Source organism: Python bivittatus, unplaced genomic scaffold (genome assembly GCF_059951505.1).
Source record: "Python bivittatus isolate LINGU-HERP-01145 unplaced genomic scaffold, Pbiv_v1 ctg000480_np1212, whole genome shotgun sequence".
Lineage (NCBI taxonomy): Eukaryota > Metazoa > Chordata > Lepidosauria > Squamata > Pythonidae > Python > Python bivittatus.
In genome coordinates this window covers 14,339,009-14,411,097 of record NW_028277075.1, presented here as the reverse complement: position 1 = coordinate 14,411,097, position 72,089 = coordinate 14,339,009, and the positions used below count along the sequence as shown (strand labels likewise).

Below are 72,089 nucleotides of genomic sequence, written 5' to 3'. Positions count from 1 at the left end.
TGCTACCCATCACAAAAAGTTTCACTATCATCATGAGATTTGCTTCCCTTGTTGATTTTTCCACTGACATAGTTCCTTAAGGGTTTTACGTAGCTTTTGTATTCTGCTGAATTCATTTGCTGTACAATCTATCATGATTCATTTGCTGTACAATCTATCTTGGTTCAGGGTTTGTTCTGATTTATTTTCTTTTTGTTTTTGACTAACCTGCTTTGCATAAATTTGGAATTCTCTTCATGGATCTTTTAAAATACTACAGCTACATAGTAGAGTATGAAGTAATGTATCAACCTCTAAGTACTAGGCCAGCAAACTTTTTTTTAATAACCATGATGGAATAATACAGACAGTCCTCTACTTACAAACAGGTTACATTCCAAGAGGCTGTTTGTAAGTGCTTTTTTTTCATAAGTCCAACCAACCAAATAAAAAAAAAAAAACATGCACAGTACAGTTCTTACCTTACAGCAGTGGCATAGACTCATCCTCCGGAACTGATATGGCATGTTTCTCTGCCTTCCTGAAGAAGCGGTCCAGTGAAATTTGGTGGCCTTCCTCTTTTCCCTATAGATGATGCTGTAGCAGTGGATTGCATCATGAACAGCTGCAGACACCTTAGTGAAGCACTCGGCGTTAGGGTCGTACGTTTTGGGCAATGACAGCACTTTCTCAATCAAGCTTCTCCTCCAGGTTGAGCTGAAGCTCCTTGCTGAGGGCAACCAAGTTGCTGACAATACCCTGTGACTCCTTTTCTACTGCCTCAAACCCTCAAAAGTCATGAACAAACTGAGGGCTAAAGAACTACCTGCCTAAATGTGCAGCAAAGAGAGTACAGTGGTACCTCGATTCACAAACTTAAATCGTTCCACGATTCTGGTCGCAAGCCGAATTGGTCGCGAGCCGAATCAAATTTCCCCATAAGGTTCAATGTAAATAAGGTTAATCCATTCTGAACCATATGTATTTTTTTTAACCATCTTTATTCTTCAAAATAGTCGAGATTGTCGACTTCGCCATCTTGTACTCCGAGGCCAGATCAGTCACACGAATACCATGCTCATGCTTTTCTACAATTTCCTTCTTCAATTCAATGGTTATTTTCTTCAAAATCTTCTTCTTACCATTCTTGCTCTGCACTTTGTTACCTTCATTATTGCTCTGCACGTTCTTGTCACCTTCATTACCACTCTGCACTTTCTTTTTACCACCATGCTTGCTCTGCACTTTCTTTGGAGCCATGCTGGATGTACTGTATGTGCTAAAAAGCACACCAAAAAGCTTCACAGCAAGTGTCTGTCTGCAACCGTGATCTCGCCTAGAGGAAGCCACGACCACATGTCAGAGCAGGGAAGATGGCCACGGGTCGTGTTCGTCACCCAATGCGGAGTTCGCGAACGGAAGCAAAATTTTGCAAACGCTGCTGTTCGCAAACTGAATTGTTCGTGAACAGAAGCGTTTGTGAACCGAGGTATTACTGTATTTCTTGAAGTTTGCTATCACCCCCTGGTCCATTGGCTGAAGGAGGGAGGTGCTGTTCAGAGGCAGATACCCAACCTTCACATCTGGATGGAAATCTTCCAAGTAAGGTGGATGACCCGGGGCATTATCCAAAATTAGCAGACTCTTGGAGGGGGTGTTTTTCTCATGGCAATACCTCTCCACTTCCAGGATGAAATGGTGGAAGAACCAGTCTTCAAAGATGAGAAGGATGACCCAAGCTTTCTGGTTAGCCTTCTACGCAACAGGAAGTGAGCCCTTTGCGATGTTCTTGAGAGCTTGTGCATTCTCAGAATGGTAGACTAGCAGTAGTTTTAGGGTCAGGTCACCAGAAATATTGCCACCAAGTAGGACAGTTAGTATCCTTCACAGCTTTGAAGCCTGGTATAGTCTTCTCCTCCTTGCTGATGTATGTTCTGTCCAGCATTTTCTTCCAATAAAGCCCTGTTTCAGCCACATTGAAATTTGCTGGGGCAAATAGCCACCTTCCTCGATGATGTCCTTGAGGATTTCCAGGAACTCCTTGGCTGCATCTTTGTCCCACACTTGCTGCCTCATCACTCACTTTCACATTATGAAGGTTCACATGAGCCCTAAAGTGCACAAACCACCCATGACTTGCAACGAATGTCTCCTCAGCAGCATCTTCACTAGTCTTCCATTGCAAGTCATGGAATAAGCTCTTAGCCTTCTCCTGGATCAGCATTAGGCTAAGCAGCACATGCCGCTGATGCTGATCTTCGATCCACATGCCAAGCAGTCTCTCCAGCTCTTCCATCACTTTTCCTCTCCTCTTGCTTATTATCATCGATTGTATAGGCACTGAACTTTTCACATGTTCCATGATCTTCTCTTTGTTCTTAATGATCATTCCAATCATGAAACGATTCATGCCATAAGCATGTACCACGTTGGCCACCTTCTTCCCCCAGTCTATTTTCTTTAATATCTCCACCTTCATTTCCATTGTGATGGACTAATGCTTCTTAGCACTACCCTCTTCCCCATTATCACTCTTCCGCTTAATTGCAAACGTACTGTAATTCACAGTCACTACACAGCAGCAAACAGTAGCGTCCAAAATGGTGCACACTCAGCCTTCCAAGCATACGTATGCAGCACTCTGTAAACCAACCCTTTCCTGCCTTCTCCCACCTTCCTGGAGGTTAGAGGTTTGAGTTGGAGTTCTGAACAGGTTTGTTCGTATCGGCAAAAGTTTGTAACTCGAAAGTTCATAAGTAAAGAATTGTCTGTAACTGTAATTTGCCCAATAAGAAGGCTAGAAGCATCTGCATTTAACTGGAATTCTCAGGCTTTACATATTGCAGGATAATAAATCTTCTTCATTCCTTTAATACAGAGGACAGACAGATCATGATTTTTAAACACAATAAACATTTTATTCTTTTGCTCCAAGTCATCTTAGGACAGATATATATACAGCTTTTCAAGGAGACAAGTTATATTAGATTTAAGATGAGGCCAACACAGATGTAAAATCAACTACATGTGAATAAAAGTCATAATAGATGAGCTTCTTAGTTACTCAGCTACTATGACCTGTATTGGGGGTATTGGAGAAGAAATATACAGTATATGACTTAGGCAACGTGTTCCCAAGCATCAAGGGCCATTATGGGTATAAATTGCCAATGTGGTGCTCCACTCGTTTATCCCTGCTCATGTTCTCCCAGGGCACAATGGAAGGGCAATTGTCTCAACTTATCTAGCTTTCCCTTGAGATAAATACTTGTGGTGATGATTATTTATATTAAACCTGTTCCACAACAAGTTTAAATAGATAGAGAAGGGGATTAGTATATTGTGGAAAAACCAAAAATGGCTCAACTGACCCAGGAAACTAACCCCCAGGGAGTTAAATTTAACCCAGAATAAACCCATGCATACCCATTGTCTCCATTTAATCTGTTGCGGTAACACCTATGTTAACTGAACTATCTAGTTTGTATCCTCCAAGCCTTCCAAGAAGAATAGCTGGAGAGAAAGAATGACTGAAGAAGCAAACTTACAAAAGTCACTTCAAAGTCTGGCAATAGGGAGCACGTTTCATAAACACTGATAGCCTACCGTGGCTGAGACACTTCTACTGTTGTCTCCCTGGCCAATTAGAACGGGATTAATAATGGAATTAAGCCCTGTTTGTATCTTCCAGCAATAAGACTTCACAGAATACTAGACACCTACTGAAGAAACTCTATGTTCCCCCAAAGCACCACACCTTTTTAAACTACCTCTGTGCACTTGAATAAACATGCAAATAAATGATTCTGCAAAGCTCCCTATTTGAGAGTGTTAGGCCGTTTATAAGCAACTACGTTTAGTAAGTACCTTGCTAAATGATGTCACCTTGATTAAGATGTAATTCAGAAGCAGAAATCATAACCAGAAACATGTCTTGGCTAATATTTCTGAACATGTGGGTACTTTATCACTTAGCATTTCTCCTTAGATTTCTTCCTACCCCCCTCCCAGGTACTTTGATTCATTCAGGCTCTGTCTTAGACCAACCTCCCCCTGAAATGGAAATATTTTGAGTAGTAGTACCTTTGTTGTATTGGGATACTATTGGAAATATGGATTACAGTATTGTGTGAGAACATTTATTACTCTGAACTGTGACTCAGACATTGTTGCATTTCTAAGGTTATAGATTTTCTTTCAGCTAAACTAAGGCTGTAAGTCACGGTGACAGCTGTAATGTGTGCAGAACCATAGAACCAGATTCTATTACATACATATTTTTCCTAGAGGTTTATGATGTTAAAATGTTTCTTCTGCCCCTCTCCTCCTTCTTTCTATGCCTGTTGTATAAATATATATAGGAGAGTATAACACTGAAGTCAATTTCCAGATCATATCTTCCCAGGGATACTAGTTTGTCTATTTTTTTTTTTCAAAAAGTGGGGGGAGAAGAGTAGGGGAAAGTGGAACACAGCATACAAACTAATTATATTCAAGCACAATATTGAATTGTAATAAAAGATGAATGACAGAAAGCCTGTGTCATTGTGAGGAATGGGAAAGGTTACAGAAAGCTGAAGCTAGGAAAGGATTTATCATGCACAGTTGCTTCAGGCATTGTGTTGAAAGATCTCCAAGCTTATTTGCAAGGGTGTTTGACAGGAAAATAGAGCAGGCTCCACTAGAAAGAATGGTGATAGATTTTTATCCTTTATACATAGCAAAGATAGAAAGATGAATCGGGTTTTTCATTTTCAAAGAAAATCTATGGGAAATTGCAAGGCAGGGGAAACAGAGAGGGGAGGGAATCTTCAAACTCATCTCAGAACCCCAGCAATTCCCTAAATTCAGAGAGTAGAGGGTTGCTAAAAAGCAGCTGATCCATAATTTCTCCCATTGTAAGCATAATCAGTTCCAGTGGGTTTGGACAGAGAAGAACAAAAAACCTCAACAACTTGGGACTGCCAGAATGATCTTCACTGTTGCTTGCAAAACTCCTCTGATGCAGTCCTATGCAAACAAACTCTCTTAGCTAATCCTTAGAATTCAGACCTAGTAGTCAGAACACCGCAATGGAAGCTGGAGAAAACAACGGTTTTCAGCAGGTGTTAGAATACAAAGCAGTATGTCAACAAGCAGGGTCATCCATGGAGGGGGTCAACAACATCAAAATGGCAGGCATAATCAGGTGATCAAAGCCCTGCCCTTTTAAGGTACATCACACACAGTGCACACAAGTAAAGAAAGCAGGGCTTCCATTGCACAGCCAGGTGTGCTATTTTGATGTCATTGATACAGACACCCCTGTCAATTTATTATTATAGTTAATACCAATAGTGATCAATATGAGAAAACAATACAATTTGGCTTTCCCCAAGATGACCCTCTCAAATGTGTTTGGACTTCTCCTCCCAGAAGTCCCAGCCATGTGGCTGGAGGGAATTTGTGGTTCCGGGTCCAAACCTGAGGGAGGATGATCTGTTGAGCCAAGATACTCCACTACCGTTCTTTAGCATAATGCCAAAGGTTGCTTATGAATAGCTTTGTGACTCTTTCCATGTAACAAACAGCTCCTCAGGTATGAACATGGCCAGAGGGTTGCAGTGAAGATGAATCAGGACAATTCTTATTTTGGTGAGCTCAGTAACAAAGGGAGAAAATAGAATGATGGTCATTGGATGAACAGATGGATTTTTTAAACAATTATGTCCATTTTAAAAAATGATGACCTGGTTGTATCATAGACAAGGTCAGTTCCCAGTACTTAATAATCATTTATACTTCTGCTACAATAATATTTCCAGTTAATTCAAATACTGGAGTTTCTCTTGTGCTACAGAACATTTACCATGTTCAAATGGGAATTATTATTAATGATTATATCTAGCTTTTTGTTATACCTCCATGCTGCTACATTCCTGCATGTGTAATACAAAATTGTACTGCATTGGAAACTGCTATTATGCGCTCAGTATATACTGTATGCTAAAAACACAAAGCAAAGAAGGATGTACAAATATCAGAAGTAGATAACCCTCCTCAAATTTCTCATAACTCCCAATGTTTGAAAATCCCTGTAATAAGGGATAGCATCATTGTTGGAAGTGAGTTAGTGGGTGGTCAGATCAATCAGAAAATGAAACTGAGACAATGAGAAAGACTCATGGCAAGAACATTTGAAAAATAACATGATATACAGATGTTTCTATACCAATGCTATAAGTCTTCCAGCCAGGATGTTGGAATTAGAATACTTGGTTGCAAATAAAAACATAAATATAGTAGATGTAACAGAAAGTTGCATAGAATGAAAAGAATCAGTGGTATATAATCATTCCTGAATACAAACTTTATAGAAAGAATGGGAAGAGCCCACAGGGGGAATCATTATATCAAAGAAGTTATAACATCTAATACCCTGGAAAACATTAGAAGTCTACATCCTTCCACAGAATCATTATGGGTGGCATATAAGTTAAATCTAGGGATTTATTATCTGATCAAAATATTAAGGGCAATCTTGGTGTGTAAAAAAACCCCAGGAAGACATGCAAAAGAGAATTTATGTAATAATAAGTGATTTCAACTACTCTCACATAGATGGGTGCAATCATGCTCACGCCAAGACAAACTAAATTTCTAGGTATCTTAAATTATTGTATCTTAGAACAGTTGGTCTTGGAACCAATCAGAGGGGAGGCAACCCCAAACTTAATCCAAAGTGGTCCAGTTTGAGATGTACTTATTGTGGAATCAATAAAAAACAGGGATCATAATGTAATTTAATATACATGCCAATGGGAAACCACCAACAGGTTCTAACAATCACATTTTACTACTAAGGGAAAAACTGGCAAATAAGGAGACTGAAATGAAAGGTCCAGAGAGCAAACTCCCTTCTTAGGAAGTTATTAAACACCATGAAAAATGTGCCCCACTAGAATGTGCTCCACAAGGTAAGAAAGGCCAACCAAATCCAGGAAGAGACCAGTGTGGCTTTCTAGCTGTGTCCAGGAGGCTGTAAAACTTAAGAATGCTTAATTCAAGGAATGAAAAATGTGTCTTAATGAGGAAAACAAAAAGGAGCACAAACTCTGGCAGAAACATTGTAAGGTGATTGTTTATTTATTTATTTGATTTATATATCTGCCCATCTCAACAATAACTCTGGCAGCAAAGAATAATAAAAATAAAACAAATAAGGTAAAAAATTAAAATACACAGCAGCTGAGAAAACTAACCATAATCCACATAATAAGAAATGCAAAAAGAAAAGGAAAAGTTGAGAAGTATATGGTATGCATAAATAAATAAATAAATCCAGAGCAATTATGGTGGAAAGGGATGGAAAGGACTAAAGAAGAAGCATCCAGCAGAGTTAATAGTATTAAAAATAAAAGTTATTTAGAAAGAAACTAAAGTGTGGGGATGATGAAAGAAATATTTTAGAGATTTGTATGGAAATGATAGTGATAAGGAATGAAATGGAAATGACTACTATAAATGTTAATATGCAAAATGAAAATGATGAAAAGAAAGACCAATGGTGTGTGAATGTTAAGCAACCAAAAGGCTGCAGGTGTAGATGATGTAATCAGAGAAATGTAAAAATATGGGTGTGGCTTGTAAAAGTTGCATCTGTACTTGACAGTTGGAAGAATGCCAATAATGTTCCCCACACAGAAAGTAAGGTAATAAGAGTGAATACAAAGCTACAGGAGAATTAGTTTTCTAACTGTTCCTGGCAAAAAAAAGTTGGGCAGAATTCTGACTGAAATGATGCAAGGGTCACAATGAGCAAACTTTGGGAAGTGCAGTGTGGTTTATGATAAGACCAGATTTTTGATCTTCAGCAGTTCATTGAGAAAGTTATGAATGTCAAAAAAAATTATACACATGGAAGTCCACAGGGATGATGATGTAATCATGTAAATACTTGATACTTGCATCAGGATGTAACATCATTTGTCATTGTCTGAGGTTGCATTGACTTTGGACAACTGATTGTACATTTGCTGATTTAGGAAAAGCATATAATAAAGTGAATAGACCTGGATTATGGAATATTTTGTGCAAATGTGAAAGTTGGTTGCTAAATATAGTAAGAATGCTAGGTATTGGAAGTAATACATGCCTGAGAATAAATGGAATGTGTACTGAATGGTTTAATACAGCCAGGAGTAATACAAGGACGCCTGATGTTCCCTAAGTCATTTAATGTATTTAGAAATAAACGTATAAGGAATGCTTATGGCGATGTTAGGAGTGTGTCAGTTGAGAGCATGAATACGTGTGTACTTTTAAATGCAGGTGACATTGCATTGTTAGCTGAAAACCCAAATGATTTGCAGTGAGTGTTAGATGGTAAGGGATCTGAGGGGAGGTGATAGAGGAAGCCTTTGTAATTGATCTGAAATGATATGAACCTAAGAATAGTTCATTACTTTTTAGGTCAATGTGAAAATGTTTAAATGTTTGTAGATTTGTCACCTAACGTACTCATAGTTAGCTTTTATACAATTCATCATCGCATATTCTGGTGTATTCAGTATATGTGGTCCTAGTTTATTTATGTCTCACTTCTCTACCTTTTCTCTCAGACTGTTATCCTAAAGATCATTACCCTATCACACGTATTTGTAAGTATGTTCATAACAGTTCTTTAACATGTTCTTCTCTAACACATCTGCATTACCAAAAATAGTTGCAAGCAAGATAGGATTTAAATTGTAGACCTTTCAGTGTATTGGCCACTGGGGCAAGAAGTTTTCTAAAAGCAATTTTTACTCAGTAGTTACAAAATAAATTATACAATATAATATCTGCACTATATATAACATGAGCACAAGATATATATTTCCTAACTGTGGGAGAAGTTGGAGATACTAGAAAGACTATGTGTTCTCAAAGTGTGCACAGCCCTATTCTGCAGTGATATTCTGCATGTACACTGAGCATTTAATTCCAGTATTTGATATTCAAAAGCATTTTATATTGAAAGTTGTTTTGAGGTAGCAGTTGAATTAATATAATTTAGCATTCAGTAGGAATCAACAGCTGCCATACAAAAATGTTTACTATTTGAATGTATTTGATACCCAACATATTATAATAGAGCTAATATAGTTTCTTAAGTTAACCTACTTTATGGATACAATTCCAGGGCTGACTGACTTATTTATTTATTTATCTGCTTTATACTTCAATCCAACAGGGCTCTAAGCAGTTTGCAGACTTCTGGGGGAGGTATGCTGAATTAGCACATCTCCAAAAGAGTGGAGGCAATGACCGCAGCAAGGACTGAAGAACTGGCAAGTAGATTGGTTCTACAGAACCTCTCCAGATAAGAAGAGGATGAGAGATTAACTGTGTGTGCTCCAGACGGCTGCTTCTCATGAGGAGGCTGCAGGACAGCAGTCTCATGCGGGTTTGAGCACCTAGAGGCGAAGGAAAGCCATCATGCTCACAACTGCAGCAAAGCCTTTTAAAGGGCACTGGGTTCACTAACCTCACTTTCTAATCACTTTTGGAAACTGCCTATTTAACTATCTTGCAGAGGCCTTTGGGATGGGAAAAAGAAAAATTGAAGAGAGATCAAATCCTACAACATCTGAATAAATTAAAGATAAAGATTATTAGAAGTAAAAGAGGGGAATATAAAGTTGGTTTGTTTGACCAAGATTAAAATAAGACATGTTTCTATAAAGCTCTGGGAACTCTCTACAGACGTTTTGCTGACACCAGGACTGAAAAGTTGATGATTTATGGATTTGCATACAGATAAGGGATGGGTTATGGGATGAAGATATATTTGTTTATAACCTTATAGGGGGTGAAGAGTTACTAAGGTTGTTTATATTTGATGTGATGAAGATCAGAAGTTGCTTCTTTAAATATTTCTTTTCTTTTTCTTTATCTTCTTTTTCTTTTTCTTTTTTTCTTTTTCTTTACTTGTACTTTTTATCCTTTCTATCTCTCTTTTTCTCTTTGAGTTTAGTTTGTATTTGCTTTTACTATTGTAATTAAAATGTTCAATAAAAATTATTTTTAAAAGGGCTTTAAGTAGTTTGCAATAACAAATATGTAATAACAATATAGTATTAATACATTTCTCAATGCAACATAGAGCCCCTAGAGAAAAAAGAAGATAAACAGGAACTGTTTTAAATCTAGAGTCCATCACATGTTTATGCTAAAAGTAAGAGAAAGCTTAAATAAACAATGGTGTCTACACAGAATAGGGCAACCAGATCTGTGGTGGAAGTAGGCGGCACCAAAAATTAGAGATGTCTGTATTGCTTTGCTGTTACCTTATGGTCATCTAGATTTTTGCAGCTAGATCTCGTAGACCAGCATGCAATAGAAGGATTAGATAGAAAACTTCAGTTGATTTCCATTGAATATTTGTATTTCCAGAAGATTAACTAATTCATGGCAGCAAGCTTTGGGTTTATTCACAAACTTTAGTCATAACGGAAGACAAAGATCAGCTTCCTATTTTCCAGTGTTAGAAAACCCATATATTTTGTCAGTTTCTTTGGGGACTATAGTGTTAGGATATGTAGTCCTATTTCTCAGCCTACTAACTGAATTACATAACCTTCAGGTGCCTTTGAAGGCCAGAAAGTCTATGGAAATGCTTGAGGAAATTCCACAGCACCAGACAAGGAAGTGATTGTTAAGAGACCATGATCTCACAACATGTTTGCTATTGCCAAAAATGCTACCATTCAGTTCAAATTCATTCTCCTTGAATAGCAGTATTATTTGTTACAGTTTTCAGCAGGGAATGATCACCACCAGACATCTTATTACAAACTTCTGCAATGAATGTTTTGAAAAAGTTTTCCATTTCTACACTTTTCTTACTCCTTTCATTCTTTACACATTATTTTCTTTTAGCAAGACAGCATGGTGGGATTGAAGTAAAAAAAACAACAACAACTAGAATTTTAAACCATTTCAGTTATGTAGCTAATGCTAAAACGACTGAATAATAAGCTAGAATGGGGAATAGCTCATTAGAAATGTATACAATTTACATCGTTTTAAGAATACAATGATTTCTCTTTGGTAGAACAGGGCAAATGGCCAGGAGTTCAGTGACACCAGTATTTCCCATCGTGCATGTGGGTGCTTTGACATTGTAACAGCTTCCCAAGGACTGAAACATTAAACTACCTCATTGTGGTCAAAGAAGCCACCTCCATTCAATATAAATCAAGATTTCCCAATGGCTATTTGTGTTTTATAACTCAAATGGTGATTGGGTTTCCAAAGTCTCATTGCATACTCGGTGTTGCTAATAAATAGATGTCTTGTCTACTTCGTTCTGTGCTTCACATCCTGTCCTTGTCAACTTCCAGGCATTCTGCCCATCGCAAAAAGCCTTAAATCTTACAAGAAATAACTGGTGGGTACATTTATCCTTCTTAAGGTCATTTCAAAATCTTCAATATGTGTGTGAGCAATGTTTCCATAAAAAAGCTCAAGTGAGAGAGTATATATTTAATAATAGACAAAAAATAGCACTTCCTGTGGACCCCAGGCTGGAAATTAAAGTAATTCTTAGAAACCAAATTAATTAAAAGTCACAGTAATTGGAACAGTCTTGATCTTTAAATTTTACCTCAGCCTATTAATGCACATTAATTAATATTCCACTTAAGAGAGTTTTTTAAAGTTAGGAAAATAACTCTGGTATTTTATAGAGAAAGGTAATAGCATCTGATATTAAGTGAAATCTGTTTATTTTACTGATGTTAATCATTAGTGCTTTAACTCAGATGGATCTCATTTATACATTACTCCTGCAAAGGCTTACTGCAATACAATAAAAGAGCTACCTTGTGTATATATCAGCTGCCCATCTGGAACTGAATAAGGAGGCCAATGCATGTAAGAACTCTATATGTACAGCACGGCATGTAAGGTTCTAGAAAGGAAAAAAGGGCGTACACATTTTTTTATCCAGTTAAGAGTGATGAGATAATAAATTAATAAACACAAAATGCAAAAATTCAAACAGAATTAAATAAAATACAAAGATTTCTTAATATTTATTTGCAAAACCAATTAAGCCAGGTTGGTTTCTTCAGTGACCTTTTTTATTAGAGGCATAAATACATTTGGGCATAAGGAACATAACGTAGAATTTGCTGCATGCTATGTAGTATACTTTCTTATATTATTGTTCGCTCTTATTTATATCATACTCCAGCCAGATAAACTGTCTGTTCCAAACAAACCATATTCTTTCCTGATCTTCTCATTCTACTTGCCCCCCAAAACCAATTAAACCCAATGGTATATTTTAATTTCTAATTTTGAAACAGCTGGTTAATAATAGAGATCTATAACAACATAACATAGTAACCAACAAATGGCATATTGGTTGGGCATCTGCCCACATCAGCAACCATGCCCTATATGGGTAGTCCTTGCTTAATGGCCATTCGTTTAATGATGGTTCAAAGTTACAACGGCCTCAAAAAGGGTGTTTTACATCCCATAAAACACTTCTGGCCATTGTAAAATGTTGCGCCGCCCCCCCCTTGTGGTCATGTGGCCGCATTTTGGGTGCTTGGCAACTGGCTCACATTTATGACCGGTTGCCAAGCGCCCCACGATCATGTAATTGCCATTTGCAATCTTCTCTGCCGGCTTCCCCAGAAAGTCAATGGGGAAACAGGCAGGGAAGGTTGCAAGCGGACGGGATGAAGGGGAGCTGAAATCCTTCAGCAGGCAGGTCTTTTTCTCCATGCACGGAGGGAAGGGGAAACCTTTCAGGGGGCTACAGGAACGTTTGAGAACGAAAGGGCTGCCTGCCAGGAGGATTTCAGCTGGGAGCATTTCAGCTCCGTGCAGAGCTGAAATCCTTCAACAGGCAGCTCTTTCACTCCATCTGCTTAACAATCCAGGAGATCACCTAACGACCACAACGTGGAATGACCAGATTGTGGTTGTTGAGTGAAGCAGTCACATGGGTGTCTCACTTAATGACCACTTACTCAACAATTGAGATTCCAGTCCCAATTGTGGTTGTTAAGCAAGGATTACCTGTAATGAATAGCTAGTAGCACTGAAGGAAACATTTTGTAAACCACTCCATTAAAGTTTTATCGCTTACTGTATTAAAGTGATCAGCATGTTTCAAAGCGATTACTATATTTGTAGAAAGGAGGAGGAGGAGGATGATATGCTATATATTTAAATAACACTTTTCAAACTTTTAAAGGGCTTTACTTAGTATTTCTTCAGGAAACCGTATGATACTTCTGTAAGGTATGCCATTTCTACTAGCCACTATAGCAGTAGTCTTAAACTGTTGACCCAATTACCCCTTTTTTTTGTCTTGAATAATGTAATTACCCCAACAACAACAACAAAAACCTCAATTGTTGTTGCAGTGGCAGAGATCCAGACTGGATCCTTGATTTACAAACAAGCAATTACAAATTGTTCCATTACACCCAGGCTACGTTGTAATTACCCCCAGCTTAAGAACCACTGCTCCATAGTAAAGCTTTCCTTAAGTTGAACTTGACTCCTGATGACTTCACAGACTTATCCATGTAGTTTTCTTGGCAACCGTTGAGCTAATTCACAAGTTGGGGTTCTCCTGGATTCATAGCTCCTGCTTGAATAGCAGGTAGAGACTTGCACAATTACACCTAGTACACCAATAGCGACCTTTCCTGGATCAGGAAGTATTGCAGATCATCATTCACACCATCATCACCTCCCAAAACCTGCCCACATAGTTACCTAGTTACATTCAAGACCACATACTTTGTAGTGAATCTGCCCATCCTGTAAGATCTAGGAGATCCCATCCCCGAAGCTGTTCCATCTACAGGGATCCCTTAGTAATATCTTTTCAGTAAAGGTGGCCCTCCTGTGAAACAACTTGGCTTCATATATAAAAATTACCTCCTCCCACATCAAGAAGTGAGAACATTTGAGGGATGTTAAGTTTAGGGATTACCCCTGTAGGTTGATGCCATTACTCCGTATACTGCTTTTTAGTGTTCCGTTGTTTTATTTTTATATACAGTTTGGAGCCAGTTGGAGTAGAATGGTAAAGAAATACTGGTAACAAAAATAAATGAAAATTAAAATGATATGGAAATGGTCCACCATTGCCTTCTTCTAGTATGTTTTTTCCACTCTCCAGCCTAGCCTTCAGTCCCAGAAATTCCTGAACCAAGTCTAAACCTGCACTGTGTTTTAAGATCAGCCAAGATCAGCTAGGTGCTCCCACCTGTAGTAGGTTAGGGTTGGGTGGGGTTAATAGGGCTGTGCTTAAGACTATCTTGTCAGATTATGATTTATAAACAAATCTTACTTACAAAACTTTCTGAGAGTGACTTAAGACAACAGACAATAGTTTATTGAAAAACCACCAATGAAAATCATTAAGGATAAGGGTTAATTAGATATTTTTGAAATTCCATTGCTCCTAAGAAATCAGTATATAACATAATTATGTTTACTGCTCTTCTCATGCATCATTTCTGAAGAATCCTACTGTATTCCTTATGAAAATCTTGTCCTCATCTAAAAAATTGTGTTTTTATAACCTTTCTGGACATTTTTAAATCCCAAATATCTATTGGCATGTGGTATATTGGAAAGAAAGTTGGACTTTGTATTGTGGATTCAAGTCAGCAATATTCTGTAATTGCAGGAAGATTATAAATCTACGCAGTCAAGAGGTAGCCATTTTAAATCAAAGCAAATGGGAGCCAACTTTATGTGGTGCAACTGGAATTTTAGGGCAAATGCAAAAACCTTAAACCTACTTACTTGAGAATAAGTCCTGTTGAACTGAGTGGGAGATGCATTATTTGTGAGTTGTAATGGTTATTCAGTTGGGCCAAGGATTCCACATTAAAACCCCCACTAACCCTTGAAACTCATTTGAATACTTTAGCCTAGTCATTCTCTCAGCCTAACCTATCTGGATGAGTTACTGTAAGGGTAAAATGAGGGGACAACCCCTCTGATCTCTTCTTTGAGGAAGGGTAGTAACAACAACAACAATAACAATAGGGGAAGGACTTCCAGGGAAGAAATGGTGAACTGAAGACAGCTCTGCTAAAAGCATAGCTGACAACTGCAGTGGAATGAAGAGCCACTGAGTAGATCAGTTCTTTGTAGTTCCTCTCTGGACAAGGAGATCACCCATAAGTGCTCCTCATGAGGGGACTGCGAGATAGCGATCTCCAGTGGGTTTAGAGCTCTGGGAGGCAAGGGAATAGCCATCTTGCTCAAACCACAGTTGAAGCCTTTAAAAGGACATTGGGTTCGCATATTTCTTTTTCTAATCACTTTTGGAAAGTGCTTGTTAACTGCTTTTCAGCTATTAGAAACCTTTGGATTGGCAAGTCTTTAAACACCAGGTGAGTTTCCTTCAATCCTTAGTGAAAGAAGTTTTAAATACAAGTTTAAGCACTTAAAAAAAAATATATTTTTTTGCTAAGGAGCAAAGAGTGATTAGAACTTTGATTTTGGAAAGCTACAAATGGACTAAGGGTCCAGATGGATTTGAAATAAGATTTTGGAATTAATTATAATAATCCTTCCCATGGGGAAATGCTTTTGTTTTGAATTATTTCCAAAAAACATGATAGGATGGGACTTTGAAGGTTGGACACTAGAGGGAACTAGAAGGAACTATAGATTACAATTAAAGGAGAACACTTAAATTTGACTTACTAATACAGAATAGAGCAAAATATTTTAACACTGGACATATTGAAGGATATTTTTGAACAATGGACCCAGAAGTTAATTTTAAGAGTGTTTACCTCTAAGGATAGACTGTGTTTAAAAGGAGGACAAGACTGAGACTGATCTGAAAGTGGATTTAAAAATGACAGGCTACAAAAATGATATGGAAAAAGAAGCTACACTGGACATACAAAAGAAACTGGCTGATGTCTTGATAATTAAAAGGGATGTGCAAATAACAAACTAAGAGACTGACCTGGATAATTTTCCTATATTGGATTTATAAAAGAGGCTTGTTAAAGCTTTAAAGAAGTTTGTGAGAAAGGACAAAGAAAAAATGAAAAGAAATCAAATTTTACAACATTATTTGAAGGGACTAAGAATCAAGATTGTTAAAATTAAAATGAAGGAATATAAAGTTGGTTTATCTGATCAAGGTTAAAATAGATATTTTGTTATCCCTGGTAACCCTTAATGGACTTTTGCTGATCAGGACTGAAATGACGAGGTTTTATGGATTTGTTTATAGATAAGAGATGGGAATGGGAAGAAGAGATCATTTGTTGTATTTTAGGAGAAAGTGATAAGCTACTAAAGTTGTTTATACTTCTTGTAATGAAGGGAGAAGTCATTTCTTTATATATTTCTTTTCTTTTTCTTTACCATATTCTTATTTTTTCTTTTCTTTTTTTCTGCACTTTCTCTTTTCTCTTTTTTCTTTTTTTTAGTTTGTATTATTTTTTATTGTTGTGATTGTAATTTTTAATAAAATTATTATTAAAAAAATAACAATAAGGGGATAAGAGAGCATACTGTATACATGGAGGTATAACCATACCTCCGTGTATATAGTATGGTGTCACCATACTGGTGTCACCATACTGTAACAAGTGTTACACCATAGTTATCATATGTGCTGGGTGATTGTATTTGTGTAGAGATCTGAATGATATGTATGAAAGGCTAAGTATATAAGACTGATTCAAAGAAGACCTTTAAGGAAGAAAAATAGATTTCAACTTATGCACTGTGTGGAAAACTATCAGATCACTCTCAGAACAAGAGACGGTTCCCATGTGAACCCATGAGATGACTTTTAGCTCCAAAAATGAACAATGAAAGTTATAAACCTGAATTTGTTTTTACATGTCCTGATTCTCTGGATAAAAAAGAGCAAATAGTACTGAAAGTGTTATATAAATAACTTCTTTATGACCCTCTATGTGATAGTGGCAACTTTTGATCTGTCTTTTCCTGGTAATGCAAAGAAAAATGTTTTTATAATTATATCACCTAGATATTTACAACATTAGGCAATTTGGAAATGGAATGTTCCATGTTATTCCAGAACATGTTATCCTCTAGGCTATGCTGAACCTCCTCCAGTCCATGTTATTTTGGGATAGCATAGTAGTTTCCAGAAGTAAATTATCTGAACTATAAGTGGTTCAAGGCATCCTGGATATAGCATTGCAGACAAAAAAGGCATGGCCCAGAGTTCTCTGGAATGTTCCATTCCCTAATCACCAAATTTTACACATATCTAATACATTCAAAATCAGTTTTCCTCCATGCTTCTTATTCATTGAGCTGCCAGTCCCAGGAAATGGGGAAATGAAAAACGTTATTGTTGTTGTTTTTAATAGAAGCTACAGTGTTGACCAATGGCAGTCAGATACCTTCTGGTAGGCCCTCACTCAATACACATTTCACAGCACATGCAAAATTTCCAGCGGCTGGATAAACACTTTCAGCACAACAGTTAATCATGAAAGAAAGGCAAACTGCTTCTCATCCTATAGTTTGCCAAGCAATTTCCTTAAGCATGAAGTAGAATTTGGGTCTTTGTTGTGAGACATAGCAGCCGTTACACAATCAGATTTCATTGTATTGTACTGCCCTCTAGAGTTACAGAAATGATTTCTTTTTTCACTGCTGCCTTATTGCTTTTTCATGTATAAAAACAGCATACAGAGCATTGATCCTACCAAAAGGTGTTGTGATAAATGAGTGGTGTTTTTCTGTAAGGGAATAATTAAGGCAAGCCAATGTATTGATTTCCAAATCCTAATTTTTATTAAACTGTCAGGCTGAAGAAAAAATTATTAATATTATTAAAATGTATCGGTACAAATATATTTTGTTAGCGTTTGTCAGTTGCCAGGCATCTTTCTCCAGAGATTCTTCCACTCTTCATGAGAAAAAAAGGTGAGAAAATAGGCCATGAAAAATTGGTTAGGCTACTAGGCAAAGCAAAACAGCATTATGAAGTAGCTGTCAAGAAGTGCTTATTCTCCCCTCTTTTCAAAGAAGCTCCTTCTCAGTGAGAGAAGACACGGGTCAAACAACAAAGTTGAGAGAAGGGCTGTGCAAACACAGTGACCATTCTGTCAGATAACAAATAGATTACTATCTCTCAAACATGCACACCACCAAAACAGAGGAGAAAAAACAGGTACAGTTTTGTATAGATGTTCTAATGTGGAGAGAGAAAGAGCAAAAGAGAGAGAGGTGCACATTAAAATTTTTATCATAGTAAGGTAAATAGGAATAATTGATCACTCTCCTCAAAACCTCAAACTTTTCAGCCTTATTCTGGACCTGTTGCCCTTTTGCCTAAGCCTCTACCTATTTAACCTCTATTTTTATGTCTTTGCTTTCTCTATCTCTAGATAAACTCTAGAGCAGTGTTTTTCAGCCCTGGCAACTTTAAGCCATATGGACTTCAACTCCCAGAATTCCCCAGAGAGAATGCACAGACCTCCAATCTGATTTGGGGCTCATTTCAAACAGCTGTTTATCCTTAATGGCCTTCATGTATAGACCTAGAGAACCTGAAGAAGCACCAACCTATATCAAAGCTTCAGTGGAGGGTCTCCTGCAACTGCTATCACTTCCTGAGCTAAGGATGAAGACTCTCAGAGAAAGGCTTTCTCAGTCATGGTACCCTTGTATGGACTGCATTCCCCAGAGGCAGTTGTTTATGGCTTTTCGCTCCCACCCCCTCAAATCAAGACTCCAATTTTTCTGTTTTTCTTTTATTCTTTCTTGCAAAAGCCATCCTTGGTATAACAAACAAACAAAAAAGTATTTATAACAAGCTCCTTCTGGAGCATGGACTAACCACGAAAAATATAAGAAATAAGAAGTAATTAGCAATTAAACTTACCCAAAGGGTGGGAAAATCAATGTTCACCATAATGTATTTAAAGTCATAATGAAAATAATGCTACAATTGTAAGAAGCCTGAGCCTACCTAACATCTAACTTTATTAATAAGGTTTACAGTAGAACAGCCTATCACTGTTCTCAGCATCTGCTCACAACCCCTTCCACAATCAATCCACTTTATTGAATAATCAATCAATGAAATGTCTGCAGTTAATAAATAATAAAGCAAATTTGGGTGAGGAACATTGCTAGGCACAGAGCCAAATCACCAGCGGGAAAGCTAGCATTTGTTTGAGCCAAGGAAATCGCTTGGTGATACAAAATGTACATGCAGTTTCACTTTGCCTGTAGGATAATGTAGCTACAAGAATTTTGTCACACAAGTGTCATCCAAACACATTGTTTTATGAACATGCTATAAGGATTACTGTTCTCAGAGTTAACTTATCACATTCCCCTCCATGATCAGTTAAGAAATACCATGCCCTCTCATGCAACAGGAACACTGCCACTGCTTGTAGGGTTTGCCTTCAATTAAGAAAATCACAAAAGACTTTAATCATTGTTGTGGTTATATAAAAATAGACGGATGACTGTAGAAACATGAGTATTGCTGAGAGCTATCATTTTTTTCCTGAATATGGAACTTACCTATTAGGAGGCTTTGAAGCTTTTTGTTACAGTATTTATTCACTGTATATTATTGCCTGTAGGCTACATGGCTCAATCCACTTACTAACACCCATCTTTCCATTATTTTTACCTTTGCAAAGAAGACTGTATCTTCAGAACTTTATTATCATTGTTATTATTAACTATTGTTACTAATCAAAGACAGTTCAGCAGATGCTTCGTTGGTTTTCTTGTCAAGGACATTGTCTTCTTCAATGCTTGCACTTCTGATGAAATTTTTTAAATGTCCATTTTGTTCTACTACTCTTTTCAGTGAGGATTAATGTTTCTACTCTTTCTTTGTTTTTATTATGAGATCTTTACAAACGTTTATCTGTGGAAACAAAGGTGTCCATAGTTAATGCAGTTGAAATCCCCATAATTAACATACTGTATAGCCAGGAATAAAATACTGTATTCCTCCTTAACTCTTCTCCAGAATTAACTTATGCTGATTTGAATAGGAGGATCTCACTTTTCAACATTTCATCTCATCTGAACCGTACATGCTATAGAGATTATCTTCATAATCACATATCTCTTGTGTTCCCTAGAAAACTGCTTAAGGAAAAAAAAGATTGGGGTTGTTCCACAGTAGAATACAGATAGTCTTCGCTTAACAACCATTCATTTAACGATGGTTCAAAGTTACAACGGCCTTGGAAAAAGTTCTTTATGAGCTGTACTCACACTTACGACTGTCGCAAACCATCACACACACCCCACAGTCACATGATTGTGATTTGTGATCTTTTTACAACAGTCATTAAATGAATCACCACAGTTGTTAAGCGAATCACAGGGTTGTTAAGAAAATCATGTGGTCATTAAGCGAATTCCAGCAAAACCATTGGGGAAGCTGGATTCACTTAATGAGCACGTGATTCACTTAACAACCACGGTGATTCACTTAACCATCGTAAAACTGGTCGTAAAATTGTCACCAGTCACATGGTGAGTCACTTAATGACCGCCCCACTTAATGACCAATTTTTCAATCAGTAAGCAAGGACTATCTGTATAATGTAATCTGAAAAGTGGGGTGGGTAGGGAAATATTTTCATTTCCTTCTGAAGCTGGTGTCCCATTCTCGTGAGACCTGGGTAGGTCCGAAGGATCACAAGAATGGGATGCCAGCTTGCATAAGTCCCATTCTCGTGATCCTTTGGAAACCTGATCTTCCCTGGTCTCACAAGAATGGGATACCAGCTCCAGGGAAGGAAAGAGACTTATGGCTTAAAAAGATATGGGACACATGGCTTTGGGAAGTAATGGGAGGATGGGACACCAGGTTTAAGGAAGGAAGGAGAGGCCAGGTGAGGAATGGCAAAAGGCGGTGAAGGCCAGAAGTGTGGGGCGTGAGGCAGCATTTCTCAGTGGCAGTGGCGGCGCTGGAGCTGAAGTCAAGGCCTGGGGAGCAGTGGCAGCTGGCTGAGTGCTGAAGGCCTTGGGCCTCTACTTCAGCCCCAACCCTGCTGCCGCTGAGTGCAACTGTGCAGGATGGCCAAAAGGGCATAGATGGGAGAAAGATAGGCAGGTGGGAGGAAGCACTGCTGGAGCAGCTGAGGCTTCCAGGGGCAGTTGCAGCTTTGTGCCACACTGCAGGACCCCCAACTTGCACGTGGCCTGCACTGGGCCTCCCCCATCCTCTGAGGCATCCCTGCACTCTTTACCTGGGACTCTGTCCACTTAATGACCCACAATTCTCGCTAAACAGAGGCAGTTGAGAGTGCTGGGATTGCGGTTGCTAAGTGAAGCAGTCACATGATAATTTGCTTAACAACTGCATCACTTAGTGACCTAAATTTCAGTCCCAATTGTGGTTGGATTGTGAGGACTACCTGTATTGTGTTACTTAGCACTGAGTAGAGAAGAAGTTAGAAAAACTGAAGTAATGACATTGAACTAGAATGTCCTAGCTATTGTGTGATTGTTGTGGGTGTGGTTTTTAGAATCCTAGAACAGTATACAATGCCTGACTATATTTTAGAGTTTGGATTTCCATTTTCCAGAGTTACAGTGATAAAGTTCAATATCATTGCATGTAAGTGAAAAAGACCGGCATCAGCATTCACTTGAATGTTCCTTTGCTTTTAGGGTGATGGTAATCCCAGGGGATAATGGAGCTGACAATATAGGAAAGTTATTTCTACTTGCACATGCTGTTTTCAATATGACTGATTTACCATTAGTGAAATGAACTCCCTTACAATAGTAGCATATTAAATGATTCTTCTGTGACTCAGTGGCCATGTTGGCTGGTAGTTACAGAAGCTGTTGTCAAACAGTTCTGTCATCCACCAGATTGGGAAGGCTACTTTAAGGCACATCAAGCAATGAAGTCATGTTTGATCAAATATAATTCTAGAATTGCCAAGGGTTTGATGGAAAAGAAATACACAGGAATATCCTAATTTTCTCTGGTGATCACCAAACCTTTTCTACAATAACAATAAATGCAATAGAATTTTTTCAACCAACTAGATTCTACTTTTTATAGTAAAAACTCCTCTATCTAAAAAGCTTCAGGCATTCTTAAGAAAAGGAAATAACCAAATACTTCTGAATATTTAATTATCTATGCTGGAAATGAGAAACAGGTGTAATTAAACTAACACTTTTTAAATTAAGTGACCCCTCTTGACCAGCCATCTGTGAATAATTCAGATTTCCCCCCCATTATTACTGTAAAATTAAAACGAGGGCATATAAATGGCTAGATCCTCTTTAGCTATATTTAAGCACCAGCAATATATATTTTCCACCAGTTAAAATCCTTAATGATACCAAAAAAAAAAAAATCTGTCAAGCATAACTCCCCCAATTCATTTGCCTGAAACCATCAATATTTTATCATGCACTTGCAGTTGGCTTTAATTTAACAGTCCAGGTTACTAATCAAACAAAACACCCAAGTCATTAAAAGTTAGCGTGCCATTTAGAAAGTGCATTTCACGTTTATTAAAATATCTTTCATGGAGCCATTAGAAGGCTAAAGTTTTAATTACAATCAGATATTTAGTTCTACTTCAGTTATGCTTTTGGCACTTTCTTGCAACTGCTTTGATTAATCTTCCGGACAGAGATCATCCATTACCTCCTGAAATTATTTTCCTCTTTATTTCTTCATAATTCATCTCTTTTTGCTCCCCAAACCACCACAACCTATCTTTCTTGAAACATGTATATTGCATTAAGGAGGTGTAGACCATACTTACCTAGAAAATAAGTCACTAGAAAAAATTCCATTTCAAATGCAATTTTACATCTAAGTTGCTAAATATTATTCAAATAGGACTGAGGAAAGTGAAACATAAATTTAAGTTCTCTGTGTTGTCATCTTAATTTTGCAAACTATTTTTCTAGATATGAAACATTAGTGAAAGTCTTCTTTTATCTCTGGTTATTTTTCATTTCAGGTTAATCTGACTCATTCAGAATACACCTTGAATTTCAACATGCCTTTCATTTTCATTTTCTCTCTAAATGTAGTCCTAATATATTCCCAGAACAACTGGGGGAAAAGAATCTGCTAGAACCTGCTGGGTAATGCTAGCCAGGATGATGGAAGCTGGGAGAGATCATGTTTGTTTGTTCGTTTATTTTCCTTTCACTCTCTCTCTCTGCACAAAAGATGTTTTCTTGATTTATGCCCAAATGAGGGAAATTGCTAGAACAATTCCTGTGCTTTGTTTTGGTTCTAGTAAGGGAATAAGGAGCCATTGTATCTTGCAGATCTGTAGCCTCCTCTAAGATGTTCTATATCTACCATCCCCCAGAATGCCCCACTCCTTATCTCAGGCCTGACGGAGCAGCACTTGTGGAATTGCTCAGTGACATTTTGCTGCCAGACCAGCAAATCTCAAACTGAAGACCTCCTTCTCACTCCAGGCCAATCTAGAGTGCACCACAGTAGGGCTCCTCAGCTGTTCACCCACAGACTATTGTTCCCGTAAAGAGTTTTCAGCACTTACAGATTTTGTTTTCAATAACACAGTGTAATATATACAATGCAGATAAATTTATTAAGTAGCCTACATGGGCAACATGGACATTTGCTCACTAGTGTCTGCAGCAAAATGTGATGATCCAAAATGACACTTGTGGTGATGCCATCGTGCAAATACTGCCATTAAGTATTTGTGCCCCAGAGTTTGAAACAAATAAGTTGCAGGATTCACATGACAACAATGTCACACATTTTGTCATTTGCCCGCCATTGCCACAGACACCAATGAGTAAGACCAATACAGTCATATTAATCTTTAAAAGAGGAGATTAATTAAGAAAGTTAAAAGTTAGCTGAGATAACCTTAGGAAGATCAAATAATGTCCTCCAGGAAGCCATTAAAACTACTGCAGTAAAGAATCGAACTGCTTTGCACAAATTAGAAAGGATGCTAATAAGTCCAAAAAGCTGTCAAGATGGCTAAATAGTATCACCAAGGACACCAAAGAAGTTTAAAATATTTTGCTACATGAGGAAGAATTTTCAGAGCACAAACTCTTATATGGGAAAAATACCAAACATTAACCAGGGCATACTAGGAACAAAATCTTCTCAGAAATAATATTGGGGTAATGAATGACAATGGTATAAAGAAAATTATGGAAATAAAATGGGTAAGTGGAAGACTTTTTAGGGAGGTAAGGCCTCCCTGCAGAAGATGTTAGTCAGAGACTCACAACTGAACATTTATTTTAAGCTAAGGTTTTAGAATGAAATGATATAAATTTCTCCAGAACCAGATGCCATTTAAGGTAGTACAAGTAGTCCTCACTTAACGACTACAATTGGGACTGGGATTTCTGTCGCTAAGTGATGTGGTTGTAAAGCAAGAAGTCGCATCACCACTTCACTTCATGACCACAATCCCGGCACTCCCAGTTGCTGTTGTTAACCAAGATCCTTCTGAAACCTTCTGGTCTTCCCCAGGTCTCATGAGAATGGGCACGCTATTTGGAGAAGGAATGGGGTGCACGATTTGAGAATCAGGTCTTCTGAATCACCACAAGAATGGTGTTGCTGCCATTCTTTAAAAAGCACATCCATTCTCGCGAGATCTGGGGAAGACCAGAAGGTTTCCGAAGGACCGTGAGAATGGGACACGTGATTTGGAGAAGGAATGGGGCGAGCAGCTTGGAGAATGGCATGAGTGGCCTCAGGAAGAAGTCCTGGTGTGGCCAGCAGCTGCCTCACATACAGTAGGGTCAGGCTGGGCACACCTCATCAGCAGCCTGTGGAGCGCAGGGCACTGGGGTCAACTGGGGACTTGCACAATGGTGCTGGGGTGGCTGGTTGTGGTGTGGGGCCTGAGGCAGCACTTCTCAGTGGCAGTGGCAGTGGCAGTGCTGGGGTTGAAGTAGAGGCCTGGGGAGTGGTGGCAGCCTCTACTTCAGCCCCAGCCTTGGGACTACCACCACTGAGTGCCACTGTGCAGGGCAGCCAAAAGGGCATAAATGGGGGGGAGATAGGAGAATGGGGGGAGTTGCAGAGCCTCTATGGTCATAAATGTGGGTGGGCTGCCAAGTGCCCAAATTGTGATCATGTGACCCTAGGGGCGCTGCAATGACTGTAACTTCAGACACAGGTCATAAGTCCATTTTTTCAGCACCATCATAATTACGAATGGTTGTTAACAAATGGCTGTTAAACGAGGATTACCTGTATCATTAAGTAGTTAAAATGTGGAACTGCAGCCATCCACCTTTTTCATGGCTACAGTCTTCAGTTCAGAATCAGAGGAGAAGGAATTAGCTTAGTCTGGGATACCTGAAGAACTGAACTAGAGTGGTGATATCGAACACAAATCTAATAATCAGGAGTTCACAGAACTCAAGCTAGGATCCTCATAGATACCACCCCCTAAGAAAAAGGGCCTCTTGTATCACTGTTCCTGCCCAGCAGAACAAAAATAGTACAGTTCCTTGGTTAACAACCACTCATTCAGTGACCATTCGAAGTTACGACACCACTGAACGAGTGGTACTTATGACCAGTCCTCAAAGTTCTGGCTGTCCCAGCACCCCACAGCCACGTGATCATGATCCAGGTGCTTGGCAACTGGCTTGCACTTACGACAGTTGCAGCATCCCATGGTCACATGATTGTCATTTGCGACCTTCCCTCCCAGCTTCCCACAAGCAAAGTCAATGGGTAAGCTGGCAGGGAAGGTTGCAAGTCATTCCTGTAAGTTGCTCCCACTCCTGCCCCTTTTTCCCCAGGGAGCCCAGCTACGGAGTATGAGATCCCAGGGATCTCATACTCCATAGTGTGCACCAACCCACATTCTGTAGCAGCCACTCTCTACCTGGCCATGCTCACACTGTGCCAGCCACCTGCGCACCCTCCCACACTCTGCAGCAACCACCCGTCCACCCAGCCATGCTCACACCGCATCGTGGCAGCCACCTTCACGCCCTCCCACACTCTGCAGCCACCCCCCACCCAGCCATGCTTGTGCCATGCCACAGCAGCCACTTATCCGCTCACTGGTCTCATGGTGAACCGCCTGGGACTTGCAACTTCCTGCTAGCTTCCCCATGGATTTTGTTTGTTGGAAGCCAGCAGGAAGACGTGAGGAGGTCCTCGCTTAATGACCCACAATCCTGGTTAACAATAGCAGCAGGGACTGCCAGGATTGCCATCACTAAGCGATGCCATCACATGATGTCGCATTTTACAACCACATTGCTCAGTGATGGAAATTCCAGTCCCAATTACTCTTGTTCAGTGAGTAAGTGAGCCACAGAAAAGAGAAGATCTCAATTCAAGCTATATTGTTTTTTTAAGGATTCATGTTCCTTGAGCAGAAGGGGTGAATCTTAGGTTAGACTGAAAATAGGGTGCCACAAAACTTTAGAATACCTCTACCTTTTGCTAGGGCAAAAATGCTATTCAACTACTAGCTCATTTTGTGGATTAGCCATTTGACTTTATATCCATGTTTGTGGAGATAACCAGTTTTAGAATCTAAAGAAAATAGAGCACAGATAGATAAAATATATGTATTTATGAAACATTGTTGTTTATGTCAGATATTGCTCTTAAACAAATCAAAAGCATATCCACATTTGGAATACTGTTTATCATTACCTTAGAAAAAATATATAACAGAACTGGAAAAATTGCAAATGAGAATAATCAAAATCATCAGTACCTTGGACCCCTTCCTTACAAGAGAAAGCTAGAATGTCTGGGACCTTATAGCTTGGGGAGAAAAGCTACTAACAGGGCACATGATCAAGGTATATAAAATCATGCACAGATGTAGAAAGCAGACATGGAGTTTTTCTCCCTCTCTCAAACTCTAGCATCAGGGATCATCCAATGAAGTTGACTATAAGGATTTTGAGTAGAGAAAAGAAAGCACTTCTTTACATTAGACACAATTAACATATAGAATTCATTATCACAAGTCATGGTGATTATTACTAACTTTTATGGCTTTAAAGGGGGACTGGATAAATTCACAGAGGGGAAGTCTGTCAAAGGCTATTAAGCTTGAGGATTCAGGATTCCCAATGGGCTGGGCGCAGCATGCTTCCAAATTATCTGTGGCAGGGGGACAATGGCAGGACAAAAGTATGTCTCCATCTCCTCCATGTGAGCACCCAAGCAGCATTTGGTTGGCCATTGCAGGATTAAGATTGGCATTGGCCTGATCCAACAGGGCTATTCTTATATTCTTATGTTCTTACCTGACAGATAACAATAAATATTCTTTAATAAGCTGCTGAATGTCTCCAATATCGCTAACCTTCCATCCTATCGTTAACTTTCTCTGCTTCTACTTTCTGTATTCTTACCAACCAGCCACATATATCAGTTTTCTAACTCAGCTAATTATCTGTGATCCTGCTTCTTAACTGACTGTTTCTCAGCAGACATGCTAACTCCACCCATCATTTCATTCTGGCTTTGCTGTCAATCTTTCTTCTGCTCATTCTTCTTCCTTTCAAGTTTATTGAACCATCACTCCTTAATTTATTGCAGTTCTTATGCATATTCAAGAGGCTGCTTTAGAGAGTTTTAGCCCCAGTAGGCTAGGCTAGTCCTATTCTGGACATTTGCAAGATTCTGCCTACATGCTGACTATTGCATTCATAGAATCCCTCCATACATACCTATTATCCTTCCTGCCAATCATTTTTTCCACCAGGACAAGAAAGAAAAAAATGAGTACTGATTCATTTTTTACTGATTACCCACCTCTAGGATACAACAAATTTGCATTTTTAGATATATATCATGTTTAAATGCCCATATTTAGAAGTGTCAGTGATATGACCTGCATAGCAACTGACTAAGAGATTAAAAAAATAAAGGATATACTATAGACTCTGGTTTGCAGATATATTTGACAATACGGTGTCATCTAGTGTTGGCTGCAAGAATAGCATTACATTCACAGCCACCAAATGTTTTCTATTCATTCCATCAAAAGGCTCCAAAGCTCTACAAAGTTATAATAGGACAATATGCACTTACAAAGTGAGATAACATTTCTAGATTATCCTTATGTGTTTTATTAATAAAAATGTCCATGGACCTTGGAAGATGGCCCAGGTATATTCCCATTTAGTATTCAGTTTTCTCTAGTCCTTGTGGAACAACATAGTTGCTAGAAAAATTGTACTTTGATTGGCTGTGACACTTCTGCCTGCAAAATCCTATTGCTGTGTCATCACAACAGAAAATCTAATGGAACCAAGAAAAAAACAGCTGACACAGGGATCAAAAGCTGATGAAGAACAGAGCAAAATGTATCAACAATGCCTATGTATGTCTTCATGTTTGTGATGCACATATAAAAGTATGTTATGTCCAGTAAGACTGCCCAAAATGTATCATGGCTGATTTTAGACATGACTAATTTCAACCCAGCTTTCTCATAAAGTTCTTATTAGAATAAATGAGAGAATAGAGAGTCATATATACCATGTTGGAACTCATTGAAAGAAAGATGAGATCAATATTATAAAGACTAAATGAAAAGTAATGTCTCCAATATTATAAGTTGCCAACAGATGGCAGTAATAGTGTGCTAGAAGGTCTCCCATGTTCTTTAGTATCCGGATGATGATGATGATGATGATGATGATGATGATGATGATGATGATGATGATGATGATGATTTCTGTTGGTGGAATGTTGCTATGAGAAAAGGTTGTATTGCCATTGTTCATGAAATAGAAGCCAACAATGAATACACTGTGACTGAATTTTTTAAAGCTGAAAGAGTCCCTCCAATTGAATTTCACTGCCAAATCCAGGTTGTTTATGATGATGATTGTGTTGATGTGAGTATTGCATGTCATTGGGCCAAAAAATAAAGAGATGGTGAACCAGGAAAAACTGATCTGTGGGATCAAGAATGAAGTGGACAACTTGTGACAGCAACCAGTGAGTTTTGCATGAGAAAAGTTGATGAACTTGTTAAGGAAAAGTTGATGAACCAATTAAGAAAATTGGAAGATCACTCAAAGGGAAATTGCTATCAAGCTTGGCATTTCATAGGAATGTGTGGGTCACATTATTGATGTTCTTTAATATTAGGAGGTATGTGCAACAAAAATTATTTGCATGCTGATGGCAGAAATGAAGGCTTCTAGAGTTGAAATTTGGCAGCAATTGCTATCATACTACAAGAATGAAAGTGAGGAATTTCTTCACAACATTGTGATAGCTGAGAAAACATGGACTCTTCATTACCTGAAAGCGAAGCATCAGTCCATAGAATAGCATCATAAAGTTTCACCTGTGGGAAAAAAAACCCTCAGCCTTCAGCAGGAAAACTTGTGGTTACAGTTTTTGGAGATGCAGACAGTTATTCACATTAATTACCTTTAACCTGGCACAATTATCAGCTCAGAGTGCAATTCCAACACTCAAAACTTGGACATAATGATGAAGCACAAGAAGGAAATTTTGCTGCAACATGACAGTGCTAGACCTCACACCTTACAAGCCACTCCAGAAGCAATTGTGACATTGCATCTCACAGTTTTATCCCATCCACCATACAGTCCAGATCTGACACCATGTGACTTTCACCTTTTCCAGAAATTGGAGGAATATCTTCATGGTCATCTGTCTGACTCAAATAAAGAGGTGGAAAGGACTGTCAGGACCTGGTTGAAGAGAAAAATTATGCAATTCTTTTATGATAGCTTTAAGAAGCTTGTCCGTTGTTGGCAAAAGTGTGTAGTAAATTGTAGTGGTTATGTGGAGAAGTAAATATAGGTAACAAAAGAGCTGATTTTGAGGACTATTTTCCTGCTTCATTTATTAAAATATCCCTATTTAAGCTAAAGTTATAGAGGTAGAAGTTGGGGTGTTACTTTGCATTCAACCCACATACTTGCTTGCTTACTTACAGCAAATAGTATGGTTTTAGAATAGATTAAATTACTCCTTTATCTGTAACTTTTGGTGGTTTCTGAATGAACCTTCAGAGTCAACTGATGATGTTACTCATTTTCCTGGCAGATAAAAGTGAACATAGAGGTGAATATGTGTAGCTCAGGGTTGAACTGTGGAGTCCTTGGGGTTCCCTGAGCTTGGTTCTTTTCTTGCAAACGTTTCATTACCAGGCTAGGTAACACAACACATGGACAGACTCAACCATAGTTTTAACTGGGAAACTGTCAGCATTTTAGACCAAACTAAATCCAAATATGCAAGAGAATTCTTGGAAGCCTGGTATTCAGACAAGGCAGCAATTTACAGACACACAGAGATAAACAGCACCTACATACTATTCAAAAGAGACAAAAGACCAGAAGATCTCCTCACCAGCAATCATCACCCAGATAAGCAAAGGTTACCACCAGGCACACAATCAAGCAGTAAAACACATGCTAATCAAGGAACTACTAATCAAGGAGCAAAACAAAACCCCCAGCAGCACTGGCAAGGCAGGCCACAGTATATAAACAGAGAGCAAACCCCATCCCATTTTAGCACTGAAGAAGTTACCTAGCCAGGTAATGAAACGTTTGCAAGAAAAGAACCAAGCTCAGAGAACGCCAAGGACTCCACAGAAATGAACATGGTAGATAACTTTGAAGCAGGATGGCAACTATAGCTGTTTCTGTGCTAATGCCGCAAGATTCTGAGCCATGAGGGAATCAAACATGTACTTATAAAGAAGGTGCTGATATATTGGCACAATAGTAATTTGAAGGAATGGAGAAAACCAATAGTATATTGGTATCTCTGGATAATAATTCTAGGAAGGGTAGAAAACAGCATAGTGGGAATAGTTAAATAACAATTTATCCAAACACACTGTTTTTTTAAAAGGGTTTCTATAAACAGTATTGTATTGGCCTGGAGAAAAAGGAAGAAACTGTTACTGTATTATACATCAAATTAATCATTCCATTCTCTGTAAAGAGGATGCTACAATCTTATACATGCTTAGCTGGGCATAAATTGCACTGAGATTAGTCTGAAATCACTGCTTACATTGGAGTAAACATGCAGGGGAAAGGTATATGCTATGGATGACATTTTTTACTTTGAATATGTCTTGGGAAGGGGGGACTCTATCCACTTTGGATAGAGTTCACTCTATCCACTTTGGATAGAGTCCACTCTATCCATACCCAGCCAAACTTTGAATGTATCCTTTGAAGCTTCAAGTTGGGCTGAAGAAGATTCTTTAACCCAGTCCAATTGCAATAAAATAAAAATATAGAAATAATTACTTGGATATCTTGTTTGGTAGGATCAAAATGCAGACCATCCCTTTAAGCCTGAGAGACAAATAAGTACTGGGAAGATAAAAGCAAAACCCTTTGTGTGTTTTGCTTTGTAAGGCGCTTTAAAATAACCATATATCTGTTTCTGAGTCTGGAATGCTAGTACCGGCTACTCCACTGGCTGGGATCATCAAACCTTCAAAGTACAGTAGAGTCTCACTTATCTGACATAAACGGGCTGGCAGAACGTCGGATAAGGGAAAATGTCAGATAATATAATAATACAATAACAAACTGCACTGAGCGACCATTAGGAAAGGCGAGACATGACCGACACATGAGTCATAGGCTAGACACGCGCGCCTGCTGCACCTGTTGCAATCGATTTTTGCATTGCGGCGCTGCACCGTCAGGAGCAACAAGAAAGAGTACACTCACGCTCGCAAACAAGTGGCACACTTTTCTCGTCGCCAATTTATGCGTGTTGTGTTTTTTTTTAGGGGCGTCGATAAGATGGAATGTCGGATAAGCGAAGGTCGGTTAAACGAGACTCTACTGTAATTGAACTTTAAAGACATTTCATTCTCCTGACCAAGATGCCCAATACAGTCCAAAGGAGAAAGTCTTATAGGAACACGTGACTTCAGTTTCCTTCATAGAGTCTGAATAAATGCATGTTCCAGGCATGACATAATCACATAATGCATAGATCACGGAACATACCAGATGAAAGTAACCCTGAATGTAATCCTAAATGGTGCCAGGAGTGATGTGAGCATCGTGAACTGACTGGAATCAGTGATGGCAGATATACCAGATTTAAGTTATTGTCATGGATGTTGAACAGATACATATTTAACTTCAAAAGAGGAAACTTCTAAAAATTGCTGAAATAAGTTGAAAGGAAAGGTCAAGAGGGTTGTATCTCTCTCAAAAAAAAAAAAATCTGATGGTTTACTCAAAATCACAATGATTGAAACTCAGCAAATATGCAGCCCTGATGTAATGAAGTCCTTAGTAATATGTATTGTTGAAGGCTTAGTAATACTTACATAGCATCCTCTTCAGTAGTTAGCCTGTCAATTGCATAGCTAGTTGTGCAGCACAACTCATGCCAGAAGTTGTGGTATAAGATTACTGCTATGGCCTATCACATGAACCTTCACTTTATTGATCTGTTTACAGCATACTGAAAAGCATGTTCTTAATTATTTGACCTGGGGCCAGGGAACATAGGGCTATGATTTGAAGCTGTTCATCCATAATGAATTGGATTCTAGCAAGGAGAATTTGATAAGAGTTGTCCCTCAATGAATAATTAGAAGAAATATAGCAATAGTACTTTCCAAATTCAGATCACTTGTGGATAAAATGTATACTTGACTGAAAGGAAGGATGGGCTACCAGCAGGCAGCCTTTCAAATTGGATCATTTAAGTTCAGCAAATACTGTTTGTCTGAGAGCACAGTTATTTTTAGATTTTTGAGCTGCAGGAGTTGCAGTTAAAGTGTTGGATTAAACTAAAGGGAGCTTAAGATTGTGTGTGAATGTCAAAGAAAAATATTATTTTTAAAGGTCAGAAACGTTTCTTAGAACTTGTGAGGATGACAAAGCTGGATAAGGCAAGAGAAGATGTTTGCAGTCAAGACAAATCTTGCCTATTTTGCTTTATTCACATGAGAGAGCCACAAGAACCCATGAGATTCATTCTTAATAGTAGAACACATTCTCATACTGTATGCATAAATCCCCTACTTCAATACATTTAGCTGGGAAAATCCTCATTTTAAGACTCAACTAGATGGCCCAAAGGAGAAGCAAAGTTGTCAAGTCTCTTCCTTAGCGCTGGAAATCTTTTGTCCCCAAAGTAGGCACCCTGCAGGACACATGCAGTCTGCACTGCATGAAATTCAGTAATGCAATATGCTTCCAAAACCCAAGAATATGATTAAAATCATGATAAGGCTTCTAACACTTATCATTTTTTTTCTGGATTCTTTTTTTTTTAAAGGTTCGTTAATATAATTTACTTCTTGCCCTGATTATACCATCTTTTCAGCACTGCCCCCAGGCACTCTTTTGCCTGTGGATCCTGATGTACTGCACGGTGACAGAGCATCCTGGAAGTGGTTGCCCATCTCTGCTCTGTCTCCTTGGAGTACACCATTATAGGAGTTTCATTCCCTACAATGATGGGGCTAAAGTGCCTGCAGCATGGGTATGTAACCTACTTCAGATTGTAGGCATTGGCTGAGGGCCACCATATAACATGGTCAGAGCCAGGACAAAAGCTAAATGGAATTAGCTCATAGACATTTAAATTAATCATATTAATTAAACACAGGCAATATGTTTATTCGTAATTATGATGGTGGTAGCAATGATGATGACAATGATTAATTTATTCCCTCTGTATTCCCACCATGAACTTCTGGAGGGATTCTGAAGTCTGGAGTCAGTGTGCATGCTCTGGCCTATAGGCTCCATACATACGGATGAAAGGCCACCTTATTTCCTTGTTATGGTGCTACCATGCCAGAGGCTGCAAACTCTGCTTTCCTCAGACAGAAGAAGAAACGGGTCTAGCAACATATGCCAATAGAAGTAGGTGCTGCTGAAATTAGTTGTAGCACAGGATTGTTTTAAATACCTTGGTTCCAAATCATTACCTTGTAAATGCCACACTTTAATTCAAAGGGACGGGCTAGCATACAATCTCTATTGAAGGCAGTTCCGTCAATGGTTTATATGGATATCTATATCCCAATTATTAAGAAATCCATCTTCTGGAAATTAAATTCTACTAAATGAAAGTTCTACTGTATTTCAACAATGCACAGTATTGCCAGGAGTTCTGTCTGTAGAGGAACAAGGAAACAAGCCAGCAATTTTTTTTCCATACAAAAGCTTGCTAAAGCTCACAATGTGTTATTACAAAAAAAAGCACCAGACTCTTCTGTGGAGTCCTTGGGGTTCTCTGAGCTTGGTTCTTGGTCCACAGCACATAAACAGAGAGCAAATCCCATCCCATCTTAGCACTGATGTTACCTAGCCGGGTAATGAAACGTTTGCAAGAAAAGAACCAAGCTCAGAGAACCCCAAGGACTCCACAGTTCAACCCTGAGCTACACATATTCGCTTCTATTGGTACCAGACTCTTCCTCACAATCACTCCCATGAGCTTTCCTCCTGTCCTTGAGTTGAGAAGAAAGCTATGCCAACAGAAATTGTGCTGGCCCCACCCCACAGCCTACTTTACTCTACCTTAGCAATGAGGCCAATCAGTGTTGCTGCAGCCACACAATTTCAGGGTCCAGTAGTGAAGTAGGCTCCTTGCCATCCTTTCCTTTCTCATCCATCATTACCTATCGCCAGGAAAACCAGCCACAATCACTCTCCTAAGCATGTGTCAGGGGAAGGTTGGGGTTCAAGCCCTAATGTTTATTATTTATTTATTTAGCTTTAATTGTTATTGTTTACTATGTGCTTTTGACAGACTATCAATCAGATTTATTTATTTTTTTTACTTTAACCTGCAGTAATCCAACTGACCTCCAGAAAGATGTGCCTATGAAATTGTTTCCTAGGACTATCAGTGTCCTAGGAGAGAGATTGAAGATCAATATACCTGTGTCAAACAGCTCCCTCTCCCCCTCACAGAAAAAGGTCTCCCTGAGTGATCAGGAGAACTAATGAGAAGCACAAAACTAAGAAGGTATCTTTTCTTTCTCTGTCCTGGAGCCAATTTTCCCTGTGAATTGGGTTTTGGTCAGGCAAAGAGCCTCTTCTCTCTCTCAACCCTAATTCCACATATGTGTATGTGACACATATTCCCTACTTCATACTCTCCCTGGCACACATGTGCATGTGCACACATACACAATAGCAGGATCCCTGGCTAACAGATCTAATTGATCTTCTGGATCTTCATAGTCCAGTGTGAAGAGAAAATAAATAGGTATACAGTCTCTCTCCCAGCCAAAGCTAGCACAACCATGGGGGCACAGGGCCAGTGACTACAGGAGGGGGCGTTTCCACAGATTTGTCAGGCTAGTTGAAGCTGGGCAGACCACTGTTGCTGACTGCATAAGCCCTAGGCTTGTCCTTAAGGCATATTAGATTGTCTGCATGAGCAAGTTTGTATTGGGAGAAGAGGAAAACACCAATTCCAAACTGGAACTACTAAACACAGCTTTAAGTTGATTGAGCAGCAGGCTGGGGATGAGATGGAGGTTACATTAGAAGGATATATGTCTTGGAAATGGTTAGTAAAGTGCCTTACTAAGCAAGAGTAAGTGGAGTAAGCAAGAAGTGAGGATGTGCCCAAAGTCAGCTCTTTTTGAAACAAGAGTAATGTTTCTTCATAATACGTAACCTTTGGTTACACAGTTGTCTCTGGTAGAACTATTACAGGTTTGTGATGCATTGCAAACATCTACCAAACTTGATTACCATGACAGTGGTCTGAGTACTGGACATTTCATACAGCATGTGGATAAATTAAAAATGCATTAATGTATATTCTTTTGGGAAACACTTTGAGAAACTAATTTCATCCTTTCATAAGCAACTGGATTTGGTTTCTTTTTTGGTTTTATATCCTGTTTTCCTTCAGTAGTGCAAGGCAATGGCACTCTGCAGCTGTGTAGACTTCAACTCCCAGAATTCCTCTATCAGCAGGACCACTGCTGAGAATTCTGGCTGTTGAAGTCCAGAAATCTGGAGGGTGGCTATGTTGCTCCAACCACTATCCCATGAATAAACAATCTGTGATAGTATAGATTTGCTGAAGTACAATTTCCTTCCAGAATTGCTAACCATTACTCACCTGGGGATGCTGGAAGTATCTGAAGTGCCAAAGGTTGGCTATCCATCCACACCAATCCTTTTTCTAGATCAGTGCTATCTTTACTGAGTGGCAATAGGACTGCTCCAGGATTTCAAGCAGGAGTTTTTCTCAGCATTGCATAAAAATGTTAGCTGCTGAGCCTGGAACTCTTTACATGTGAAGTATATGATCTGCCCCTGAGCCAAAACCCCTTTTTAAAATCTCGTGGCAATTTTCCTTCTCAAAGTAAAAAACTGTTTGAAATAACTCTCTCCAGGGGCCTTTAAAGGTTTCTCTAGAGAGCTCTCCACTCGTTTCTAGCACAAACTACCCCTGCTGTTTTTAAGCAGACCCTGCCAATTTTATACAAAGTCCTGCTGCTGCTATGACCTTTCAAAGATATTACAACTGAAGTGAATTATAGAATAGTGCACTGAGGGTTCAGCACTCAATGGGACCATAGTTCCCATAGTTAAGCAGAAGTTTTCAGCTGCAGGAAAATGCTAATACTTGTCTGCCTTGCTGGATTTCAGTGTTCGTTTTCCTTCAGTCCAAGACCTTCATCCCATATAAAGATACTTGAAAACATTTGTAATATGATCTTTAGCATGCTTAATTTATAAAGAAATCCATTGATTTTAGTAAAACTTATTAAGAATCCAGTTATGGAAAACAAAAAGCACAACGTAAAAATGTTGAACCAACAGGGCTACATTTCTATAGTGTTAATAGTTATTAGTTATTCCTGAACCAGGAGGCCCTGCTCTTAGTCACTCATGCCTTAGTCACCTCCTGCTTAGATTACTGCCACACACTCTACATAGCTGCCCTTGAAGAGTATTTGGAAACGTCAACTGGTGCAAAATGCAGTGGCGCAGGCAGTTATGTTACTATAGCCAAAAGTAGTTTTAGCCTTCCTGTATAGTTGATTTCCTGGTTTGGTCTACCTAGTGGGGCTGACATCAATCTTTCAAGTCTGATTGTGCTGTACCTCCTCCTTCTTGTGTATTTACATCAAGGTCATCCTTTTTACTCTTTACAAAGAGAGACTTAATGGAGTGTGCAAACAATCACACAATATAATGGATTTCATTTGCTAGGGAAATAACGTAGATTAGAGCCCTACATGGAAAGGGATATGCCACAGGTTTAACCTGATTTTAGAAAAAGCCAAGGAACAAGAGAAATGATAGCTAATGCATGCTGGATAATTAAGAAACCCAAGGAATATCAACAAAAGTCAAAATGTCCTTTATTGACTATAGAAAGCAATGTCTTTAATTATTATAGAAAGCTATATTGATCATGTCAAGCTGTAGAATATTCTTGATAAAATGGTAATCCCAGAGCATCTCATTGACTTCATGCAAAAACTACAGAGGACAGGAAACCACAGTCCAGATGGAATATGGCAAAACAGACTGGCTCCAGGTCAGCAAAGGAGAGAGATAAGGCTGTATACAGGTAGTCCTTGCTTAATGACCATTCATTTAACAAGAGTTTGAAGTTACAACAGCCTCAGAAAAAGTGCTTTACGACCATCGTAAAAATAGTTTTAAAATTGGATCCAGTCTCGTGGTGACTCGCTTAATGACCACCCCACTTAACCACCAATTTTCCAGTCCCTATTGTGGTTATTGAGGACTACCTATACTCTCTCCCTCTATTCAACCCATATGCTGAACATATATTGAGGGAAACTGGATTGGAGCGAAGTCTTCATTTAGTTTCGTAAGCAAAGATCTGGCCTTTACTCCTCCACCTCCAGAAACGAACAAAAAAATCTGCTGCAATTGCATTTGAGTTGGGTGGGGATTAGGGCAGCTTATCTCATAATTCTGAGTAAAGTACCAGAACTGGACCGCAAAACTGTGGATTGCCAAAAAAAAAAAAAAAAAAAATGGTAAAGGAGAGTGCCATCTAATGGTCATCCTCATTTGCAGTCCAGTTTGTAGCAATATTGTCAACATGATGGGTACAGCTATGGTCTCATATCAGTTGCCAGTTCGGCCTTGTGAAATGTTTGGATGAGGTCTGAAATTATCCTGTGGCATTTGGTATGATATGGGTAGGGAGAGCAACTAGTAAAGCTAGTAAATGATTACTCAGCAACCAAAAAACAAAAAAGGTTTGCCCATACTTGTGAAGATGCCTATATTGGCTAGTGAGTAGAGCAGATAACAGAAAAGCCAGATATTCTGACAGGTGTTGAAAATGGAACTTACCTTTAGCCTGTCAATATTCAAAGCTTTTAGTTTTAACTATAAGCACACTGCCCAAAGGTCACACACACAACATAACCTGCTAGGACAGTTCCTCAGATGCCAAGAGTAAGGCATGCCTCCACTTTATCACCCATTTTTACCAGTCCCAATTAATCTTCATGGTGTTATATCTAATAAAATGTGACGTGATACATTTTAAAAAGGGATATCCAATTCTTGTCACTGGGGAAAATTTAGCTTTGTCCACGATTCAAATGAACACCTACGCTCTGACTTGTTTGCCTTTCCATTGTTAGTGATTTCCAGTTGGTGACAAGAGCCAGTTTGGTCTAGTGGTTAAGGCACCAGGCTAGAGTTGGGAGTTCTAATCCCATTTTAGGCATGAAAGCCAGCTGGGTGACTTTGGGCCAGTCACTCACTCAGCCCAACTCACCTCATAGGGTTGTTGTGAGGAAAATAGGAGGAGGGAGTAATAGGTGTTTGCCACCTTGATTTATTTATAAAGTGGGATTAAAAAAAAATACTGAATCATTAACCCACTTGTAAACAAATTGTATTTTCAGCCATATGTACAACAGAATGTTATAGACTTATGTACCTAAAGGGTTCAGGAAGTCCACCACAAAGGTTTCAAATATAAGATTAACTTTTATATTTAGAAGTGAGTTTCATTAAATTGAATAGGGTTTATTCCCATGGATGTGAGAGTAGTATGTAATTTCATAAATTCTAGACTTTGTATGTACAGCTATCAAAGTGGACAAAAATTTTGGATTTTTATATTTCATATAAGTTACCTACCTTCCCATTCTGAGTCTAGGAACAGGATTTGGATGTTTAATGTCTCAACATAATCAAGATGTTTAAAACATGACTGTACAGCAGGGAGAAGTTGGGTTATAAAACCAGTTTTGATTAGAATAGCTAACATTCAGAGGAAACTTTGAAGCTTTTATATGAGAAATTGGCGGTGTTGGAAGGCGATAGGAGCTTGTAAGATGTAAAACACTTTGAAGTTAACCTTTCTGTGAAACTGTGTCCTTTGCTCACTGCAATGTTGCTCAACAGCATTATGTAGTACAGTATTGACACAAAAGAATTTTCTAAATTTTTTGAAGGCTCCCATTCTTTATGCTATTAAGTTTTTTAGATTTTTCTTGTCATTTGGTTCGATTATTTTCTACTGGTGATAAGTTATTTATAAAGTCTCTCAAGTGAGATTTCTGGTGGACTACATGTCTATGTCTATGGTGTTACTTTGGTGACAATGTGGAAGTGGTTTATCACAGCCACTTCTGGATTTTTTCTTTCCAACTTCTCAGGCTAGTTCACAGCTTTGGGATATGCTGGTCCCTTTCAATGCTCCCTTGTCCAAAGGAGTTCAACATTTTTAAGTATATGGGAACATAAGTTTAATATCAGACAAGAAAAGGAACCTGGGCCTCTTTTTCAGTCAGTAGTGTCCAGAAAATACAAATACTACAAATAATCCTATGTTTATCCTTACCAAATTACTGCTCATAACCTAAATCAATACTTTAAAAAAATCAATCATTTCTACTGTGTTGGATAATGAATTGAGCTATAGCTATGGGAATCAATCTTCAAGTGTGACAGTATGTATATAAAGTTGCAGGGTTGTGTTTTCTTTTTAAATAAACACCCAATTTGCTCAGATTGCACTAAGGTTACTTTGCAACATCATTTTTTTAAAAAGAATCTCCTGTTCATTCAAAATCTGTTCATTTTGAACCTACTGAGTTTATTTCTAGCACAGTTCATGCTTTTAACTTGGATTTTTTTTCCAAATCCATTTTTCCTTAACTTCCTCTGATTTGCACACCTCTACCTTTCTCATCCAACCTTTCCTCAGGTCCTCACTGTGTCTGCATCTATCTCTGCCCCCTTTCAAATAAACTCTGGACTCTCTCTCTACTCATATCATATACCCATCATCTTCCTTCTTAGATTTTTTTCCAGTACTTCCTTTTTTAGAATACAGTTCTGTTGGAATAGGACCCTTAGGTAATTCCTTTTTTCTGTGACCATAATTTTCAAACACCTCATCTCTTCCTGTATCATTTTTCTATACCTTCAAAATTCTCAGAATTGCCATAGTTCTCTTCCCCATAATAATCTAGGTTTTTTCCTCTCAATTTTTTTCCAGCTGATATAAAAATCATACTTGTTACTATTATTTTCCACAAATATAGACAAGCTCTCACAATTCACTTCTGAACCATGCTAGCTGCCATGATGAATACTGAACATTGTCAGATGCTATTGGCCCAGCAATTTTCTATCTGTGGAGTATGCTCCAAATTATTAAAATTCAAAATTGGTTCTTTCAATTGCCAGTTTATGGTATCTGGCCTATCAATTTTTTTCTTTAACAAGTGTTGATAGCTTTCTATAGCACTGCCTTGTTTTTTTAAAAAATCTTATGTATATGTTCTTCTAAAAGTAAGGACTCACATTAGGTATCAATGCTGTTTTCATCTTTTTTTATCTCTGGAAAACAACATAACCCTATCCATCTTACAGTCCAGAATACAAATCTGAAAAATGCTATAAAAACTAAGACAACCTTAAGCCTAGTAGATAGCTCCTCATTGCTGTATATTTTAACTCATGTCCATTCCAATCTCTGTATTTTGGTCATGTCATTTAAATATTAACAAAAGTTTGAACTGTTAACACTAGGTTCACAATACAAACATGATTATACTATAGACAACACCCATACTCATTGTCTTTTAACTCAAGTCAATATTAAAATATATTCCTTGGGAAATAAACATATACACTTCAGTTAGAAGCTATAATAGCAGCATTAAAGTACTATCACAAAACTCCAAATGGCATGCATGAAATAAACATTTTATATGCAGATAAGGGTTGAATCCAGTACTTTCTTATACCTGATACTGTTCTATACATACAGTAATAAGTTTTGATGTTTTTCTCCAAGATACACAGAAAAAAGCTTTCCATTTATTGCTGAAGCAAAACAGAAATATACCAGTCTTTTGAAGAGTTCAGATAGCAACTGAAGCACCTGAGTAGGTTTTGTAAGAAAGTTTTCATGAATATATCCATATCAATGCATGAATCTAAACACTTTTTTCTTACAAAATGTGTTACTAGAAATATACCCAAATGGACATAAGTATACAATAGCAAAAGCTTTAAGCTCCACTTAGATAATTTTTGATTAAAAAATAGAAGGCAAAGTGTTCCCAAAGTTACATTAAGAAAAGCTTTTACAGTATAATACTAAGACAGTCACAAAGTTAAGAAAATACTGATATCAAAGGTACAAACACAGTATCAATAAACAAAAATATCATACAAGGGAAATCTTGTACAGAAATAAAATGCATTTGCATCTCCATGTGCCCCCAATGGCAGCCACAATCAACTCTTGGTCATTTTGCCATCTGTAGGAATCCTCAAGTTGTAAATGATCAATTTTCTTAACAGTCTGATGTTCAACTTCTAACTGGCTTCTGCTTATGAGATTCATCACTGCATAATTTCAAAATAATGCAAGATGGCCATTATATGCTGAGGCATGAAAACATAGCCAGTGTAAAGTGCCATTCCAATAATAGACACTAACATGGAATCTGAATGAAAGTAAAGGAAAGTATAATAATACAGAAACAGCTACAAAAATGCATTGCAAATGTTTGAGCCACATCTCAAATGATATGGTAAAAATATTTAAAATGCAATCTTACTCATATTTACTGAAATCCTATGAAGTTAAATGATTTTTCATGTAGAGACAGTACAACTGAGCATAACTGTAAAAATCCTTTGATTGGTCTGAATCAACAAACGCTATTCAACTTCTCACTGCAAAGCATCAGGTAAAAGCTATGTACAAGCTTTCTCAACTATGGAAAGGAAAAGTGACTAATAATCAGATGCTTATTTTTTATTTATCAAATTTATATAGCCTCCCATCTCACAAGAAGTGACTCTTTTGTTTGTAAGAGATTAAGAACTAGGTTTCAGAATTAGTTAAATTTAGTGGTTATTCTCTTCAGATTCAATATAATTTCTTCCCTAACAGCAACCTAGCAATACATTGATAGGAATATTTGGACACAAAGAGACTCAGTAAGTGGGTGTGGATTACAGAGCATGTTTACAGAACAGTAGCAATTAGGACATACTGTATCAAATTTCAGAAGAGAGGTAAATACATCCACCATTCCTCCACTTTTCTCTTTCAAGATTTCTATAAGAAGGGAAGAAAGATGAGTAAGTAAGGCTCTTTTCTCCTGTGGAATCCTTGAAACATTTTGTAAAATATGGAGGAAGGTTACACTGGATTGAGCAACTGAAGAGGGAGTGGATACTGCTTTGCAATAGCCCAAATTAGGCTGGACAATTGTCAGTTCTGACCAACGAAAGTAATTCCAAAGAGTAAGAGATGGGATCCAATGTCAATTTTCTATTGACAGGACAATTTTCCTCAACAGAATTGGAAAGGGTTGATACACCTCTCCCACAAAATCTGCTCTGAAAGCTTGGGGAAGAAACACTTCCCCAAGGAAGTGGGGTAGGAGTACATTTGTTTGTGGTAGGAGCACATTTGTTTACATAGGGCTTAGCACATTCATGCCAAAAACCATATTATTAGTTTCATTGTTTACCAGTAAGCAGTAACAAGGTGGGAATGTTTCTAGTCATCAGAACAAGTGAATCCAAAAGGTACACCAAGTAAACATGAATTTGTCTGGCCAAATTGTGTTATCAGCTACAGTGTAGTACAAACACTATTCTATGAGAAACTGAGCTAGCAATATTACATAAAAATACAACTGGCAAATAGAAGTTACACCAATGTCTCCGCACAGGTTTGTGACAGCAAGGAACATATGTTACAAGATACATTTCAAACAAGACCATGTTGCAGTATCAAGAGTTATTTAGATGAAAACAAAAGAGCATTGTTGTAGTGTAATTGTCATTTGGATTTAGTTTATCTGCAAGATTTTCTCACTTTCTCCATGGATAGATCATAGAAAGTAAGAGAAAGGATCATTTGCAAGGACTAAGATATTCTATATAAGGGTCCTGAATAATGAGTCTACAATTTATTTAGAAACGTAGCTATTAAATATTAGCAGGTGGCAAGCCCCACTTTAAAGAACCATTATCATTCCTCTGAAAGAAGGGAATTGTTTCTGCATGGAAAGCCAATCAAGTACTATATTCATTCCAAGGCTAAGAACAGAGTGGTACATGGAGATAACATATACAACATAAAAAAGAATTTATAAAATGAAATTGATTATAAAAATAAATTGATTATATTGGATTTAATTTTTTTATTTTATGTTTTGTATTTTATCTCCTCCATATACCACTCTGTCCTTAGCCTTGGAATGAATACAGTACTTGATTGGTTTATTATACTGGATTTATATAGCACATATAAATCACATATGCTAATGTAAATCCTTAGTAGCATACCAGCTTAGAAACAAAGATTTGATCTCCTACAATTCAATGTGTAAGTTTAATGGGTAGAGAACAAATAACTTCCATGAATATCAGCTACTGTGATTTTACTAAAAAGCTCAATTTATTACTTATTAAATAACCCATCTTTCCTGCAGGAGCTGAAGGTGGCATATATAGTACTCCCTCCTACAATGTTTCCCACCCCCTAAGCAAACCTCTGTGAAGTAGACTGTGCAACTGATCCAAAGTCACTGAATGGGCTTCCATAGCTGAAGAACTACATGAATCTAGGTCTCTCCAGTCCTAGTCAATCCTTAATCACTACACCACACTGGCTGTTACTACACTGAGCTTATAGAAAACCTTCAGTTATCCCATCAATTGTAAAAGGATAAAGTGTACATTGTCTAACTTCTGCCTTTAAAGATTTTGGTCAAACTATTAAAAAACTTTATTTTAACAAAATATAGTCATAATATCGTCAATTGTTCTGAGCACTTATTAACAATAAATATACAATAAGACTAAACTAAATTAAGGGGTATTCTGAGGACAGGCAAGAAAATCAAGGAATTTTGAAAGATGCAACAGATATCATGAACTGCATTCATAATGTAACAGAAATCTACAGCACGTTTTTAGACACTTAAAAAGCATATGATAGGTTGAAATGGCCACAAAAATATGTAAGAAAAATCTAGATTTGGAATAAGGTTTTTAAAAATTATAAATTCTGACTGAAAAACTTCACTGATACTGAAACTGCATATATCTATCTCCACAACAACCCTGTGGGTAATATAGACAGAAAGAAAATTGTCATCCAAACAATTGTTTATTTCACCCAGTGAGCTCCACAATCAAGTGGAGATTTGAATCTCTGTCTTTGTCTCCCTGTCCTAAGTTCAATAATCATTATGCTACTCTGGATTGATATCTTAAATGAAATAATTGAAACCGGAACAAAAGAACAGATTGGACTACCTTAAAAATCAACATTAATATGTAACTTAGAATATGTATAGTCCAATGACTCTGTTCAGTTTGTGGGTTTCTTTTTGCCATTATGAAATAGCATGTTTACTAGATAGATTTTTGCTTTGTTCCTGAACATCACCGTTTATGGTATTTGCATCGTGTCAGTTCTGGAGATCTATATACCAACCTAGAAAAATCAGAAAATTATCAGATTCATTCTCTACATCAGAATAAATGTACCAGAGAGAAAAATAGAAAATATTTATATATTTTATATAAACAAAGATTCAGTTTGGTGTAGCGGTTAAGAAATTAGCCTATAAACTAGCAGACTGAGAGTTCTAGTTCTGCCTTAGGCATGAAAAACTGGCTGCATGACTTTGGGCCAATTACTCTCTTTCAGCCCAACCCACCTCATAGGGTTGTTGTTGTAGAGAAACTAGAAGGAGGAAGAAGTATTGATATGTTTGCAGCCTTGAGTTGTATATGGGGGAAAAAAAAGGCTGGATAGTATATGTGTGTATGTATATGTATGTGTGTGTATATATAATATACTGCTAATGAACAGAAAAACGGATTTCATTAGGCATCCACAACAAAATGTATATTGCAGCCAAAGTTAAAACAAGTAAGACCACAGAAATAACCTACCACTGAGAGCAAAACAACAAAAAATCTAATGGATAGAAGGTATAGAAACTTTAACTTGAACAATATTTTTATATTATTAGCAGCAGCAATATTAAAACTTACTACTTGAAATGGGTTAGCAAGAATATTAAGCTTGAAGTAAAGTTGGTTATGTACTAAAATTTGCAATGCATTTGACATAAAATGTGTTTCTATTCTCAGTCCAGAGATTGTGCATGCAGTTATCTATCTGCTATACTGAAACAATAAATATGTGCATGGTTATCAGTAATGATATATGTACTTGCTGATTAAGAAAACTAATTACAAGTTGCAATTTTGAATATGTGATATATCCAAACAGAACATGGGGGGAGGGGGCAGGCCAGTTGGATATGCCATCTGTGGATTCAAGGGCACTGGCTAAAGAGAAGGCAGTGCTGGGAAGATTGGCAGGCAAGCAAGCAAGCCATGGCATAGGCCAAATGGAAGAGAGGAGCATTGTCCTATTTGCCTCATAAAATTCCCCTCAGAATTTGCCTTTAACTCTAATGTTCTACGATCTGGCCTGGCCAAACCACAAGCAAAAAACCAAACCAAACCTAACCACTTTAGCCAAACTTCCAAGCCATAATGTGTTTGTTGTAGGGATCACACAAATGATACTATTCGGCACTTGCATCATGTCATCTGACACAAGGGCATAAGCTGTATTACATGCCCTCCTTTTCTCCCCTGCAGATGCATGTGTCTGTACCTAGGTACTAATAATGGGTATGTAATATTTCTGAAATAAAAATCAAATTATTTAAATTATACAAAACACACTATTTCTTGAAGTTGTAGAAAAGCTGTTGTAAAATGTACTTCTTCATACTATCAGTGGCAAACCTGATTTAAATCGGAGATACTTGAAATAAATGTCAGTAAGAGGCCATCCTAAGCACACATAGTTTATCAAACAAGGTTTTCAGCCCTCCAGTTCTGGGTTACTAAGGTCCTTTAGCCAGCCATAAAAGTAGAAGACACAATACAAACACTAAACAAACAACCCTTAGAAACACCTCCCCTCTTAACAAAGAATCTATCCTAAGTAGTTAAGGAAAGGGGTTGGCTTTCAGAAAAGCCTGAAAATGGCTTCAGTTTCCACCTTTGTGTCTCCCTTTTAATTGCCAAATCCTAGATTTACCCTGAGGTACCTAAATTGAGAAAACTAAAACAGTGCAAATACAGACAATGCCTTTAGAAGTAAAATACTAGACACTAGTGGCAAATTTTCAAGATAGGGTGGGGAAAGAAAAATGATAAATGAAAACATAATTATCCTAAAAGCACATTAAGCTTAGCCATGGCCTTCTTCCCAGGAAGGAGTAGGACTAAGGTGACAGCCCTGAGATGCAATCAGACCTGAATTGTATCTGAGCTTTACTCCGCTTCCACTTAACCACAGCACAAACATTCTTAGTTGTACTGTTGTTAAAGTACTCCTCCCCATTCCAACCCCCAAGAACAGTCTTAAAAGATAAAAATATTTATGTGCTATGCCTTAGGATTACAAACTCTCTATTAAGCTTTGTTACCCAAAAGTCCTGACTGGGTCAAATACATTACGAGGCAGGTAATCAGGCGGCAGCAACGCCTCAAAACCGAGTAAATAAAGGCTGAAAACAGAACAGCAAGGGAGGCAGCGAATTGCACGCCGGTGGTTTTCTGCCTTCTGCGGAGCACTTCCACTCAGCAACAGGCGAAACCTTTCTAATCAAGTGGCGCACCTACAACGCCCCAGAGCAGCTTTCTCGCCTCAGCCAAGGCCGCCGCCCCTCCCATCCGCGCTCCCGAGCCCAACCCGGCCATGGCGACGCACATTCGGTTTAACCGGAACTTTCCTGACGGAGCCAGGAATCTTTCGACCTGGGGAGAAAAAACGACGAGTAAAGGATACTGAACACCGTCCGCTCCCACGGCTCCAACATGTAGAGGGCCGTCACCAGGAGATACTGGTAATAAAGCCACGACATTCGTTTCCAGGCTGAGCTGAGCGCCATCTCCCCGGAACACCTCAGTACGTAAGAGCGCGGATCCGAGGCCGAGGGGAAGGACTCTTTGACGCCCAGTTTCTTCGCGGATTGGCTGATCCGCTTCCTGCCATCCCACTCCTGTTCTTTGCCCGGACGAGCAACGCCTAGCGGCGGGATCCTTGCACCTAGTTTTCAATATCTTTTTCAAGGCCTTCATTGCTACCCTACTAACTACTAGTCTGAGGCGTATTTCTTGACTGCTGGTTCTTTTACTGTTGACAATCAGTCCTAAAAGGCAGAAATTATCTTCCATTTCAATGTCTTCATTGTCATTTCTTAGGCTGGTTGCTACTATACCTAATGTCATTAGTTTGGTCTTCTTTATATCTTGGTCCCATTTTTTTCATTGTGCTCCTTGACTTTTATTACTAGGGCTTGCAGATCACGTGTATTTGCAGCTATCAACATAGTGTCATCAGCACAGTGCAGATTATTAATATTTCTTCTTCCAGTTTTAAAACCAGATTTGTCTTTTTCCAATCCAGCTTCCTTCAATATATATTCTGCATATAGGTTCAATAAATAAGGAGAGAATATATGTCTATCTTACATCTTTGCCAACCTGGAGCCAGTCTGTTTCACTATATTCTGCATGAGGAACAATGAGATGTTCTGGGATTCCCATTTTCCTAAGGATATTCCACAGCTTGATGTGGTTAACACAGTCAAATGCCTTTCTGTAGTCAATGAAGAACATTTTGCCTTCTTTTTGCTTTTCTTTGGCTTTCTCCATTAACCAGCATGTATCAACAAGAATGTTTTTTTGTTCCTCAAAAACACTAAAGACTTTTTTAAAAGACTAGAAACTTTATATGGACTTTTTTTAAAAGAAAAGACTGAACTGATGATTTGTGGATTTGGGAATTAAAAAGGCTTAAAGAGGAAAGAGAAAGGGTAAAATGGCAATTACTTGATAGAAAGAAGGGTGGAAGTCATAATTCTATGTTTTCTTTCTTTTTCTTCTTTTCTTCTTTTTCCTATTTTCTACCTTCTTTTTTCTTATTTCTCCTTTAATTTTTTATACTTTTATTGTATTGAAAAATTCTAATAAAATATTTTTTTAAAAAAATGTTTCTTGTTCCTCAACCTTTTGTAAATCCAATTTGAACATCTGGCATCACTCTTCCCTTGTAGGGATCTAATATGCATTGGATGTGAAATTAAGGATGTTGTGCAATAGTTTGCATATGTTGTTAAGTTTCCTTTCTTTGGTATTGGTATGTAGACCGACCTTTTTCAATCTGTTGGTCACTGTGTTGTTCTCCACATTTGCTGGAATTTAGTTAGAACCTTTACTGATTCTTCTTCTGTTGCTTGTCATATTTCTATAGATATTTCATCAATTCCTGTAGCCTTCTGTGAGAAGGCAGGGAGAAGTGAGAGCCTCAAACGAACCATGTTTGCTAGGGGAGAGCGCTGTGCACCATGGGGCAGCCTTGGGGGGGACGGCAGGAGGGAGGATGGGCAGAAGGCACACTCGCACCAGAGTGAAGAGGGATGGCAGGAGGGAGGAAATACTGTAGGCAAAAGGCACGTTCGCACCAGAGTGAAGAGGGACGGCAGGGGGCAGCTGTTGGGTCAAGTGGGTATTGCAATGTGTATTGCGCTGATTGGATTAGGAAAGTGGAATGTCTGCGGTTTTGCGGTTAATTAGCGGCGCTCCGGGGCAGTAAAAAAAGGTGAGATTGTGAGCCAAGCCCTCGTAGGAGTGGGAGGACAGATAGGGGGTATAAAAAACCTGTCAGACCTTGTTTCGGGGTTCCTCCATTGCTGCGGGAGGGACCCACCTTTGCAAACGTGCCCAATAAAAAACTTCTGTCTACTGGACAACCGAACCCGTGTCTGTCGTTTTCTGACACTTCCAACATAGTATTGAGCAGAATGCTATCTAACTCTTGCATATAGATAATATCTTCTAAGGTTTTTTGGATTTTGACATTTCTACTGTACAGAATTTCTGCATCCTTGTTTCATCTTTGGTGGATCCTCTTTGAATCAGTAAACTGTCTGTCTTTTAGCATCCTTTAGCATAACAATTCAAGATTGGAACCCCTTCTAAGTTTGGTAATTTTTTGGGAAACATGTTTTTCTGTGTCTGTTTCCATTTCACTTGGGAATTGAAAAATAAATCACCCTTCCTTTGCAGCTGATGCACAGAAAACTGGGGGGACAAAGGAGATAGACTTCTTTGGTTAGCAAGTTTCAAAGAAGAATCAGAATCATTGAGAAGTTTATGCTATGACTGACAAAAGGAATTTGCCCAGGATGAGTTCACGGCTCTGGTGACATCTCCTCATGGAAATACCCTTTCTCTGCAACTGCTCCATTGTGTTACAAGACTCAGTAATCACCAGTGCACATGGGAGGGATTAATGGGTGATGTTTGTGCAATTTTAATTTGGAAAGGTCAGTCTTTTTGAATATTATTTTTATTCTACATTGCTACTAGGTTTGCTGTACCCAGGGTGTCACTGAAGAGAACACTGAAGGCACTCCACTTTCCTGCAAATTGGGGTCTTTCTCCCCACTAGATTCCTAGTGCATAAGTCCATCAAATTTTACTACAGAAGGGAACTCTTAATGACTTAGTGCAAGATGATGCACTAAGGTCAGTGGCACTGATCAGCACGGGAGTTTTGACCTGCTCCGTCTCCGACCTGGGCCGGTTCACCCCTCCTTAGGCAACCTGGGGGCCCCCGGCTCCCCGGGGATCACCATATTGATGCTGAACTTAGTGCAGACACCTGATTGGCATAGCCCACTGCAGCCCAGAACTCCTGAGCTCAAGCAATCCGCCAGCCTCAGCTTCCAGAGTACCTGGATTACAGGCTCACGCCACCGTGCCCGGCTGGTCAGTGGTACTGAAAACGCTACTGAGGAAGAACTGAGAACCTTTCAGTGCTAATGGTGTTTATGACATGGCTAGAATAAAGCCTTCAGTACATCTAATTGCTGATATTATGTTGCAGGAAAAGAAAATCCAAAAATGCAAAGATAGAATTACAGTGAGAATATGTAAGAAGCATGAATATGGGAAAGCTTAATACAGTGAAAGATTAAATAAATCAACAGTACATTGACATCTGGACTAGAATTGGATACTTTAAGTTAGATCATACTGTTTACTACTCAGGACACACACAAATAAAAGGAATTGTGTTGCTTTTATACTCGGGAAGAATGTAGCAAAGGCAGTACTTGGGTTCAATACAGTCATTTAACCAAATGGTATCAGTTAAGACTTGCAGACAACCCTTTAATATGATGGCTATCCAAGTTTATGCCTCAGTCACTGATGCAAGAGGTTAGTGAGTTTGCCTTTTGTGGTGCATGTGTGCTGTATCTTGTAAATCTCTTTCCCTTTTTACTATGGCAGAAAACCTTCAAAATTCTGGCTATATTATACCAAGAGTTTCTACGTTTCTCTTTATGCCTCCCCCTATTGGTTTAAATTGCCCTTATTTGGGGAGGCTGTCTCTCAACTCTTTACTTTTATATTTCTTTGAATATAGTATGCTGCTGTCTGGGCTCCAAGCCACACTCTTATTGACTTAAACAATGTATTTTTTATCTTCTTAATTGTTATGTTTGTAAAAGTAATGCCATTTGTACGTCATGCAAACCTAATGACCCATACATAATCAAAGAGTGGACTATAGTGTGCAGAGAATTGTCTGGAAGACATTATGTTAGTGATTGTGTATATGTAATTTAGGATTAGATGGATCATTGTGGTGGAGAAAATAAACCTAGCAAACAAAATGGAGGTTGCACCTTTTTCCTCCCTATCTTTTAGATATGACTAGGGTCAAAACCCAGTTCATCTCTTTGCCAAATTCCATCAGATCCCACCAAATCCTCCCTGCTGCCAGACAAATCCCCCCTGCAATCCCATCTAAACCAAATAGAAACCACCTCACCAGCTCACAGAACAGCCCAAGGGCAGCCCTAACAAGGGAATTGCAACATGGAGAAGCCCCAACCTTCCATCCTCTATCAGCTGAATTTGGTTATTCCAACCGAATAACATTCCATCTCCTCTAATAATGGGCTTCTTCAGCTCTGCTGCCCTCCTGAAAGACCCATTTTGCCTAAAAATAGAACTAACCCCAGGCACACTGACAAGGACCTGCCTCACCAAACAAGCCAGCAAATCAGATCTCTAGGATTTCCCACCTTGTAGCCCTCAATTTCTATAAAAATCTTTGCTTTTCCATTGTTCGAGGTCCCACTTTCTTGTAAAGCAGGTACCCAGTGACTGATCATTCCAATAAAGCTTGGTACAGTGTTGTGTTTTGGGTCAGTGTTGTGCTCCTTCTTCAGACTGAATCCACAACTATTATGTCCTTTAAATAGTTATTGTAATCAAGAAGCATGGTTTTGGATCACATACACTTTGTATGATCAATCTTTACAACCCTAAACCAATGTTTGGGATTTACCCAAGGGCCCCTCACAGATGCACCTTGGCTTTGAAGCAGCTTCCATTGCAAGATAATATGTTTGGGTCCTTCCTTGCACTGATAGATTATCAGACCTTCTTTTCTCCTCATATTGGTGTGACTATATTCTCAGAATCTTATGAACAAGTTGGGGGAATCTTGGGCAGCACAGAGCATTTTTATCTCTTTTCTCTCTGCCAACTGGAAGCAGAGTGCAAGAGAGCCATTTAGGGCTCATTTTATACAACTAACACTTTTGCCCATGGAATGCATCTGAAGGGTTTCATTTCCCTACTGTAATCTGAGAGGTTGATCCTTATAAAAGCAATTAGAACATTTAAAATTTTATGTTTTACTCTGTTTGAGGTATCTCAGATCAAGAAATATAATTATAGTGATAATTTAATGATAATTAAAACTGAAATGTCTTTTAAATATGCATAATATATCTGTACTAATGTGTCTTATACAGCCTTTGGAAGAGATCCTATCTTTGGAGTTTGATTAAAGTCTAAGGTAAGGGAGTAGGTGCCACCCCCTTCTGTTTTTATTTAAAACATAATGCCACAGTTAGAAAGACATTCTTACAGACCAACTTTAATACAGACAGCACATATCTCAGGAACTATATGAAACAATAGGCAAGAAAAGGGTACACTGGATCATTCGTAATTAAAAAACAAAATTAAATCAAAACAAATATTGGACTGTTAAATATTGAAAGTATCTGATTTTTATCAGCCAGCCATTATATAAATTATGAACATGGGCTGATGTCTCTTTAACTCAGAACTTTTTGATTCTATTTAACAGGATAAATTTATGTACATAAATTAAAAAATTCCCTGGTTTTATATATACAGAGAAGAACACAGATACCATAATCTCCATTTCAGATTAGTCAAGTAGACTTTTTAACAAATACAAAAGGGGTCTTAGATGAAATCATCTTTCACTTTGAAATTTTAATATAATCTTAAAGTATGTAAATTATGTATCTTAGCAATGGCTTGCCAATACATTGAAAAAATGAAAGACTTCATCCTTATCTAATGCAGCCACTTCCGTTGAACATTCAGTACATTTTACTGGGTGATATATCTCCTCTTCCTGTCTTTCTGTGCCAGTAATTGATTCACTACTCTGTTTAGTTTTCTTGTGCCCTCTCTTTGTCTTCTTGTTCAGCGGGTCTTTGTATTTCAAAATTTCTTCTTTGACAACAGTACAGTTCATCACAAACATTGCTCTGTACTGAGTTCTGTATAATTCATGCCTAAAAAGAACAGTGGGGGAAGGAAGAAAAACATAATGACCTTGACTGATTAAATATTTCAAAATTAATAATGCTTTAAATATTGAATGCAAGAGATTTTAAGCAAAGATAAAGAATGAGTTTGGCCTCAAATAAAAGAGTACTGCACAGGGATGTGCAAAATGTTCCATACTTGACCTAGTGTGTGTACATAACAGCTGATTCTGGGTGATCCATGACTCATCTGTTATGCTTGTTTTATGTACTTTAGTCCATATACAGAAATAAACAGGGCTACTTTGTTCTTCAGTTCCAGAAGCAGTTTGGAGACAGCAAGGTAGAGGAGAGCAGGAAAAAAAACAAGGCTAAGGTGTTTCTTTGGTGAGGGTGTATGCAGACATCAGTAATGGCAGCAACCACTAGGGGAGGAAGAAAAGTTGTTGGGAAGATCCGGGGCAGTTAAGCTGGTGAGATAATGCTTCATTGATACATCAGCAGAAACTGGAAGGAAGGAAGAGGGAAAGAGAGAGGGAAGGTGCTGGTAACATCTGAGGTTGGATGGACCAGTGGAAGATGCTACATTGGAACACCTGAAGTGGTTGAGGGCTGGAAGGGAGCAGAAAAAATTTGGAAAATTAGGCAGGCAAGCTGGTGTACAAGCCATGCAGAAGAGATGGGGTAGGGGTAATATGCACCAGCTTTACCTACTTGCCCCATAAAATCACTGATTCCTCCTGATTTTGTTTTAGATGAAACATGGAACAACTAAAATATTATGGATTTTGTTTCTGCCAAAACATGGTCAATCCAAAACGGTTTGGTAGATATTTTTTTTTATTGTGATAGTTTGAATCAAGTTGAAACTAAAATATATTTTCCATTTTATGCACACACACAGTACTACCACACATTAGACTACATGCCTTATTTGACATAGCCTTTTCTAGTTAATAAATACCATAACAATGAAGTAGAGTGAGTCTGTCATTCTGCTGATGAAAAACCTTTCACCAGAAGGGGCAGGGAGACAATTTTCAGCGATTCCCCTCCCCCTACAGCCACCCTCTCCTAAATCTGTTACTGTATAGTGAATTGTTTCAATGTTCTGGAAAAGATGAGGGAGGAACAAACAGTACAGGCAAAAGGGCCACTCATCCATTGCTTTCTATTCTTCTGTTGGCAGACTCCTTATATCAGGAGGTAACCAGTATTGGAAAGAAGCCTATTTACTTCATGACATGAATAAATCAGACAGTCTCAGTGTTTATAGCTCATATTACCATTTTGTTCTGAATTTAAAAAATAACAAACCTCCCTTCTCTACCCTTGTACGCCTTATATCTTTTCAGTTTGTAACTTCAAGGCAGGGGAGGGCTCTTGTTCTATTGATGTGATTCACCTTAGATGATAATAATTGTCTGCTACTACTCATGCTACTGTATTGCTATGTCAAATTCAACTGCATCAGTGAACTGGCAGAAGTATATTTACCAGTGAAACTGATTCCTCCTTCTAGTCTGCTGCACAAGATGGGGGAATGCACCTCAGCAAATTAGGGGTAGACCGTGCATGAATGGAAAGTTTCACTGCATGAACAGATGTCTGCCTGAATCAGTTTATGCAGCCAAATGTACTGTTAAATAAATTATTTCTCCCCATCCTTCATATTTTCACTACTGACAAGCTAATGATGAAAACTATGTGGTAAGTCCTCATTTTTTTTAATACATGCAAAGTAAATGTCTCTGGAAACAACTGAAAAATAAGCTATAATAACCACATAAATAAATACTAGCTTCTATTGTGCAGAGGACATAAAGTTCAAATAATTACCTTTGACAATCAAGGCATAATGTTGTCATACAAGCAGGACAGTTCAAAACAGCATCACTGTTGGGAATGGCAGGAAGTTTTTCTTGTTGCTGTTGTGATTGAACACTTCTTATATTATGATACCTACAGCAAGAGAGCACGAAAGTCAAGAAGCGTCACTATTACTGTAGCAATCTTTACTGAAACTTTGGTGCATACCAAAAACCTAGAAGAGGTGGATGATGATAGCAATATTTCAATATTCGCAGTCCTAGCCTTAGGAAATGACATAAACATCACACCAAAATGAAATGGCTTCATCTCCCCCATCCCAATCCACACTCTTCACAAGTTTCACACAAATTCTTATTTGTCTCCTGATTACCCATATTATCATATTTAATGCAAGCAGGAACAAATGAGAACCCCAACAGGGCAATCCCACATCACTCCAGGAACACAAACAGATGTCACCCTGAAGAAGTGCTAATGTCATCAGGGCCATACTGGCCGAACTAGAGATCTCTCATTGGATGGGCAAGGGGAAAGTTGGTGTTTACACAACAACCCAAAGGAAACAGTTCTTACTTAACTACAGGTATGGGAGTCAGATCTAGGTTTAAGACTCTACATGATTCTTTATAATCTCTCTACTGCATGTATTTTATCATATGTACATTTGTATAATTACTAGAAAATCCAGCAATACAAATGAAATGTCTTCCTGCCTTATACTAGCTAAAAGTATGATTCCAACTGGCACAGCTTTCCCCAGCTGTATGCATCAAGAAAGGAATGTGCAGAAAGGAGTTACTGGACACGAAGATTCATTTGATGTACCAATAATTAAATACAAAATTATAACAATGGCCGAAAATCAGAAAGATGTAAAACTCTTATCATAATTTGTTCTAAAATAAACAAATGGAACTAAATCTACCAGCAGCAAGGTGCATGGATTCAGTTACAGTGATGATGAGTGCACTGTTGGGAGACTTGAAAGAACAGGTTTGAGATAGATTGTCATGGAGAAAATCTATCTATCTATGCAGTCACTAGGAGTTGAAAACAACTTGATGGCACATAATCAAATCTAAACATCACCCTTAAGTAAAGTTAAGACTTCACACTAAGAAAAAAAAAACAGTAAGAAATGCAAATTTGTAGTGACATAAAATACTGAAAGGAATAGAAGATTCTAAAATACACTCCTAGAAGCCTCAATAATTACATCTCCATCTTGGAGATTCAGAAAGGAAGGAGGTTTTTAGGCGATAAGCATGATCTTGAACTGTGGTGGGGGATAGAAAATGAAATTCATGTATTCATCTATTTACTATATCAATTTATATCCCACCATATTCAGAAGACTTCAAGTGATGTGTAAATGTAAAGGCACAATCTAGCTGAGTTCAGAACTTTAAAGCTCTGAGTTCTTAATATAAGCTAGTTTAAGTCACAGAGTAACATTTCATTCAAAATGAGCATTCTTCTTACCTCCTTCTTGTCATATCTACCCATTCCTGATCTCTATTGTCTTCTTCTGGATCATAAAATAACTCATCATTAGTTGGAATTCGCCGTTCTTGATGTTTCCTTTTTTTTCTGGTTTCTGCAGTACCTGCCATGTTTGTAGACACAGTCAGATTATGGAACACAAAAAGTATAATTCAAAGAACTGCAAACCCCTGTTGAACTAGCATTCCCTAGGTATCTATTAAAAATATTCCAAATAGCAGTAAGGTACGTGAATGCTTGTTCCCATTTAGGATGATATTTTCTTACCATCTGACAAGAAAAGGATTAATCTGTGGATACTGCCTCAAATCAGACTTAAATATGTTTTAAGATCAGCCTTGATATCTATATAAATTATTAAGAGTTATTAGCCTACAAAAAATGATATAAGCCTGCTGTGAGTGGCCTCTCTTATAGCTACCTGGAAGACTTAAGACAACCTGACAAATTAGAGGAAAGACCTCAACAGTCTGGCAGCTTGAGAAGCCAACAAACTTGAAAAGTAACAGTCTACTGTTTTATTTTCCAAGGGCTGATATGCAGAAGCTTGTTTGTTTTGTATGGCTGCCCATCTCAATTGCATGACTCTGGTTAGCTAACAAAAACACAATAAAAACAATAAGCTAAAACTATAAATAACATAAAATAGCAACCAGGCAGCAACAGGTAACAAACATCCACTGTCAATACAGCCAAGAAACAGGTTCGCCCATAGTACTAGGCCCCTAGGCTCAATGGCAAAACCAGGTCTTCGAGGCTTTGCAAAAAGCCAGCAGGATCAGGGTGAGTCTGATCTCTGGGGGAATATTCCAGAGGTTGGATGCCATGACAGAAAAGGCTCTCTTCCTGGGTCCTGCCAGATGAAACTCTTCCTGGGTCCTGTGGACAAGACCTGGAGCATGCCTCTCCTGCCAGACCTAACAGGATAGGTAGATATTGCCAATGAACTAGCATGGCCACCTGCCACTCCATGAATTTTTTCAAACCAATTTTAACTCATCTAATTTGGTGAGAATTGCCCTTTTTCGGGGGGGGGGGGGTAAGAATTTATATGGTGTATCTTATATACATACTTTTCTGTGTTAGTCAAGAAAAAGTAACTATCTTTCCTCTAGTAATCTGTTTGATTTCTATGCTACGTATAGAAAAGGCAGATCCCCAGCATACAATTCTTTATTGTTGATGGCCATCAGGTAAGCACTGAAATGTAACCATAAACTGCTGCCACAAATCTCAAGCTCATACTTTCCCACTTCTCATCACCTTCAATTTCATGCATAAAAGGATGAGATAGAGGAAGGTTTTACATTTACACTTTAGGTCAGGTCAAACCACAACTCCCAGTTCTAATAGTTTCCTTGCATTATATTTATATTTTTTTCATAGTTGTTGCAGACCTAGATAATTTTAGTGAAAAAGCAGAATAATAATATTGATATAAAGTACATTGTTTTTTAGCTGCACTTTGAAAGAATCTCAATTTTCCTGCCTTTTCATGAATATTTAGCATCTTATTCCATCAATTCTGTGTTCCTTTTAGAAATACAGTGGGGCAAAAAATTATTTAGTCAGCCACCAATTGTGCAAGTTCTCCCACTTAAAAAGATGAGAGAGGCCTGTAATTTTCATCATAGGTATACCTCAACTATGAGAGACAAAATGGGGAAAAAAATCCAGAAAATCACATTGTCTGATTTTTAAAGAATTTATTTGCAAATCATGGTGGAAAATAAGTATTTGGTCAATATCAAAAGTTCATCTCAATACTCTGATATATATCCTTTGTTGGCAATGACAAGAGGTCAAACGCTTTCTGTAAGTCTTCACAAGGTTTTCACACACTGTTGCTGGTATTTTGGCCCATTCCTCCATGCAGATCTCCTCTAGAGCAGTGATGTTTTGGGGCTGTCACTGGGCAACACGGACTTTCAACTCCCTCCAAAGGTTTTCCATGGGGTTGAGATCTGGAGACTGGCTAGGCCACTCCAGGACCTTGAAATGCTTCTTACGAAGCCACTCCTTCGTTGCCCGGGCGGTGTGTTTGGGATCATTGTCATGCTGAAAGACCCAGCCATGTTTCATCTTCAATGCCCTTGCTGATGGAAGGAGGTGTTCACTCAAAATCTCATGATACATGGCCCCATTCATTCTTTCCTTTACACGGATCAGTCATCCTGGTCCCTTTGCAGAAAAACAGCCCCAAAGCATGATGTTTCCACCCCCATGCTTCACAGTAGGTATGGTGTTCTTTGGATGCAACTCAGCATTCTCTCTCCTCCAAACACAAGAAGTTGAGTTTAGACCAAAAGATTCTAGTTCAGTTTCATCTGACCATATGACATTCTCCCAATCCTCTTCTGGATCATCCAAATGCTCTCTAGCAAACTTCAGACGGGCCTGGACATGTACTGGCTTAAGCAGGGGGACACATCTAGCACTGCAGGATTTGAGTCCCTGGCGGCATAGTGTGTTACTGATGGTAGCCTTTGTTACTTTGGTCCCAGCTCTCTGAAAGTCATTCACTAGGTCCCCCCATGTGGTTCTGGGATTTTTGCTCACCGTTCTTGTGATCATTTTGACCCCACAGGGTGAGATCTTGCATGGAGCCCCAGATCAAGGGAGATTATCAGTGGTCTTGTATGTGTTCCATTTTCTAATTATTGCTCCCACAGTTGATTTCTTCACACCAAGCTGCTTGCCTATTGCAGATTCAGTCTTTCCAGCCTGGTGCAGGTCTACAATTTTGTTTCTGGTGTCCTTCGACAGCTCTTTGGTCTTGGCCATAGTGGAGTTTGGAGTGTGACTGTTTGAGGTTGTGGACAGGTGTCTTTTATACTGATAACAAGGTCAAACAGGTGTCATTACTACAGGTAACGAGTGGAGGACAGAGGAGCCTCTGAAAGAAGTAGTTACAGGTCTGTGAGAGCCAGACATCTTGCTTGTTTGTAGGTGACCAAATACTTATTTTCCACCATGATTTGCAAATAAATTCTTTAAAAATCAGACAATGTGATTTTCTGGATTTTTTCCCCCATTTTGTCTCTCATAGTTGAAGTATACCTATGATGAAAATTACAGGCCTCTCTCATCTTTTTAAGTGGGAGAACTTGCACAATTGGTGGCTGACTAAATACTTTTTTGCCCCACTGTATACTGTAATTGACTTCATTTGAAAAGGATCAAAAGCCTTTGTTTGCAGAGTACCACAGGGTTCGATGCTCTTGACTCACTATTTAACTATTGGGAAAAGTCATTCATCATCAAGGGGTCAGGTACCATCAATATTTTAATGATACTCAGCTAAATATTTCAACACCTGTCCAAGCAAGTTATTATGTAAAGGTCATATCCCATTGCCTGCAGCTTTTCAGATTTGGCTGGGGAGGAACAGACTCAAACTCAGTCCTGTCAAGACTAAGTGGCTATGACTATATAGGTGATGATTTTCCATTGTTGGTTCTTAATGGAGTTGTACTCCTCTGTTCGAAGCTGATGCACTGAGGGTCCTCCTGAACTCACAACTCCTGCTTGAATATGTGGCAGCTATGGCCCATAGGGCCTTTGCACAAATTAATTTGGTGCACCATTTCCTGGATTGGGAGTCCCTTCTCACAGTTACTCATGCCTGGGCATCCCATGTGTGGACTATTACAATGTACTCTAGATAGGGCTGTCCTTGAAGACCACTTGGAAGCTACAGCTGTCCAGAATGTATCATAGCAGGTGGTTATGAGCACACCTCCTATGTAACACCTCTGCTATGTAAGCTACACTGGCTACAGTGAGCTTCCAAGGTCAATTCAAGGTGCTGATGACCATCTACAAAGTCCTTTATGACATAGGATCTCTCTCCCATCATCTCAGCTCACCCTGTAAGATCCACAGAGCAGGTGGGTTTGGTGTCTTCTCTCAAATAATGTCATCTGATGGGACCTAGGAAGCAAGCTTTCTCTATCACAATGCCTATCCTCTGGAATAACATCCTCTGAAAGTTCAGACTGCCCCAGTCCTACAGATGTTTAGATGATTGTTTAAAAAATGGCTTGGACATCAAACTTTGGGATAGTCTGTCATTGTGCCCATTTGGTGCGTAGTTTGCTTTGATTATAGTATATTGTTTCTCCTCTTATATTGTTTTATGTCATGTAATTTTTTTTTCATTTCTTATGTATTGTATTGGTTTTAACTGTATGCCACACAAAGTCTGTGCTAAGTGGTGCATCCTTTATAAATACATAAACAAACATACCTTGATACATGCATCCCTTTCACAGCAATCAAAGAGCTAGAGCTACAAGAATATTAAACCCACTTCAAACCATTACTGAATACCCTGGCTGCTCCAAAACTATAGACAGTTCTCATATTTGACTGGGACAGGAAATCATACTTAAGACTAGAGGATTTCTGGGAGATTTTTGCCTGCCAGCAGAGGAGTAAGTACATAGAATAAAAATGACAATATATTTGGTCAGGGTTAGGGCTTATTTTGATAGATATAGGTACAGGTACTAAAAAACTGGTGCCAAGGCCAGATGACTGTTGTCAGTGCTCCAGATGTTGGTTAGTGTTAGTAACTGCGGATAGTTGGTCAGGAGTTAGATTAAAAGAGTTTGGAGTGTTTTGGAGGTGTTCTTGGTCCAATGCAGCACACAAAGTGGCAGCAGTGGCAGCTTGGCAGGCTGGTGAAGAATGGAAGCCACAAGTGTGATCTACTAGGTGGTGGGAGAGTGGTTAGGCGGCCAATGGAGGACTGTGGATCAGCTACAAGTTTGGACACACAGCTGATGAGACTTCTCAGACTGTCAGTGGTAGATTTTGGCTGAAGGAGCTGTAACTTGGAGGCTGGGGAGACAACTTCATGGTGGCATGTCTGGCTGTCTCCTCCACATTGGCAACACCAGCAACAGCTATGCTTATACTGTGATGGTTGCTCTAGGTGACCAGTTTTTAGCAAGCACCAGTGGTAACAGCAATTTAGGTATGATCATCCTCGGTGTGCTAGAGGTTTTCGGGCACCCAGGTTTTTGTCAGCAGTGGGAACAAGAGCAGGTTAGTGGTGCTGTGAAAGAACCAACCTATGTCCTGAGGCTGCTGTGTGACCAGCCACATGAGCCAATGGTCATTTTGGCTTCTTTTTTTGTCATCATCTTTTCTGCTCCGTGCTAGGCACCTGAGACTGATATGAACCAGGGTCTGCTGTGGCTGTTATATTTGTGACCTGGGGCAGCTCTTATGTTATATCATCTTTGTCTCCAAAGATTTGAGAAAGAAATGAGATTGGACAGTTTTATTGTTAGGTTTGAGGTGAAGTTGCTGGAAGGAAAATGGAACCATTTGCCCTTTTCCAGATGAGAGACAGGAAGGTGGGGAGTGTATCTGGCTGGCCCTGTGAGGTGGGTCAGAGTGTGTTTTTTCTCTGGCCAAGTGGATGAGAGCGGGATGGAGAGTTGTCAGGGGATGGGAAGGTGTGTATATGGAAGGACTACGGCAGATAGTTAAGATAGGCTGGGTAATGGGCAGAGACACCTGGGTGCCATGACTGATCTGCTACTTGCTGGGGTTTGTTTTAATGTCTGATGGAGCCCTTTGAACTGGAGGAGGGAGGGCAAGGGTTGGGGTTGATGCATTCTGTAGGAGAGGAGAGGGCAGGCAGTAATGTCATGATGGTGACAGTCTTGGGGAGGTATCACTGGAGAGAGGAGTTGGGGCATTTTTAGGGAAGGTAGGCTGGGTATTTGATAGCAATGGCATATTCCAGCCTGGTTCCAGTCAGTATTGGTAGGGGAGAGAGGTCTAGCCCTAGGCCTTTGTGGGTGCTGCAGGGCTCAACTCTCTTCCCATTTTTATTTAACATCTACATGAGGCCACTTGGAGAGGTCATACATTGGGACAGAATTAAGTATAGCCAGTACGCTAATGATACTCAGTTATACATCTCTGCCCCAGGCCATTCAAGTGATGCCTTTGAAGTTCTTTCCCAATGCCTAGAGGCTGCGCAGATGGCTTCAACTCAACACTAACAAGGCTGACTGGGTGTTAGAGTCTTGTGCATCTGGACACCTTCCATCATCAATTCTGGATAACACTCCCCCAGATTGAATTGGTCCTTGGGGAGCATGGGAGTCCTTGAGGAGCAGGTACCAGCCATGGCCAGGAGGGCCTTTGCACAAATCCATCTTGTGAGTCAGCTGAGCCTGCCCCTATGTCAGGTTCAGCCCAAGAACAACAGCGAGACAGTCCAGAACAGTTTAGCTCCTTTATTAGCTTACACCTTACAGACAGAATCTCACCAGACTAAATCTAACCACTACAACAGTTACTATAACCATGACCCACTCTCATTCTCTTAGCTTTCCCACACTCCGGCTGGGGACTGAAGAGGTGCTTCCCCTGGAATGTCTCTCCCTGCTCCTGGCAACTTTGAAGCTCCATTCCAGAACCTTCCCCGGTCATGCCTTCCATCAGACCCTAGATCAGATGGCACCACTCACAGTCATTCATGCCTCAGTCACTTCTTGGTTGGCCTATTGCAATGTGCTCTACATGAGGATGCTTCTGAGGAGCATTTTGAGGCAAAGTCCAGAATGCAGCGACATGTGCAGTCACAACATTGCTCCATGAGTAGCATTAGCTCCCAGTAGGCTTCCAAGTATAAATCAAGGGGCTGGTTGTCACCTCTGAAGCCTTATTTGGCATGGTGCAGGTTACTTGCAGGACTACCTATCTGCAGTGATTTTTGCCTATCCCACCAAATCCAACAGGGTGGATATCCTCTAGATTCTTTCTCTGAAGCAAGGTCAACTGGGACCCAGGAGCCATGCCTTCTGTATCATGGCACCTGCCTCATGGAACAACCTTCCCCCTAAGATTCAGACCTGACCCTTTTGGCCTTTCAGAAGGCCTTGAAGACCTAGCTTTTCCCCCAGGCACTGGAACTGGAATATTAGTGGAGCTTGGTATGTGTGTGCTTTGTTTTATGCTATTAGAGAAATGTTTAAGGGTGACTTGAATTAGGTTTTTAATTTGTTTGAGTCTGTTCATTGTGTTTTTATGTTCCCCTCCATCATCTAGGGTTAAGATGGGCAGCCATATAAATGTGTTTAATAAATGAAATAAATAACATCTATTAATAATACTAATTATATTATTATTGTTGTCAAAAACAGACAAAAGAATCAACTTTCATAGGTTAAAAATCAGTGCCATTTTCCAATGGTTTGTAAGTGTGTATTGGAGGGAAAAGGGGGAATAATACATTCAATTACTATGCAGATCAAATCTGTAGACTAAACATAATAATCTTGAAGGAAAAATGCAGACATTAGTAATCCTACTCACAAAAAAAATCACCTGACTTCATCATAAATAGCATCCATGATGTCTTCCATAGAAACATTTACTATATTTGCATGGAGATGAATACATTTTCATTTCTATGTTTTTTTAATTAGCAAACAAAATAAAACTAGCACTTCAGTTGTTTGAGAGCTTGTTCTATATTTAGAAGATAAAGGAATTCAACTATGTTTTTATATAGGCTATAAAATTATTGGTTATTTACCTATTACGTCTTCATCCTCTGAATCAGAATCAAAATAAATGTCATCATAATACTTAGAAGTGGAGGCAGTTCCAGACTCCCCAGCAACAGAAGCATCACCTAAGTCACAAAACATACAATTATTGAGGTCACTATACAGAAGCAAATATGTACAAATCCTCCTAGTTATATAGTTTGAAATTCCTTGCAATTGTCTGTAATTGCTTTTATATTTATATTCTTTACATGTAAGATCAACCGTACTCAGACCAATTATCATTCTGCTCTCACAGTGACCAACCAAATACCTACTGGAGCCCACAAACAGAACATAGGTCCAAACACCTTGTCTTTCCCAGCAGCTGGTACTGAGATCTAACCAGGTTGAGGTAATGTATGGCCAGTGTAGCACTAACAAATATTGATGGTCTTATTTTTCATAAATTGTTCTAATTCTTCTTCAAACCCATGCGATCAGATAGCCACCCCCAGATGTTGTGGAAATTAGCTGTTAAATTGGTTAGCTGTTCATTAATAATAGTTCCTTTTAACCAATAGCTTAGCAAACGATGTATTAATCTTTATTCAAACATCTCTCAAAAGAAACTCAGAGATGTTCTGCCTGCCAAGAGCATTGTGAGCGGTTATGCTGGAAGAATATGCTTGTGCAAACTACCTAGAATGCAACCCTATACAAAATGCACTCAGAAGTAAATCCCAACATAGGATTGCATTGTCAGTTAAATTGCACAGAAGAGCAGCTATTTGATTCAGTGTCTATATTCTGGCCTGTCATTACAATGATTCTCTGTCAGGCTCAGCCCAAGAACGATGATGAAACAGTTCAGTCCAGTACAGTTCCTTCATTTGCTTTCACCCTCTAGACAGAATCTTGCCAGACTAATTCTACACTACAGCAACTAGTGGATATACCGTGATACTCTAGGGAGGGGCTAGCCCAAAACCTCTTCTTCTCACAGTCTTGCTGCGGACTGAGAAAGCGCTTGCCTTCTCCCCCTTTCTGGAACGCACTACCTCCCTCCTGACAGCCTCGACCTCCCATACCAGTCTCCTCCTCGCAGAAACCTTCCATTACATCCTCTGACTGCACAAGTTAAACTGATTCCTCAGTCAATATTAGAAACTATGCATCTTCTCGTCTTAAAATCTTGAGCAGGCACAGATCTGCCTCAAATGCTCGGAATGCTTTGACACAAAAGCCCAGAGTCACTCTGCAGTGAGATGGGCGGTGACAAATTTGAAATATAAATAAATAAATAAATAAACCTCGCACTCCTTCACAGCAAACTACCTTCCAATCTTCAAAGTACAGCTGCTTGAATGGGATTTTTGTTTCTTAAAGTTTGAAATTTAGCAGTATTATTAAAAAGTATTTTGTACAATAGCAGTGGATTAGCAACTAATAGCAACTTTATTAACAAGGCATTCTCTACACTTATTGATGGAAAATGTGCCACAGAAATAACAACCAAAATAAATCAAGGTGCTCATTTTTAAATTCTATGCAGTTACAACAATGTGAACAAAAGACCTATTGAACCAATGCAGTGCCTTAAGGCTGTGGCTGGTGCCTGCTTTTGTTATAGCACCACTGAGCGAAGGCAGAGCAATAGGACCCAGCCTCCATTTCCAATATCCAGTCTCTTCACATTCCTCAATACTTACAATGGAGTATCCCCTCATGGTTGCAGCAAGTAGCAGAAATTAGCTTGGCTGATCTCCAAAAATTAATCAGGGCTGAAAAGACCTGGAAAGCCAATTCATATTTTTAAATTTTGGAAAGACATTTACCTGGAAATTGTGACTTCCACTGGCCTTCCATATTTTTCATGGTGCAGCTAAGTTCAGCTTCCATTTCCTTTTGGAATTCATCATCACTAGAAGACTCACTCTCTCCTGTGAGACACTCCCGTATCAGTTTACGCTTCTGGTCTGGGGTGCCGTACAAGAGCACATCCACTTCATCTTCAGAGCTACATGGTGGGGTGGAAGATGAGATATTAGAGATCATTATTTCAGGATGACTGCAATACAGGTAATCCTTGTTTAACATCCACTTGTTCAGCAACCATTCTGAACAAATTATGACAGCGCTGAATAAGGAGTACTTACAATGGGTTCTCATAGCTGTGGCTGTTGCAGCATCCCTGCAGTCACATGATCACAATTCGGGCATTTGGCAATTGTCTCACAATTACAATGTTGCAGCATCCCGCGGTCATGTGATTGCCATTTGCCACCTTCACTGCCACTTCCGACAAGCAAAGTCAATGGGGAAGCTGGCAAGAGGTCACAAATGGCAATCATGTGACCATGGGATGCTGCGGCCATGCGGGATTCACCTAACAGCAGCAATTGGGACTGCTAGCACTGCCATCGTAAGTTGGCACAGTCACATGACATTGTGTTTTATGACCCAGATTCAATTACCGTAAGTGAGGACTACCTGTAATCCTGTTGCTGGCATAACAAAAACATTTCAAAATATTAAATTTTGAACAAATTTTGAAAAATTAAAACTACAGATCTAGAGTTATGAAGCTAGCCCCAAATCCTGCTGTGCTTTATTTATTGATTGATGATCCAGTTTTAGTTATGTAAACTACAGGAAGCCACTCTGATACACAAAGATAGTAAAGAGACCAGAAGCACACATAGGACAGAAGCTGCAAAATGTCAGGGAAGTTGACTGAAAAAAGAAAATCCACCTATGGAAAATATGAAGAGCTAACAGAGAAAGCTATAGTGCTGTTGATGAAATAAAAAAGAGAAATAAAATTAGTTGTGATTTAGAGGAAACTTTTTAAAACCATCTGCTCTCAATGGGAGACAAGACAGAAGTAACAAGGGGGCCATATTAAGGCCAATAAAGTAGGGCTTTTTCTTTTGTTCATTAAATGTATTTGGTTATTCTCTAGCTGTATATTTATTTGTACAATCATTTCTCCAAAAATAACTTGCAGGTCAAAGTCTTCATTCTACGCAAACAAAATAATATTATTGAACTGATAATTGAAGGCCAGTACCTTGAATATGTTTTATTGCCTCAAAACTTAAGAGAAAACAGGAGATTTCTTTTGTTCTGCCCAAGGAAAGAAGGGACCTTCTAAATGAGAGTTCCCCAAAGTGGTCACTATCAACCCCCAAGGGTCGAAGGGACTGTCCAATGGGTCAATAAATATCTGGGGGTCAAGAGGTGGTCAGTAAAAGACAGAAGGTTGATTGGGGTCAGTTAATCTTTTGAGGTCTCTGTAGAGCTCCACACCAGTCCCTAATCCTGAAGGTGAGATGGCTCTTGGTAAGACAGTGTTACACAAGGCTGGATGATCAGCTGCCAGTGAGAGTGGCCTTGAGTTGTCTTTATTATTGTTGTTGTTGTTCATAGTACTATTAGTTAAGTAGTATTAAATTATTTTCATATAATAAATGTTTGGAAGTTGATGAACAATCTGAAACTTCTTGAAGGGGTTGGTGAGCTGAAGGGTTTGGGGACCCCTGTTCTAAATAGACAGTTGGTGGCAGCCTGCCTTGGAAGAATGAAATTGCCCCACAAAAAAGGCATCTCTAAGCAGTCTTTTAATCAGCAGCTGGCTGAAAGGGGCTAGAAGCACCAACTAGCAAGAGAAGAGGTGGCAATGTGAGCTTAAGAGTTCACCTCTTAAGAGAGGTGAGACAGAAGAACACTGATGAAAAGCAAGTCTCTGACTGAGTGAATTTATATCTGCCCTTTCACAACAGCGTAACATTCCAGTAAGATATAATACTGAAATACATTACAAAATAATATGCTACTGTGCAAAACAGGATAGGAGCAGCTTGTTGATTTCTTGGTTAAAAACAAGCACGAGCGATTCTCGAAATCAAAACTTACAAAGCCCTTTAAGATATAACATCGGAAAGAAAGATTTGAAGATCTCAGGCAGATAGACATTTTGCAAAAAGCAGAAAGATACAGAAAGGTGGCACTACACAGCTGTTTCACATGACCTCAGAAAAGTGCTCTATAGCAACTAATGAAAAGGGGCGAGAGGCCTCTCCTCGCTTCGCTTTCGACTGACGATCGCGAAACATCCCAGCCCCATAAAGACGGAAGACAACGAAAAGGGGTGGTCGGCTGCCTGCCAGCAACCCAAAAGACCTGCTCTGCGCTGGGTCCTCATCGCTGGGCTCCTCGACCACGTAAGGATCGTCCTCTTCCCGCAGGGAACTCATGCCGGCCTCTTCGTGGTAAACAATCCTAGCCCTTTCGCTCCTCCATCTAGCAGGAAACGCCTTTCCTGTCACTTCCTGTGCCACCAATTTCTGAGTCCGCTTAGAAACCCGGAGAAACAAACCTGAAGGACCATTAGTTCTAGTTTCAAACCTCATGCGCTCAGAGCTGCCTCCCTATGCCGACATCTAATGCTCATCCGGGTTTTGCAACCCGGATCTAGGAGCCCCTGATTTTGGAAAAAGACAAGGCAAGGGGAAAAGCAGCCAAATAAAGCGACGCGAATGTTCCAAAAAGCACGATTTCCCTTCGCTCGCAAGGAAAGAGAAAAAACTCCCCACGCTTGCAGAGGGGAAATGCCTTCCGCTGCTGAAAAACGGCTGGGGATAGGGAGAGACCTTCTCCCCCTTCAAAAAAAAAAAAGCAACCTCGAATGGGGCCAGACTTTCTGTGACTGAACGGGAGAAACTTCTCCATTTACAAAAGGAAAAAAAAAGTTTTGGGATCGTGATAGGAGCCCAGTGAATTTGTTTTTTCTTGCATCGTCTGAGATGTGTTTGCCTATGTCAGGCTTTTGGATATCGATGAATCTAGGATTTCTTTAACTCTTTAAATACGGAGTAATTTCTCATATTTTCATTTAAACTTATATTGTATTCCTTTTTCCTTAATAAATGTCACTGTTTCAGAATATTCTAGCCCCTTTATTCTTCTAGCAATAAAATGCTGATGTGATTGGTTCACACATCACACTATACCATTGTTTCTTGAGCTCAGCAATTTTAAGATCTGTGGACTCCCCGAGTCCAAACATCTTAAAGTTGCTGATCTTGAGAAACACTACATTAAATTATGTTCTGTATAACCATCTTTATTAAATAAAAACTCACCAAGTGGTTGAGTTCATATAATATATTGTAGTAAGACAAAACCAAAGAAACCATATTATGGTTTGGTGTGATGGGTGAGAGTTCAGTTAAAATATCTCACACATAGGTTCAGATGAAATGTATCAAATGCATGTAAATCAAGCAGCACAAAAGGCAAGTTAGAAGAGAGACAATTCATGGTTCGTATGAAAGGGCTTAAGCCTGAAGAGAAATCTCACAGAGAAAAATGTATACATTACCATCAGTGTTTGCCTGATTTTTTTTTTTTTGACATTGCCAAAAAAACCCAAAAAGCTTCTACATAATAACCAGCACTGAAAAGTGCCTCAAAACAAGGAGAATCAAAGCTAGCATAAATGCAATTACAAAAGTGGTTCATAAATCATGACATAAATTTGTCTTGTTCATATCTGGCCAGGGTAATTTTAAATTTAATAGTATTTCTGTTCTGAACCTAGAAAAAAACAACTTGCTTTGTTCCAAGGCAGGCCATCATTTTGTTAGTGAGGTTTTCCATCCCTTTCTGATTATTTGACTGGACGACAGAGGATGAGATGGTTAGATAGCATCACTGAAGCAATGAGCATGAAACTGAGCAAACTCAGGGAGGCAGTGAAGGACAGGAAGGCCTGGCGCAATATGGTTCATGGGGTCACGAAGAGTCGGACACGACTTAACGACTAAACAACAACAACAAAAGCAGGGCGCTGGGTACCATTACTGTCTGTTGTCACAGGGTGTTGATTGCACTGGGTGTAAGGAGCCAAGAAAGTCCAACTCCTGTTCTCAAGGCAGGCCTGCTGCTTGCAGCCATACACACCTGTAAGAGATAACCTCTGGAGCACAATGGGAAATGAACAGTACTTCTTGGCTTTATTAGGTCTCAGTACCTTTAATGATCACACAAGATGGAGAATTTTGCCTGAGCAAGTTATTTCCCATCACAGCTACAAAGAGTTCAGCAGCACATAGTAAATGCTTCCTTCCTGTTTAATTCTGAAAGATATACAATAGGCTTCAAAGTCTAGGCTTGGAAATAACCTGTTGAAATTTTAATCTCATTCACACATAACTTCTTCCTTTTAATTCAAGCCTTATTTCTATGAATAGTACTTCTGAAGTCTGATGAATTTCCTTTTTCTCCTTTTGAAAGACGGGGACAGGATAAGCTCTTTTTCAGTCACCTGGCTAGTTCTGCATTTCTCAATAATACATGAAATATTTGGCCAGATCATCAGTTCCTTCAGTATCCTATGAAAAAATATGACTATTCAGAGATTTAAACTCTTTCAAAGAGCTTTTTACCTTATCATATTTCTATTAATATCAAGCCCATTCATCCTCTCCTTCAGTTTCTTACTGGTAATAATGTTGAAAAAGACTGAACCAAAATAGGAGTCGTATAACTCTACCTTTTCTGTTACTGGTTAATATCTAAGCAAAATTCCTTTTACACAGCAGGTCCGCCCCCCAGCAGCATCTAATATTCTTGCAATTCACTGTTCTTTTTTTTTTATATATATATTTTTTATTTTTTACAACAAACACATACAAACAATAACATAAAAAACATTAAAAAAAACCATCTTGAATTTAGCTTTCTTTTTCCCTTCCTTTAATTTTTTTTTAACTGTATACTATTGGATTAAGGCGGACAAGTGCCTGAAGGTTTTTCCTTTTCCATTCCCTTTTATTTCCAGGTTTATTTTTATCTCCTTTTTATTGTTTTTCATTTCCACTTTGTGGAATAGTATCTGTGGTTCTTGCCTTGTTCTCTCCCTTTTTTCTTTTTTCTGCAGCTTTAAACATCAAGATGAGCAAGAAAATAACAGCCCCAATCCCATCAACGTCAGTAGCTTCCTCTTCACCTCCTGGGAGACAACGTTCAATTCAGACAATGATACAATATGAAAAAGAGAAGGAAGTGACATTACAGGCAATTATGCAAGAAATCCAGAAGATTGGAAAGAGGACGGAGAATATTGAGCATAGAATTGAAAAGACAGATGAAAGTATACAACAGATGATGACAAAATATGAGGAGAGATTTAAGAAAATTGAAGATGAAGACACACAAAGAGATAAGAAAATTGGAGATATTGATACTCGACTGAGTGAAGTCGAAAAAGCCAAGAGTGACTTGCTAGGATGGGAAATTGATAGATCAGAATACTATTTGAGATTTCAAAACATAGAGGAAGGAAAAGGTGAAAACCTTGCGGAAATAATGACAGAAATACTGGCAGAAGCATTGGAGATAACCACAGAGAAGATGTCGGATGGGATGGATGAAATCTTTCGTGTATATACGAGATATGCAATGAGAAATAAACTACCAAGAGAAGTACACATAAGATTTACTAAAAAAACTATTAAGGCACAGATACTCCAGGTGGCAAGAGAGAAAACACTAAAGTACAAAGATAAAGAAATTGTAGTCCTGAAGCAGGTGCCAAGAAAAGTAAGAGATTTAAGAAGGCAATACTCATTCCTGACTAAAGAGCTACTTAGAAGAGGAGTAAACTACAGATGGCTGATTCCAGAAGGTCTTCAGTTCACTTGGCAGGAGCAAAGACAAAGAGTTGATACAGTCCAAAAAGCAGAGCTATTCTATTCAGAATTTTTTAAAGGAAAAGAAGAAGACACACAAAAGGAAGAGTCGTTAATTGAGTTTCAAGAAGAAGGTGCAGCAGCAACTGGAAAAGAAAAAGAAGAAAGTGGGGGAGATGGTGCTCCTAGAGAACAACGAGAAGTAAGATCTACTAGAGCAATTAAACCCTCGTATAAAGCCTAACATGGAGGAAAGAAAATTGATTACGATCAATATAAATGGACTTAATTTGGCTATTAAAAGAAGGAAAGTATTTCATAAATTAGAGAAGTTAAAGTTTGATATAATTTGTCTGCAAGAAGTA

At 38.8% G+C, this 72,089-nt stretch overlaps 3 protein-coding genes and 1 non-coding gene across 4 annotated transcripts; all 4 read right to left on the bottom strand.

Annotated features, from left to right (window-relative positions):
• Positions 1 to 669: 669 nt before the first annotated feature.
• On the bottom strand, positions 670 to 2,464 carry CENPBD1 (Putative CENPB DNA-binding domain-containing protein 1). The gene is made up of 2 exons (XM_007431100.2): positions 2,044 to 2,464; positions 670 to 767 (listed from the first exon to the last, which is right to left on the bottom strand). The coding sequence occupies exons 1-2, from the start codon at positions 2,462 to 2,464 to the stop codon at positions 670 to 672; spliced, it is 519 nt and encodes a 172-aa protein (XP_007431162.2).
• Positions 2,465 to 41,621: 39,157 nt separating this feature from the next.
• On the bottom strand, positions 41,622 to 47,509 carry SPTSSA (serine palmitoyltransferase small subunit A). Its single transcript, XM_007431099.4, has 2 exons — positions 47,351 to 47,509; positions 41,622 to 41,948 (listed from the first exon to the last, which is right to left on the bottom strand). Exons 1-2 carry the CDS (start codon positions 47,451 to 47,453, stop codon positions 41,845 to 41,847), a joined length of 207 nt encoding a protein of 68 aa, XP_007431161.1. The 5' UTR covers positions 47,454 to 47,509; the 3' UTR covers positions 41,622 to 41,844.
• A 2,541-nt stretch (positions 47,510 to 50,050) lies between these two features.
• On the bottom strand, positions 50,051 to 50,335 carry LOC148214918 (signal recognition particle RNA). The gene has a single exon (XR_015797259.1).
• Positions 50,336 to 52,427: 2,092 nt separating this feature from the next.
• Positions 52,428 to 70,540, bottom strand: EAPP (E2F associated phosphoprotein). The gene is made up of 6 exons (XM_007431098.4): positions 68,213 to 70,540; positions 65,866 to 66,047; positions 64,075 to 64,173; positions 56,490 to 56,613; positions 55,014 to 55,136; positions 52,428 to 53,201 (listed from the first exon to the last, which is right to left on the bottom strand). The coding sequence occupies exons 1-6, from the start codon at positions 68,440 to 68,442 to the stop codon at positions 52,928 to 52,930; spliced, it is 1,032 nt and encodes a 343-aa protein (XP_007431160.3). The 5' UTR covers positions 68,443 to 70,540; the 3' UTR covers positions 52,428 to 52,927.
• Positions 70,541 to 72,089: the final 1,549 nt, after the last annotated feature.

Bases quoted from the DNA above. Each gene is read 5' to 3' on its own strand.
- CENPBD1 (XM_007431100.2), bottom strand. From the start codon at position 2,464: ATGGAAATGAAGGTGGAGATATTAAAGAAAATAGACTGGGGGAAGAAG. The intron at 768-2,043 runs GTGTGGGACAAA...ATGACTTTTGAG, and splicing joins AGTGAGTGATGAGGCAGCAA to GGTTTGAGGCAGTAGAAAAG.
- SPTSSA (XM_007431099.4), bottom strand. From the start codon at position 47,453: ATGGCGCTCAGCTCAGCCTGGAAACGAATGTCGTGGCTTTATTACCAG. The intron at 41,949-47,350 runs GTATCCTTTACT...ACTTTCATTCAG, and splicing joins GTGGGAGCGGACGGTGTTCA to ATTCCATGTTAGTGTCTATT.
- EAPP (XM_007431098.4), bottom strand. From the start codon at position 68,442: ATGAGGTTTGAAACTAGAACTAATGGTCCTTCAGGTTTGTTTCTCCGG. The intron at 64,174-65,865 runs GTAAATGTCTTT...TTTGTGACTTAG, and splicing joins GTGGAAGTCACAATTTCCAG to GTGATGCTTCTGTTGCTGGG. The intron at 53,202-55,013 runs GTAATTATTTGA...TGTTCTTTTTAG, and splicing joins TTATGCCTTGATTGTCAAAG to GCATGAATTATACAGAACTC.